Source organism: Chinchilla lanigera, unplaced genomic scaffold (genome assembly GCF_000276665.1).
Source record: "Chinchilla lanigera isolate Chin_1 unplaced genomic scaffold, ChiLan1.0 scaffold00019, whole genome shotgun sequence".
Classification (NCBI taxonomy): domain Eukaryota; kingdom Metazoa; phylum Chordata; class Mammalia; order Rodentia; family Chinchillidae; genus Chinchilla; species Chinchilla lanigera.
The window spans coordinates 19709800-19780642 of NW_004955420.1; the positions used below are offsets into that span (position 1 = coordinate 19709800).

Genomic DNA, 70843 nt, shown 5'->3' on the forward strand with positions numbered 1-70843 from the left:
GACCTCCAATTCTGAGGATTTAGAAAGGTTCAGGAGAAATTTTGTAAATACTTTACATCTTCATTAAATGCCTTAAGGAAAAATAAGAGAATAGCTCCTCTGCTTCAAGTCCTTCATCTTTAAGGAGCTGACTCTGTTTTTAGGTTTTGTGTCTTGTGTGTAGTTTAAGCTACTACCTGGGGCATCATCTAGTGTGGTGAGCTTGAGGGAGCAGGTGCGATGGGCTCTGGATCTGAAGCAGGAACCAGGCCCAGAGAACCAGGCACTCCTGAGACAGTGATGGTGAATCTTTTTGAGGTTTCAATGATAGCAAGCAATCTACTGTGGCACGCGTGCCATAGGTTCACCACCACTGCCTAGATATTCTTACTTAGGCACAGATGGTAGATTAGCGAGGCTTCACCTCAGGACCTGCAGTTATGACAAGGACCCCCCGTGAAGAGGACAGTAAGTCAGCCAGGACAGTGAGGATGGTGTGCAGTGAACGCCAACTAGCTGGGCCCCTGAGCCCCTCCCAGTTCTCACTGTGTTCTGTGTGCATCAACTATACTTGAGTTTATGCTTCCACATACACATGGTGTAGGTGAACTACCAAGGCAATCCACAGGCAAGACTGGGACCTAGTCCATTCCCAAGGCGTAAGAACTTCCTTGCATGAGGCAGGAAGAGACCTCAGAGAGGATCCTATCATTGTCTTCATTTTACAAATGCAGAAATTGAGTCCCAAGGAAAAGAGGAAGATTTACCTAACCCCCAGGGTTTTGGTACAATCGCTCCTCCATTTAGGTGTTTCAGAATGAGATGGGTGCTTATTAAGGTGCAGAATCTTCGGAGGTCTTCTTAGTTGTGAAATTAGATGCACTGGAAGTGAGCTCGAAAATCTGTCTTTTACCAAGAACCTCCTGGTAATTTCTAGACTCTCCAAGTTTGGGCATCTCTGGCCAAGGGTCCCAGTTCTGTCACATGATTGACTCTGCAGAAGGGGTCCCGGCTGTAGGCTCAATGTTCTGTCTTTGACACGAGGGGCTGTGGGAACTTGTGACAGTGGAAAAGACAGACAGAGGAAAATGGGTTGTGGAGCTTTATGGAAGGAACCTTTGTTTATAATTCTTCCTACAGAGGCCCTGTTGCGGCTTTCCAGACTAGATTTAAAGGAATTGGGCAAATGATTGCGGTTGGCCTGTCAAGTACCTTGATGTTTAAATATATCTGCCTTGAAACACTGTGGGTCTCTAGACACCATTACCTGACAGTTGAAAATGCTCATATAAACTTCCTTTCGTTTTATTTTTTAAGTTAATAGCTCTCCTCCAGTCACTACTACATCATGTAACTGTTTAACAGATTGTCATGCTTCTCTCTATGGCTTTATCATCTCAAACAATTCTTAAATCTCGGAGAAGCACAAGTGATCTTAACTACAGATATTAAAATGGGAAAAATCAGTTCCTCAGCTTGTTTTTAAAATGACACAGTACTTTCCTGATAGTTCTGCCTACACCTCTTATACGTTAGCATGTGTTGTTTTATATTTTACGATGTGATGGTGTCTAGCATTCTAACTCCTTTGGCATGTCTAAGGACTGCCATATCCCTAGAGGTTACATGTTAAAATTTTATCTTATAATGTTACATAGTCAATAAAGAGCTAATCAAATTACCTATCACGATTAAACAAAAGACTACCATCGATTTTTAACAATTAGATTGCATGTGTGTGTTTCTATAGGTCCTGAGGAACTCAAAACAAGGATCTAGTGCTGGCTATGTTCTAGACATACTGTGTGAATCAGGACAAAAAAAATCTGCCTTTCCTGGGACTCAGTTTCTCCCACCCAAATACAGGAACAGGGGCAGATAGTGATTTCTGTAGAATTCTCCAGCTCCGAAAGTTTCAGGGTATGTTACCAAGGGGTTATGAAATGTGCCATAGTGTGGGAGGGAACAAATATGTCATGATTTCATTCCAGTTTAATGTATCTCACATTTAGTATAGTCCAACTTGTGATAAGTCCTCTGTCGAACACAGATGACTCACTTCCTGTCCTAACTGGGTCTTTTCTAAGGTGTGGAGCAGATCCCTCCTTCAGATATGGAGCCAAGCCAAGGGGTCCAGTCAACGGGCCTCTGGGCAAACTCTTCAAGTACTTTACCAGTCAGATTAAACCTGGTAATCAGAACATGCACACACCCAAGGTTATTTAAGAACTGTTCATTTCAGATGTTCCTGAAAAGTATGCCCATCGAATTGTTTAAATTTCATTTTTATTCCTATTTGTTTGCAGTACATAATGATTACATTCATTGTGGGGAATTAGTACACGCACACTGCACATCTTAGTTCTTCTTACATCCCATTCTCCTCTCTTCCCTTCACTGCTTGTTTTCTTCGAATTTGCAAAAGATCTATTTCATTATTTTTCATTGTCTATCTTTTATTTTGCTCCTTAATTTACACTTTGGGTCTCTCATATAAGAGAAAACACGTATATCTGATTTATTTCACTTAAAATTATGGTCTCAAATTACATCCATTTTTCTACAAATGATTCAAATTTGTCTTCTTTGTATCACAGTAGTATTCCATTGTGTATGAATACCCTATTTTCTTTATTGATTCATCTGTTGATGGACATATAGGCTGCTTCCAATATTTAGCCATTTTGAATTGTGCTGATATAAACATGGATATTCATGTATCACTCTAATATGATGTCTTTAACTCTTTCAAGAAGATACCTAGATGGGGAAAAGCTGGTTCGAATGGCATTTCTATTTTTAGTTTTTTTGAGAAACTCAACAGTGATGTTCATAGCAATTGTACTAGTTTATATTCCCACTTACAACACAGAAAGATTTCTTTTTCCCTGCAGCTGTCCAGCATTTGTTATTATTTGATTTCTTGATGGTAGCCATTCAGTTTTTATAAATACAACATTTTAAATGCAGTTGGCAATTAAAATGAAACTTAGATTTTGTATGATAGCAAATGCTGTTTGTTAATTTTGGTAATTTTTGTTTGTGGTTTTTTTTTTTTTCCTGGTACTGGGAATTGAACTCATGACCTTGCACTTGTCAGGCAGGTTCTGTGCCACTGAGCTAAATCCCCAGCCCCTAATTTTGGTAATTTTGAAGGCTGAAAAGTTCCAATATATCTACCGCTTCCTCCAGACACTCTTTCTGACTGTGGTGGATGTGGTGACTTCATTCATCTCCCCCCTTTCTGAAGTCTGATCTACTTCCTAAGGTGGAACCATACCAGTAAGTCCAAAAATATATTCTTAAGACCATGGACTTTCAAAATATTAGGGCTAGAGGGAAACTTTGAAATATCAAGTCTCTTCATTGCACCTTTAGCTGTATCATTCATTCATTTGATTAGGAATTAATTCATTTAACAAATATTTAATGTCATGTTTTATGGCAGAAGACATAGCCAAATAATTCATGAAGTGCTCCTGCTTGCATGAAATTTTCATTTTACATGTGTGTAGGGACAGACCAATCAGAAGTAAGCACATATGTGCTAATTCCTAGGATGGTGAAATGGGATTTAGTGGCCAGGAAGGGTGAGCCTCAGGTAGGAGATGGGCCTCAGATAGGAGATAGCCTCAGATAGGGTGAGTAGAGAAGGTTTATGGGCAGAGATGATGTTGACAATGATATCTGATGAGTGAGAAGGAGCTGACTACGGCAAGTGCTTAGGGGCAGAGAAAAGAAATAACTGGTGGAGAATTGATGGTGAGGAAGAACCGGGAGAGTGAAAAGACCTTAGAAAGGGAAAGGGATAAAAGTAAGACTGAGCAGATGTGGAAGTGAGACAAAGACAGGAAAGAGACAGTGACCACACAGGAAGGGCCAGGACCCCATGTGTGGAATGGGCATGTTACTCTGCGGCAGTGGGAAGTCATTCGATGGTAGAAAGCAAGGAAGTAAATGACCTTGTTTATGTTCTATAAAAATCTGTCTGGCTCCCTTTAGGGGAAGTGAGTATGAGGAAATGAGCAGAGAAGCAGAAAAAAACAGTGCTCTATGTGAGAGTTAGGGAGACTACAGTATTTTATATGATGAGGATTGTTGTAGTAGAATACAAGGAAAGGAATGGTTTGTGATAAATCTTGGAGATAGACATACAACTTGTTCTGGGATTGGATGACGAGGTTGAGCAATGGGGAAGAGTCAAGGACAATTTCTTATCTTTCAGCTGGAGAACTGGGTGGAAGCTTACCTATTAAGGTGGGAAAATTTGGGAAATGCAGCATGGCTTTGGGAAGAAATCTGAGACACTTGCTTTAGGTGTAGTACATTTCATGTTTTTATTGTACCTTCAAGTAGAGATTTGGGGTAGGACACTGATTCTTCTTGAAAGGCTTCAGGTTGCTCCAAAGGACCAGCTTCGTTTCCTGAAGTAGGTCAGAACTGTCCTCATGGTTCCTATTTCCTGTCATCTCTCTATGGCTCTGGATGAGAAGCAAATAACATACTTTCTGTCTTTCTGTGTTCTGGAATTAGTCAGGCAGAGGTTCTGAGGGTAATGTATAGCCTCACAAGGGACGATGAACAAAATTTCAGAAATGTTGTAAATCAAGTATAAAACTGTCTTAAAACTTGGGGTTGACATAATTACAAACTCTATAAATCTGGACTTTTATTCTTCGAAGAGCCAGGTTACTAATATGTAGTAATAAGGGCCAAAGTCAAGAACTCAGATGCCTTTAGGGGACAGGAAAACAACATTTATAAGCTATTTGTCCACATTTAGAAATATTTCTCCTGTTGTAATAACAGAGCATGCTGTACTTGAGCTAGGATACAATAAATACCTGCTTTGTATTAAGTTCCGATACTTAAATTTCTCAGGTGTGTGGTGCGTGGTGTGTGTGTGTGTGTGTGTGATTATGAAACTTTTAATTTTCCCGTTTTCTCCAAAAAAATTAAAAAATTTTTTGATTGAAAAACCACTGCGAATATTTTCTCTGAATTCAGATATTCTTCTTTAAGATGAAGCCAAACATTTACATCTACTCCAAGAGAGTGTATCATAGCTTCTCTAAAAGAGAAAAGCTCTAAGATGTTAGCTGCCATTGTTGAGATTCCAGCCCTGTGTTGCTTGAGTTTATAGACTTTTTCAAAAGAAACCAGAAATCGGAATTTTAAGGGGAAAATTCCCAGCTGTTAAATGTTGACTTAGATTTTTACAAAATCATCATGGGCCAAGAAAAACTCTTGCATGGTTTTCATTGGGCCCAAGGGCCTCCAGTTTTCAGCTCTTTCCGAAATACTTGTACATGATTATCCATCTGGGGGAGGGAGAGGGCCCCAAGAATATTCCGGAAATCAATCTTCGTGCCAACCTGGCATGTAGAAGCCACATCAAATTTATTTGATTAAAAAACAACTTCAGATGACGTATGCTGTATTCCAGCATTGGGGGGCGGGGGGACAAAGAGACACCAATTACGTTTGTGTTTTCTACTTGTCTATGGGTTCCTCTAAGTCTCCTGGTGTTCTCCCAGCATGATAGGAGATCGATGTGCAAGATCCCTTGGGGACATCTTGTCTTATGTCTTAACTGGCGCCCAAAGAAAAGTCGCTTGCCCTTGGCAAGTACACAGCTGGTACTAGAGCCCAGATCTCTGAATAACGGATCTGAGGGATGGAAGATACCTGTGATGTGCAGGAAATATTTTCTGAATTCATAAATATATAAAAGAATCATAGGAAAAAATAGTGACTATATAAGCAAGTGAACACAACCTGAAGCAACCACTTGATTTATGAAATACATTTTAAAGTAAGCCTTACTTGAATTTGGATGCAATCTCTCATTTGTGGGAATTAAATTGTCAATCCCATAGAAGACTAGAGTAAAATAATATTACTAGAGGCTAGGAAGGGAAGAGATGGACAGAAAGAAGCTAAAAAGGGGGAGACAAAGAAGTTAGACAAAAGGAATTCATTCTGGTTTTCTGTGACACAGCAGGGTAACTATTGGTGACAGCAATCTATGATACATTTCAAGATAACTGGAAGAGCATGAAAGTTAGCAACACATAGAAATTATTAATGTTTGAGGAGATTAAAATGCTTATTGCTCAGATTTGATCATTATGCTGTGTATATGTGTATTGAATTACTGTACCGAATCCCATAGTAATGTACACATGTTGTGTCTCAATTAAAAAACAACTGACCTTGTGAGTTCTAGCTTTTCCCCTAACTGTTGTGTTTCCTGAGACATGTCCCGTGTCGTCTCTGGTGCTCGGCTTTCTTATTTATGAGCATCGTGTCTTGGTGGTATTTCAAATTAACATAAATTGATCACATACTCAAATTATTGAGTCCTGCATATCAGGCATTGGGAGAAATGCTTGTACAAAGACTTTGTCATTAATGATCATTGCAGTTCTGTGAAGTGTGCATTGATTTTATCACCTCCATTTCAGTGATGGAGAAAAATGATGTACCATGAGGGAATGAACTCGTCCAACTTCACACCAATTGTAAGTAAATGATAGATGAAATCTGAGTATAAGAATTTTACTCTAGAATTGTAATAACAGCAAACATGGTCTGAAGAAATAAAAAGATGTCACAAAGGTAACTTAGAACACTTTTGGGATGTTCAGGGACGTGGCATTCTGAAGGCTCTTGAAAAGAGTGATCCTCTAAATTAAGAGACTGTTTTTATTTTCTGGGTTTCAGCCACAGGATTCACAGTAGAATGTACCTGAGGGTTGGATTAAAGTGACCTATGAGAGTCCCTATGGACTAATTGAGGGGTCTAATTTCTAGTTCTGTAACTTCTTTGAATAACTGTGAGCAAATCCTCTGCATCTCTCAATGCATACAAGGATTTGGACACATCACAAAAGCTTTCAGTTCTGATATTCCAAGGTTCTGTGGGGGATTTAAAAGGAAGCTAACCTAAGCCAGAACTTTTATTTTTTAGTTGCCAGTGACAGAATCATAAGTCAAAGTGGCCTAAACTAAGAAGGCTGTTGAATAGCTCAGGAAAAGAAAGGTCTGAGAATTCTGCTTTCGACTGGGCTGCATCCAGATGCTCATATAACAGTGTTAGGTTTCCTTCTCCCCAACTGTCTCCACGTGTCAGCAGGAGACTCACATTCTACCAACCAAGTGAGCCCAATGAGGCAAATGAATTCCCTCTCCTGAAAGCAGCCAAACCCCAGGGACAACCTGGTCAGACTCAAGTTTGGTGGCATATTCATCCCTGAGCTCTTCCTCACGGTCTAGGACGTGGATTAAGCGATGGGCCAGGCCCAGCACATCTGTTCACCTCTTTGACTACATGGGAAAAGTCTGCCTTAGAAAAAATACAGGGGATACGTTTTCTACAGAACAGATTTCTTTACAACAAGAAAGGGAACAAGTGGAAACAAGAGGCTCCAACTCCAAGCAGCTTCAGCTTTCACTGAAAAGGAAGACAAGCAGCCTAGTGGCCTGGATCTGAATCTTCAGCTCAGGAACACAAGCTGGGCTGTTCCTGGTATCGGAAAGAAGTCATTTCTATACGTGTCTTCTGGAAAGTTTTGTTCCATCTTTAGGAACATTTGGACTTAAACTCTAGCATTGCTGAATGTCATGGAGTTCTTATTTTGTCTTGAAGTTAAGATCTTTACAGTAGTAACCACTGCATTGGTAATAAGTAAGGAAATAAAACATCAGAGTTTGGGGAAAAATTTGCCAGAGCTGTGCTACTTTATGAGAGATTAACCAATGGAACAATTTAGTTGACACTTGTGATTTAACGCAGTGTTCCTGGCCTGTCCTAAGGAGGGTGACCAGATTCTGTGCCTCTCTTAGTTGTCACAGTTAGTTACTTGTGCTAATTAGCAGTTGGGAAAAGGAAAGAAAAGCAAAGGGATGTGAAGTATCTGCCAGCAAGTTCTGATAGCAATGCCTCTCCTGGGCTATGACCCTTATGAAACTAATGGACAGAAAAGGGCTTGGTTGCAAAAGCTTTCACACTATTTGAAGTGCAAAACGAGTTTTTAGAGCTGGAAGAATGTTTATATATTACTTAATTCAATTATTTTATCTTACAGATGAAGAAACTGAGACCCAGAGTTCAAATAACTTCCAGGTTGTGCTGCAAAGGGGTAGTTGATGCAGAGATCAAGCATAAGCCTTCCTACCCTTTTTTTCCAAACGTTCATCCCTTTGAATTTGCTCTCAGAACTCTGCTAAACATTTTGAATTATGGGAGCTTTGCTCATTTGGAAGCTGTATTTAATTTAATCTTTGCTGAAGGTGCAGCAGAGAGAAATAAGGAGTAGCTATTGCAATACTTTAGACTTAAATGTCAGGCTGGGGATTTAACTCAGCGGCACAGCACCTGCCTGGCAAGCGCGAGGTTGTGAGTTCGATTCCTGGTACTGGAAAAAAAAAAAAAAGAAAAAAGAAAAAATAGACATATGTCCCTAACTCTCATTTCTCCTAGCAGATGGAAGGAAGGAGTAGCCTGAGATGTCTCAACATTAGAAAATCAGAAGGTAATTTATGAGTACTTGAAAGAGATGAGGAAACATGAGTTATGTTTACTTTCCTAAGTATACTTATGTTTGGTTAATACTGAGTGAGTGTTAAGCAAGGAGTTAGAGATCTAAATTCCATCTGGAGCTGGGTCTCGACAAATAATCTTAAACAGGATATTCTCTTTGGGCTTTGGGTTCCTCCCAATGTTAGTTGATACTTAAGGCTTAGTGAGTCTTCAGCTTTAGAGGTTCTAGAAGTATCTATACTTCGAGTATCACTGTTGTAGGAGGGAGAACTTTCTGGGTGGAAGGGGGCCTGCATAAAGTCAATGTGCATTTGCAAATTGAGTGCTTGCCTTACAAACATGATCCAATAGAACAACCCCAGGCCAAATGGTCAGGACATGCACATGGTTGTATTTCTTGTTGCTCCTTGATTTCGGATGAGTCTTTGACTCTCACCAAGTCTTACACAAAAATCTCTAGAATAAGATTGATGCCTGTCCAGTTTACTTCACAGAGCTGTTGCAGAAGCAAAGGATGTAGAAGTGCTTTGTGATATAACAGCCCCCACGTGTATGTAACTGAATACGGAATTTGTCCTTAGTGTTCAAGAACAAGTTCAAAGCAGTCTTAAGAGTCAGCCAAAAGTGGCTTAGATCAGGGAACAGAAAGAGCTGCGATTTCTTTTTCTCAGAATTATTTTATTCTCCCAGCAAAGGTTCAAGGTTGACAAAGGGTTTCACAAGGTTGTTCATGTGTACAGGTTTTCCTGGGATAGTCCTATCTAACAGCTTTAGTGTCATTATCAGGAATGCATAGTTTTGCTCTTAAAAGTATCTCTGCTTTTCTCCTGGCAGAGGGAAGGAAGGAGTAGCCTGAGATGCCTCAACGTCAGAAAATCAGAAGGTAATTTATGAGTACTTGAAGAGATGAGGAAACATGAACTATGTTTACTCTCCTAAATATGCTTATGTTTGGTTACTACTTCGTGAGTGCTAAGCAAGGAGTTAGGGAACAGAGTACAATGCTGTCCTAAAGTTAGACATCATTCTATCTAAAAACTCTTCATTCTATTATGTACGGAGAATGGAAGGCTCAGGGAAGAGAAAATGATTCCCCAAATCTTCTTAGAGCCTGGATTGGCAAACCCCTCCTCTTAGTGTTTGAGAAGGCAGAGGAGGGAAGGGCAAGAGGAAGAGAATGACTTCCTTTGTTTGCTCTTTAGCTTTAACAGGAGTTGCCCCACCCACCCCCTCCTTGGTTTCCTGGAAAGTGATCAGCAGTAGTGTGGGTGCCAGTGGCCAGGAGGCAGCTGGAGATGGAGGAAACTTTACAGAAACCTGGAAAAGGAAGCAATTTCTTTTCTTTTCTATACCCAGGAGAACATACCCAGAGGGAGAAACACTGCCTATTAATAACTACCCCTTATTTAGACATACAGTGTTTTGCTATTATCTTTGCTGTTTATCAGTACCTTCACAGCCATGATTTTGAAACCTACACAGGCAGTTGATCTACTTTAGGCTCCCACTAAATGTCAAGGTGGGACTGGAAGTTGGTCTCCTATCTCTTTGCCCAATATTTCCTATACTTCACATTTCCCGCAGCATCTTCACACTTCCCATAAGCATCTTCAGTGAAGAAAACTCATTATAGTAAGGTCTTTTGGGTATTCAAGTAACCAAATCCTCCTGGGTGGAATCTACCCCCGCAGGTGCACCTTAAACCTTGAATTTGGCTGGCAGCAAGTAGTGTTAAAACAGTTCATGATCAACTGCGAGCTTCATTCTACAAACACTTCCTCTGAATAAATGAGTTTGTGGATGTTTTCTGAAATGAAAGTTTCTCTTTAAAGTTGTTGCTGAGATCCTGGGGAATAAAGGACAATCACAATCTCTACACTAACTGCGTGGCATTTGCAAATTACTGACATGATCCTTTGCAGAATCTCCATTTCGGGAAGATTTGTAATGTCAGAAACTGAAATTGTCTGTTTAGAACTTGAAGTGTCCCAAGGCCATAGGAATTCAGCTTGACAAGAGATACAGTTACAGCCGTCCTCACTCTACCCTAAGCAGGGTGACCTTGCAGGGGCAAAGGTTTTGGTTGGCAAGAGTTAGGGACCTTGGGTTTGGTCTTTAGTCCATAGATGACTCATTTGCTGATAGCAAAATCACTTTTCCTTGTAAGATGTTTGTGTTTTCTAATTTTTAACCTGTTGAAATAATGTTAGTATGCTTCACACTTCTCAAGTCACTGGAATTTCATTTTTTTCTGAGCGTACTATGGGAATTGATCATGTATAGGCAGTAAACAAGCAGAACCGGAGACTTGAAGACCCTGTGTTTATCCACTAGGCAGCCATCAAGCTATGGGCTCCTCTATGTGAAAATGATTGGATAAATTCCTTTTAGTCCTAAACACCATGATTCTAAGGATGACTGTTGGCTTAGTGATAGACTTTTCCACCCAAGGAGTTTCACCTTGCCTGGAACTCAAGGTATACAGCTAGAAAGACAGGGAAAGGGGTGGTTATGGTGTAACACTGTCAGAATCTGAGGCGGAAGGCTTAACACTCTACAGTTTACAAGCATTTGCACAACAGTTGCTTCTTTTGCTCTTACTCAACATTGTACACACCGGCATTCACACAGGGATCTTTTACGAAACACATTATATTGCGGCAGAGCTCAGGGATATAAAGAGAAACAGGAGACCACATGTACCTTGAGGAGCGCACCATCTGCCAGAGGAAACGGGCAGGTAAACAAGTCATTGTAATTGCAAAGTAGAAATGGTGTAAGAGAGAGGCATTCGAATGCTGAGGAGAAAAGAGAATGATGATTCATTTTTCTGAGGAAGCGGGGAAAGCACACAGAGGGTGGGATCCTGCAGGATGAGTACCCTAGACAGATAAGGGACCCATCTAGGTGGAGGAAACTGCATGCATGAAGCAGAGAGGCCTAAGTGAGCATGGTGTATTTGGGAGAGAGGGTCAGAGCTTGGGGAATTGGGCCTTGACGCACTGAATACGGGTTAAGCTGTGAAGTTAGTCCAGGGCCTAACTCTGGAAGACTTTGAACGGCATGCAGAGAATTTGAATCTCAGGCAATTAGATCCCCATTCTCTAGATGAGGAAACAGGCTCACAGAAGGCAAGAGCTTTGCTGGAGCTACGCGTTTGGTAAGGTAAGGGGGACAGCTGGAACCCTGCGCTCTGTGCTCTTTTTGCTACCCTGTGCTGCCTCCAACAGGCCTGAGCCGCAGCAGGCCCTGCGTGGGAGAGGCCTCTGGGCTGTTTATCCTGCTCCAGTGGGGCTGGCTCTGGCAGGGAGTGGAAGTGGGTGGGGTGGGGACTGTGGAGGAGAGGCGGGGCCTGACAACAAGGGCTACATTCAAGGCCTGCACTGGAGCTGGGCGAGGAGAATGGAAAGCTACAGTCTGCTGGAGCCGTCCAGCCTTGGCAGGGCTGCCGGGGCCTTATAAGGAAATGTTCTCTCCCTGCCAGTGGGGCTGGGATGGAGCCCTGTGCCCACAGGACAGAGCTGCCCTTGTGGCGATAGCTGGGGGTGCCACCGCCCCTCCGCTGTGAGCAGGAGCTCTCAATGGGCCACTTCTGCAGGCTCAGCATTCCCTCTCAGCCTGCGGCCCCCACCCCTCCACACCCACCCTCTCCCCATCGCCCTCGGCTGATTGGAGGGAAGGAAAAACACAAAACAAAATAAAATCTTGGCAGGGTCCCAGGCCTCATTGCTGTTTGATGCCGAATTACCCGAAAACAGATCCCAATCAAATTCCCTGTCTTTTCTGTGAAGGATGCATGTGTCAGGGGATCTGTCTCTGGCCTCCTCTCCTACCCTGCACCTTTGCCTCTCTTGTGACCACAAGAAGTCCCAGCACTGGCCCCTTGGTGATGCAGAAACAAAGTGAGAAGGAGGAGAAGCCTCATGAGGGTGGCTTTCCCACCTCCTAGTGGATGAACAGCAGCCACTGGAGCGCTCACTCTCCTCAGACTCCTCGTCTGTGCCAGGGAGGCCGGAAGGCGTAAGAGGCTCACAGAGGAAAAACACAGCCTGCCCCGGAAGTTGGAGTCAGCTCCGAGGGAGCGTTAGTCAGCTCCTGGAAGGAAGGCCTTTCCGCGGTGCGCAGTGAGGGGTGATTTCAAGCACTGATCCCTAAGGGATCTCCCTGAACTTAGAATTGAACTTGAGATTGGAATAGGGGCAGAAAAGATGCTTCGTGTGGTCTTTTGCTTTGATTCTTTGTAGACTCAATGACCCACGAAACCTTGGAGTGACAAGGAAACAGGCCTGCCGGGGCAATTCTCTACCTAACACTGAAATCTCCTTCACAGGAAGCTTGGGAGATCTGCAGCCAGTCAGTGCAACCCAGTGACCACGAACTCAGTCCCTCAAGGCAGCCGATCCAGTACATGGAGGTCACCTCAGTGTGTCTGTCATTGTGATGCAGCCTGAGAGACTAAGAAGAGTAAGTCATGGGAACAGGAGGAATGTCCTGCTAGCAAGGAGTTTATCTTCCAGAGCAAAGTGATGAGACTGAAATGCCAAGGAAAAAAATGGGGGAAACTCTCTCAGTGTTGAGAGGAAGACGAAATTCCTCTTGATGTGGTCTTCACAGCAATGGATGAGCAAAGACTCTGCAGAAGAGATGACATCTGGGGTAAAGAAAAGCTAAGAGTTGAAAAATAACATTTTGGGGAGAGAGGAAGGTGGAGACAGCATTTCTAGGCACAAGGACTGGCATGACCAGTGGTGAGGAAGCTTGGAGCTCACTTGGTGCCTGCAGGGAGGCGGGTGTGGCTAGGTGTGTGCAACTGGGAGAGGAGGGAGTTATGGCTGGAAAGTAGGTCAGTACAATTGTTTTGCAGGCATCAAATGCCAAAGAGGGAAGAAGGATCCAAGTGGTGGACCTCCAGAGCCGTGAGAATCTTTAGAGTACTAAAGAGGTGTGACTAGCATTGTGACTTAGAAAGTGTGGTCCCACGGATCCCAGGTTTTCTAGCACTGCTGAGCCTTCGAGGTGCTATTTGAACAGCCAGCAATGTTTCCTTCAGGAGAGCAGGAGGACAGGCCACTTTGGTCCATTTCTGTTTCCACTCTGAGGCTTTCTGTGTACTAGTCATTCTGTTCAGATGTGGTTAAGACAACTAATCTTTGGTCCTTTCTGATGGGAGGTTATAAAAAGTCACGCATGGTTGAAAGACAAAGCTACTTTGATGTCAGCTCACTTCAGAGAGCCTGTTCTCTGTAAGGTGTCCACTAGTCACATGGCTGCATCTGCCCCCATCATGGTACTACTATGGATAGAAGGATGGGGCCTTTGCAGAGTGCTTTGATCCCTGCTGGGTGCAAAGCAGGGGTAACTTCCTGCTCTTGAAGAAATCCAAGATGCTTGAGAGCATAGCAGTGAGATTCCACCAGAGTTCCAGCCCAGTCCTACTACCCAGCTGGACCAGTTCAGCCACAGGAGTGAGAGGGACTTGAGCTTGACCCTCACATCTGGCCCCTGCCTCATGCTCCTTGAAGGCTGAACTTGACGGAGTGGTGCTGTGAATCTTAGTAGTAAGCACTGCTTTGCATCAACATTTTCTTCCTTGAAAATCAGACACTGACACTCGGAGCTACAGAGATACAGCGCTGGCTATGGAAGAACTAGTGTCTGTCCTTCCACTAGGGTATAGTTATAGTTGTACTTCTTTTGAATTTATGTTACATGACAGTGAATTTATTTTCCCCACTTAAAGGGATATATGAACATTTTATAGTGAGATGATATTATCTTAACCCTAGGGAATGAGTTTCAAATAATCAACTTGCATGATGGCTGAGGTCCTATTATATGAAACAAAAATTTTCTTGGTATCTCTTAATTTTTATCATCACATCTAGATTTTTAGCTAGCTACCCTCCATCTCTACTGCCGGGAAATGTCACTGACAAATCTCCCTTGCCGTTTTTCATTTAATTGAATTTCACTTAACTGTTCATTTATTACTTAGCCATCACCCATTGGTAATGAGTAGTTAAAAGACTCAAATGGTATAAAGCAAATACAATATGTCTTCCTCTTCCTCTTTACCTGACGGTCTTCATGACCTCTTCCAAAGCAGTCCCTGCTAACTTTTTCTTACATATTCTCTGTGATGCTTTTATGCAAATAATCACCAAGAACTTTTGTCATCTGGCAAACAGAGTCTTCTAGGGGCAGTTGTTTTCCCAGGTCTCCTACTTAGGATACTAAATCCTGGTTCTGGATGCTAGAAAGACATCACCTGGTCCAGGTATCTATAAAGCAACCCCTGACCCTTTATGAAGACTGCCAGAAGATACCTGAGCTCACTCTCTGAAATGAGATTTAAACACCACCCCCTGCACAATCCCATAAAAAGAAATCAAAACAAATGAATTGTACTGGGAGTTCTGGTGCCAATTAGCAGGGCCTTGGAGAAAGGGCTGGCATCCAGTGGCTAGAGGAAGAGTCCTGGAAGAGATACATCCTCTTTTCTGGTCCGCATTTCTTCGATTCTTCATGTCCTGATCTGGGCTGAACTTACCATTGGTTCTTCCGTACCTTACCTTACTAATCATGCACATTTTTCTCCTAAGCTTGCTTGTCCTGGGATGGACAGATCCATTAATACTGTGATTCTCCCCATCAGTTGGTGCATTGCCTGCTCACTGACAGTGCTGGAGCACGCTCTTGCTCCCTGTTCACACCAGAGCTGCATTTTCTCAGCGAGGACTGGGATTGATCAGTTCTGGCAGTGCTGGTTTCCACATGCTGGTTGCTGGGAAGGGGTTTTAAAGATTTTTGGTGCAAAGAATCTCCTTGTGACTACAGTCCCAACTTAAAATTTATCGTCCATATGCAAGCACCCTCACACTTTCAGTGCAGCTGAAATTAAATATCTCCCAGGAGGTAGCATCCTGAACACTGGAACACTAGAACACTAGTGTTTAGCTACCTCCTGTCCAGTGTGATGTAGGTTTCACTTACAGAAGAATCTCTATGATAAGTGAGATAGGATCAAGCCAGCACAAATAGAACTATGACTATCCCAGTAGTGACAGATATGTGAAATCTAACAAGGTGAGGAAAACACATGCAATAAACAACTAGATAAGAATACAGAATTGAGCCTACTGAAATACTAGGAAAATGATATAAAAGATAGTATTAAAGAAAAAGTTACAGATAGGCTTTTTGTATTTAACAATGTTTTATTCTCCACACTGTAGTTCCTTCTTTGTTCTTTCTCATATAAAATGTACATTTCTACATAGCTGCCATCATAATGCAAATACTATTTAGGATTCTGTGTTTTCATTTAATATTATGTGAGTGTACCATATTGCTCCAATCTTTATTTTATGGCTGCAGAGATGCCATTGTAGTGAGTCACAATACATTTTTTGCCTTTTACCTATTACTGGAATTTTATGTCTCCAGCTGCTTAGCATTATAGATACTTTTGTAAAGAATGTCTTAGCATATTTAGCTTTGTACTTTTTTGTTGACTTCCTTAAGATCAAACTCAAGGAGGGAACTGACTTGGCCAAAGAATATGGACCTCTTTCTGGGGAACAGCATCTCCTTTGGTACAAAGCCAACTGTGTCGGGCAGAGCTCTAAGCCTCATTCTGATGTTATTAGCTTGGTGTTCTAAGCCAGTAACTAGCATGTCACCTGGCAACTGAGCAGAAGAGAGGAGGCTTACGAGGTCCTGAGGGAAGCTGTTCATGTGCAAGCTCTCTGCTGGTGACAGCAAAATGTAAGTGATGGGATCCCAGTGTCTGTCTTGTTTGCAGAGGTTATTGAGGGACTATGAACAAAAATTGGGAGAAAAAGCAAACCGGTGCTGACATCTCAATTTGGTTTTGTAGCTACAGTGGGCTACATGGGATAGAGGGCTCGTAGTCACTGTACCCTTAGTGTGAAGATGCTGTGGCCCTCCTCAGTGGCACTACACGTGAGCACAGCCTTTGTGGCAGATGCTTAATTATGTGCATCACAGATGTCAGCTGAGGCCTGGAGGAGTCCACTAAACTTGACCCACACTCAATACCAATACTCATGAGAGCCTTGAATCCACATCACAATTGCTGCAGATACCCACAGTCTACAACACCATGCTTCATCCTCTGCCCTGCATCCGTTAGAGGAACAGGCTCCACTTCTTTCTCTGCCCTTCGCAGAAATCTACTTATGCCCAGGTCTTTGTGAGTTGGACAACTTTGCTGAAAATTGGGGTCCCCAGGGGGAGTGTCATGGTAGGCCGGGAAGCCCTGTGCTATGTTTTTGCCCCTTCCCGTTTGTTAATCTCATTGGCTTGAGCAAGAGGCAACTAATTCTCCCTGTCTTCCTTAGACTTCTACCCCCATATTCGGGTCCCTTCAGTGCCTGTCCAGGTATTTTCTGCAGGTATGTGCAAATCTCTCCCTCAAGGGAATTCTGGTAGATAATCTTTTTTCATTTCTCCATCTGCTATCAATAACAACGTCCTTATTGGTAGGTGACTAGTAGGGAGCTATGAAATAAAATTCACATTTACAGGGCACTTTGGCAGGTAAGGTTGCGTTCATGCCTCCCTCTCGGCAGCTCTAACGGGCTGCTAGTTGAACAGGTGTTGTGATCTGAATACTTGTGCCACTCAAAATTCTGTGGAGTCTTCTGTGAGGGCCCCTGGAAACAGTGACCTTGTGAAGCCTCATGACTTGCTCAAGAGGGTGGGACCCTTGTGAATATGATTAGTGCACTTTAAAAGAGCCTCCAGACAGCTCTCTCCCTTGCCTTCTGGTATGTAGGAATACATGTGAAGTAGTAGTCTCAGCCTAGAGATGAGTCCTTTCAAAACTCAACCAAGAAGACAGAGTAATACCGCACCTCCAGGGAGCCATACTGTCAAAAAATAACATTTATGTTGTTTACAAACCATACAACATACGGAAGTTTGTCATGGCAGCCTGAATAAGTTAGGACAACAAATATTATTACCTTGGCTTAGAGGCAAGGGGTGAGACCCAGAACAAGAGAACAACCTGCCTCCAGCCACTTCGTGGATTTTTTTTTTTTTTTTTTGGTACTGGAAATCGATCTCAGGACCTTGCACTTGCCAGACAGGTGCTTGTGAGGCTGAGCTATATCCACAACCAACACTCAGTGGATTTTGATGAGCTAGAATCAGCGTCAGGTGTGTGCTGGGTCTGGCACACAATTCTACCGTACATGACACTGCCAGGCCAGCTCTGGGGGCCTAACCAGGAGCAAGCATGGTAGGCATTCAATCAATGTCCACCCACTGCCCGTAACTGAGTGCACATTTGTGTCTGCCTTCAAGAAGCACAGAATGAAGGGAGTGTGAACAAAACGAGGGACTTCTCATTCCAGGACTCAACTCTTAGTTGAAACCAGGTGCGAAAAGCAATATGTGGTATGTAGGACGTGTGATCCAAATACAAGCTGAATATTTAAATGAAAAAATTATTGCAGGAAAAGACACACTGCCAAAATACTTTTGCCACTTTCTGAAGCAGTTCTGGAAGTCCTTTTTCATGAGTGTCTTTATGAGGTGTGATAAAATCTACAGTGAATGCTGCTACCCAGCGCATACCGTGGAAAGCAGGCCCGTTACAATACTGCGGCATGTCCTTGTCCACTTATTAACCAGATCTGGCTCTTCTTCAAAGTGCGACTTCTGGCTCTTCTTCAAAGTTCAAATGACCATGAAAGGTAAATGTTTTGAGTTGACTCAGGACGTGGAAGCAGCTACAACAGTGCAATTGAGGATGCTCTTGGATGAGGGAATCCCAGTTTCTGAAAGTGGCAAGAGTGAAAGGATATGTGTCTTCAAAGTGATGGGGAGTATTTTGAGGGCAATTCATGGGAATGTCTTTTACTGTAATAATTTATTTAATTTAAACGTTCAATGTATTTTTTTTTCACCAGACCTCATACATCTAATGGAGACTCAGTCATCATAGGGGATGAAATACCAGTACTCGCTACAGCATGATGGACTTTGGAATCATCAGGCTGAGTGTAAAAAGCCGGACACAAAAGGCCACGTATTCAGGTAGCAAGCTGGTAGTTACTAGCCTTGGCGGGTAGAGAGACTTGAATATGACTTCTTAATGGAATAGAATTTCTTGTGTGATGATAAGAATGCCACAGAACTGAACAGTGTAGTTGCCTAACATGGTGCTTATACTAATGATAAATAGTCTTCTAATTCCCTGGCTTCCACTTTTATGGGGGATGTTCTGCATTTTCCTGTGATCTCTCCTTCTATCCCTCTTTTGTTGAGCATTGATTGGACAAAAGAGAGCTAGTTCTTGTCCTTATATTGCCCCTAAAACAGAATAACCGTGAGGAAGACCCTCCTTCCTTTGAGCCCCTGCCTTCTTATTCCAGATGAAGAGTTCACTAATATGGAATTTCTCTATTTGCTCTTTCCTTCTGGTTTTGGTTTGTTTACTAAATTATATTAAATTGTGTATTTTAAAAAGGTTAATTTTATATTATATGAATTTCATTTTGATTTTAAGAAGAAAGTAAGCAGGTGTGACTTCATTCTTTGTACTTTATTAGATATTTTGCTGCATGATCCCAAGTCATGATGCTTCCTCTCTGGACGGAATGAACATATGTAGTTCTCAATTCTGTCACTTGCTAGCTGTGTGACCTTGGATCATTTATGCCCCTCTTTGGTGTAAGATGAAGAGATTATTCAAATTGTGTCCAAGGCCCCTTCTAGGAAGCATTGTAGGCGTTTCAGAGCAAAAAAGATGAGTCTACGGAGAGGAAGGGCACTCTGTGAGCTTCTTATGAAAAATCTCAGCTAGTGGACTGCAGAGACTTTTAATTTCCTGTCTGCAGGCGTCAGGGAAACAGTCACACAGATAATGGCTTCAGCTGCTGACCCGGCTGGCACCGCTGGGGCTCTCACCATGCTTCATTGAACAAGGTAAGCCCCTCGGTAATCCCATTAAGTGCTGGGGCAGCGAGTCATTTCAGTATCACCCAGACACCTTCCTGAGGTGTCCCCAGCAAGGAGAGGAGCTCCAGCTAGATCATTATGACTTGACCTAAAGCAGTATTTGAAGCATGAATTGGAGCTTTTAATCAGGTTGTGACTTGGAAACCCATCATGCCTAAATCGATGTACAGAAGGGCTCAACATGTGTGCATTCACTGTCTTCCTACAGATTTTTTGCACTGGTGATATCCTAGGTACTGTGCTAAGCTTTAGGAAGACACAGATAAATTAGAAAAATTCACTTTCCACTGGGAGTAACAGCCTTAACCAGGACCAAAATATAGTATTATAAGGGCAGTGTAATAAAAGTAGAAAGTAGAAAACCAAGCATTTGATGGAAAGAACGATTGCCTCTGAGGGACAGATATTGAGGGTCAGATTGGAGGGTCAAGAAAAGGTGACCCTTACGTGGGTTTTCAGGATAAATCAGAGACTTACATGTTTCTAAAGGTGCTTGCTCTAAGGAGGGTGCTAAAGTGGTTTGCTCCAGGGGAGAAGTATTTTATCACTGTTTACAATTGCTAGTGCAGGGAGACAATAAAAAGAGGTTAAGTTTTAGTCTATTTCATTATTGATTTTAAATTCTTGCAATGCAATGAATTCCTTCCCTATCCTTGAAAATATCCTGCAGTTGGACTGATTGTTTTAAACCATCTGCACACTGGTCTTTGTTGCCCAGTAAGAACTTAAATCCTTACTACTGAAGCACAGGAGACAGTGGTGGGGGTGGCATGGTTCCATCTCTTAATTCCCTGGCCAAGGCTTTCCCTTTTATGGTGGATGGTCTCCATGTTCCTGTGATCTCTCCTTCTATCCCTCTTCTGGCTGAGCATTGATTGGACAAAGGAGAGCTGAGTTCTTGTTGTTATATTGCCCCTAAAACAGAGTAACCATGAGGAAGACCCTCCTTTCTTTGAGCCTCTGCCTTCTTATTCCAGATGAAGGGTTTACTAATGTGGAGCTTCTCTATTTGTTCTTTCCTTCTGGTTTTGGCTTGTTTACTTTGCTATGGCCCCCATTGCTTCTTCTTGCATTCCACAAGACCCCCTTCACTGACTTCTGCCTGAACATAAAGGCATTTGCACTTGGAAATTTGGCCTAGATCCATCCTAGGGACAAGTCTTTCTTGGTCATCTTTGAGCAACCAGACTGTTTAGGAAAGAGAAAAAACCTCAGAGCGTCACTTCCCTGGAACTTGCCACTATATAGTCTCTGATCCAGACAGTATGTCTATTTTTTGTATGTGCTCTCTTTGGCTTCTCTGCATTAAAAAATAAAGCAATTGAATACTGATGCTTGCAGATCTGGATGCTGAGCTCACCAGCCTAAGGCAGCTTCAGATCATGCTCTTTCATCAGTAAAGAGCTTCAGACTTCTGAGCTGTGAAGCCAGGGTCCTCACAGGAGGACCACCTGGCCTGTGTAGCCCAGCCTAGGGGGCCAGCTGCCTTAGGGGGAGATCTCAAATGTAGAAAAGTCTGAAGCTGGTCTTTGCTATCAAATCCTCTCCTACACCCTTTCTACTCAGCCTTCTCAAGCTATAGGAGATTAGAGTGACTTAGAATCTAGACAGACATAGGGAATCACCCTTCCAGCCAACGCAGACTACCCCATGGCTGGCCTCTCCTTCAGACTTGCAGCCTTCATTTGAACAGCTCATTTTGGACGGTGCAGGGAAGCTGTCCTCCAAAGGATGATGGAAACTGCATTTTTCTGACGCCCAGTAACTGGTTTTCTCAGAACCAAGTGTATCTCTTCCTTGCAAGACAGTCTTTGGAACATATGGGAAAAGATTGTATATCCTACTGTCCTGGAGCTCTGCCGTCCCCTTGGTGGAGCAGTGGAACCCTCCCAGTTCTGTGGGCTGCTGAAGCCCAGGGAGGAGAAGGCACTGGAAGCCCTGCAGGGAAACACCATCCACTCCTCCATTGTCCTTGTTCTAGCAGCCCCACAGGGTTTGACCTCACATGAACGTGGGTTGGGAAACAGTGCCTGGCTGGTCTGCTGCCCACTGGGGACAATTTCACAGAGTGGGAGCTGGGGACACTCAGAGGACAGCTGGCCATCTCTGACACACTGCGGTAACTCTTCCACCTCTCGCTTTTGAGGGGCTGATGTGGGGAGCGGGTTAAATGTCGGGGTTTAAGGAGGGGCTGCAGATACCCTTTTCCACTTTCTTGCTTCAAACTACTAAGCAATGCTGGCCTAAATGTCAGCGCTGCAAACTCCACTTTTAAGATCCTTCTGTATCTGTGTAATACCTGTACAATAATTGACTTACTATTCTCCCTAAATGACTCTCTTTTTAATTTATTTTCTCTTGAATAATAATACCTGGGAAATCACAGTTTTGATGTGATAGTTATATTGTTTTCCTAATATACTCTGAAGTAAATATACAGCTATTTCAATAAAAACATTTACATATTTACTGCCTCAAATATTTGTACAGCACCAGTGATGTACATTGTACATTTGGGAAAGTATTGTGATTGAGAATAGAAATCCCTCTATGATCTGGCCTCTGCTTTTGCTCTAAACTTATATTCAGCCCTTTCTTCTTGGAGATCCCCAAGGTTCAATGACGTTTTTGTTCCTCAAAGCTGTCAACCCCAGTTCTCTACCCCGGGCTCTTTGCATTTTGTAAAGAACACTTCCAGTACATCTTCATGTGTCTTACATTTTCTGCATGTTAAAGTCTTCATTTCTCCTTCGCAGGGTACCATTCAGTCTAAGGTGACTATCTCACACCCTGTTCTACCTTTCCCTTTACAGTCACTCTTTGTTTTGGGTCCTTGAAGCACTTTCTAAGGTCTAACATAGTTTGCTTGTTTTCTGATTTACTTATTGTTTCCGTACCTCTAGTAAGGTAGAATTTCCATAAAAGTAGGTATCTTACCTATCCTGTTTACCACCACTTTCTGGTACTTATCATAAGGCCTGAACAAAAAAAATGCATCCTCCATAAATATTTTGTAAATGAATAGAAACTTAAAAAGGATTAAAAGACATATACTTTATCAGTCAAATGAAGATTAAAACAAATTTTTATCAGATGTATGGTGATCACTTATATCCATTTGATGAATTGCTAGAGAAAGCAGCTTGGAAGTGAGACCACCTGGGGGCTTCCAAGCCCCCCTTTAATTGCTGGCTTCTGGACTTGCCATGTACAGGCCTTCTTTCTGACGTATGCAGCCCCAGAGACATAGGCTGGACAAGACAGAATGGCAGCCTGGACCTCCCTTTAGAAGAAAGATGTGGGCTCCACTTAGAGAAGGAGCCGAGGAGAAGCCTTGGACCTGTTCAACAAGCCAAGGACCTGTTCATCCATGCACGGGGCCTCAGGAAGCCCCAGTGGACACAGGGAGCCTGAGGCCCTGGACTGCCAGCCTCCACCAACCAGATGGACTCCTGTACTTCCTCCTGGGGGTGGGGGTGGCAGAGGTGGTCAGTGTCCTCTAAAATCATGAAATACTGAAAGTGCTGGAAGTGAAAAAGGGAAATAAGAAAAGCACTGTAGGCTCTCTTACTTTGGAAACTATAAATAGGATAAACTCTGTGTGTTTGTGTGTGTGTATATATATGCACGTGTGCACGCATGCACACACGGGCAAAAGAATCAGTGCACAAAAGAAATCTAAGATGGGGGAAGGGAACAGTGTTCCTCATTTCCGTTCTCTCTGGAAACATCCATCATTCTGTGGTGCACTTCCCTGACCCTCGAGGACTCTGCCGGCTCTCGCCCAATCACATTTCATTTTCACCTCTTCCGTTGCCTAACCCTGCTTCCCTCTTCCCATTTGTCAACATTTGCTGCTCACAAAGCTCCATTCCAGAGACTGCTGGACTGGACCGAGGACAGCACGTGTCAAACCCTAATGGTTGTGTCCTCCATAACTAGTTGCTGTATTGCCTGCAAGAACTAGTATTTTACTGCATTTGCTTCTTGTACTTGAAATCGAGACAAACCACATCCAAAGAAATGACTGTCAGAGCATCTGGAAGAATGCAGACAGTTCCCTTAAAACTACTCAAAATAGCAGGGGTGGTGACATGTGCCCGTAGTCCCACCCATTCAGGAGGCTGAGTGCTGGAGTTTGAGGCAAGCCCGGGCAACATACTGAAACTCCATCTGTAGGAAACAAAAACCAAAACCAGTTGACACAAGATAATGAAGGTTAAAATGGAAGGAATGGAATACATATGACTGAAGTTAAATACTATTTGTAAAGCAGCTGACCCTCTCAATTTATTCCACCTCAAACCCTGGCCCTGGGTATGTGTGACTCCATTTGTTTGTCCCATCTATCCCTTGCCTTCAGCTTGCTCAAGGGAGAGCCTTGATGGCTACCACCTGTCAGGTATCTCCTACTACCATCAGCTTCTCAGACACCTCCTGCCCTCAAGAGGTTGGCCTATGGCATGGCCCCCATCACATCCTGTGTGGGAGCCACCAGCTCTTGTATCACCAGGCGATGAGTTGGTTCTTGCTTCCCCAGTGGCCCCAAAGAGCCAGGAAATACACCTAAAAGTGTAGCATGTGAAGTCTGAATAAGGAGGATGAGAGGTGAGAGGGAGTTGGTGTTATTAGACCCTCATTTTCCCTCTAGCACCTTCTGGCCCCAACAATGGACTGTCCCACACAGCACAAATTCCGTCAGGCCTCTGCACAACAGCCGCACTTTCTGATTGGTCCTGTGACCAGTATGAGATTCACTGGATTTGTTTCTCTCCCATTTATCTCCTTTCCTTTTTTCCCCTTAATCTTGCTGCCTTGTGATTGTAGTCCCCAACCCCTTACACACATTGAAAGAAAGAATTGCTGTGGAAGCTTTTCTTCAGTTGTGCACCTTACACAACTCAAAGGAGGACACACAGACATTAATCTGTCTCATTGATTTTCACAAACTATCATTCCATATGTAGGGGAGTGTCAGTTAGCTTTCCTTTGCTGTTATAAAATACCTGAGGAAAATCAACTTACAGAAGAAAAAATTTATTTTGGCCCAGTTGCAGAGCTTTCAGTTACGTTTGGCTGGCTTTAGACACAGGTAGCTTGGTGGAAGTTTGTGGCAGAAGAAAGCTTCGTATCTCATGGCAGCAAGGGAAAAGAGGAAAAGAGAAGAGGGTCGAGGGGAGGGAGAGAGAGACAGAGAGAGAGAGACAGTGAGACAGAGAGAGACAGAGAAAGACAGAGAGACAGTGAGACAGAGAGAGACAGAGAGACAGAGAGAGACAAAGAGGCAGACATAAAGAGAAACAGAAATAGACAGAGACAGAGATGAAGAGACAGAGAATAGCAGAGGAGAGGAGAGGAGCGGAGGGGAGGGGAGAATAATAGAGAAGGGAACCAGGAAACAGATACAGTGCTCAACATCATGGCTCTGCGATCCACTCCCTTCAACCAGGCCCCACTTCCTGTTTCTATCACCTCCCAATAATGCCATCACTATGAGCTCATAGTTGGACCAGTCCACTGATGAGATTAAATTCTCATGATCCAACCGTCATCCAGAAGCCGCAGACCTGAATACATGAACCTTCAGGAACATACTTGAGATCCAAACCTTAAAGGGGAGGGTGAGGTGTAGGAATTATTGCTGTCATGTCTCAGTAGAGCAAACCAGAGGTAAACTAAACTTGGCAATGCCAAAGCTGCTGAGTACGTGGTAGGTCAGGATTCTATCTATGTGTTGGTCTGTTATAGTTTGTGTCTGGGTGTTCCCACAAAGCCTCATGCAGCCATGGGATGGGCTTCTAGAGTTTATTGGTTGATCCATGGTACAATGCTGGGATTATGGGTGTGAGTGCTACACTGCCCTGGAGCAGGTAGTTTGCATACAATGTAAGCGAGGGAAAGAAGCTTGCTCTCCCCGACTGCTCCACTGCTCCTCCCTTTTTGCTCTTGCTGCTTTTGCTGTCCCCATGGACAGTTGCCCTCTGCCATGTGCCACCCTGCCTTGGAGCTAGCCAAATATAGACTGAAACCTCCACAAACTGCCAGCTAAATAAAATTTTGGGGGTTGGGCATTTTGTCTCGGCAACAAGGGAAAAGTAACCAAGACAAGGTCCAAATTGGATATTTTTCTTACAACTGCATTTCAGTTTCCATTAAGAACTACAAGGACTAAGTAACTACTTCTTTCCTTGGGAAAGTAGCATTTGGGGTAGAAAGGAAATGGAGGAAGAGGAATTGAGACTACACTCCCATTGGCTCCTGTTTCTGGAGCACCTCAAACTTTCACTTTCTGCAAGGCCACAGTCAAATGTGTGCTTTTAGTAGCGGTGGGAATGAAGAAAATGTTGTTGTCATACAGTAGTTTCTAAATTTGTCACTTCGAATTTCCACAAAAGGAGTGGCTTAAAACAACAGAAACGTGGATTCTCACAGAAGTCCTAAATGCAGGTGTTGTCAAGGCTACGCTCCACTGGGAGGTGTTAGGGGAAGAATTGTTCCTCACTTTCCCCCACTTCTGGTTTCTTTTTGGCAGTCCTTGACTTCGGGAAGCATCTGGTCTTCACACAGCTGTTCTCCTCTAGGTGCAGCATGTCCCTTTGTTTTTTGTGGAAGGACACTTGTGACAGCCCCTGGGGCTTCCCTGTTTACTCCAAGGCAGTCTCTTCATATCAAGATGTGTAATTTAATTAGATCTACAAACTTTTTTCCCAAAAGGATATTTAAATTCCAGGGATTAGAACTTGGTATATTTGAGTGGCCTTACTCAGCCTACTGCACTAGATTAAAGGCCATTTTGGGTGGAGATACTTTGCTTACAAATATTTCTGAGTGTGCCTTTACATCACTTCCTTTGTCTTATGAGCTTGCTAGTACAGTGGAGAGTAGGAGTGGCCTGGGCCATAGTGGCTGCAGAAGCCAAATTTTCTGTGGACCCAGCAGTGAGCCTATGGGGCCACAGGGTGGAATTTAGCCTGTCTTTTCCCTGCACCAGGTAGGGGAGGGTCTCTTTGATGCTGCCTTGAGGGGGACACGATTCCTGTACTGCTAGGATCACAGAGGATTCCTGGGCTATATCGTTTCTGTGATGTTCTGTCATCAGGATCCACTATTTATGTTTTGCAGAGCTATCATGTGGGAAGTTTTAGAGGAAAGAATACTCCTAATCCCAAATATTTGTCCTGCTTGACCTTGTTTCTCTTTGGCCGCTGATGTTGAAAACAGTCACGTGAAGCCCGGAGCACCCTGCTGTTACTCCTGTTCCAACAGTTTCCAGGCAGAACTGTCTGCTCAAGCCTCTAAGGAGGCTCCCAGAGTGCCTAAAGGAAACAGAGAACGAGGTAGACTGAGGGCCAGAGGCCATGAGAAGAAAGTCTTAGCAAAAGCCAGTTTCCTTCTTTTATTTATTCTTATACCATTGCATTTCCTCGGGGGATACATCGACTTCTATGATTTAGTATCTTTTGCCTGAAATTCTCTACTCAACTCCCAACCCTTTGCTACTAGCAACTTACATCACCTCCAACTTCTAGAAAATTGCAGTCTTTGGTGAATGATCTCAATCTAAGCCAACCTGCTCCCTCGCCTTCTTTCCTCACACTTGTTCGGTCCCTCTTTTCTTTCCAGTCTTGGAAAATCCAAAGCTAAGTCTCCACAGCCTGCTGATTTAACCTTTCTTAGGTCCTCTGCATCTTCACGCTGTCCATCAGTCCCCTCCCCTTTTTTATTAGTAGCTCCACTGAAAGGTAATTCACATCCATAAAATTCACCCTGTTAGGTATACAATAATGTTTTTAGTATATTGATAATGTTTTACATTAACCACCACTATCTAACTCTAGGACATTTTCATCATAAGGAAAAAAAAAAACCTTAGGCTTTAAGAAGTTACTTTCCCTTCCCTGTGCCATCCTACCTATTTTCCCAGCTCTAGTAGCCACTTACTTACTTTCTGTCTCTATACTTTCTCTGAAAATTTGTATGAAAGGACTCATATAATAAGTGGCCTTGGATAAAACACCCAAAACAACTGAAAGAAGCAGAGATTTATTTGGACTGCGCTTCCAGTTCATGAATGGCTGTCTCCAAGGCAGAAACGGCATAGAGAAAGGGCATGGTAGAGGTCAGCTGCTCACCCTATGACAACCAGGAAGCAGAGAGCAAGAGTGGAGATGGGACAAGAATAAACTCTTCCGGGTCATGACCCCAGTGACTCACTTCCTCTGACTGGGTCCCAACTCCTATAAACACATACAGCCATGATCTTACTAGTTGATCACTGATGAGTATAGTGCCCCCATGTCTACTCACCTTCCAAAGACACCCCCACACCTGAACACATGAGACTGTGGGGGGACATTTTAATCTAAACCATAGTAGCTACTAAAAACACAAAGGCTTTTGTTTTGATAAGTTTTATTTATTTTGTTGTTGCTTATGCTTTTGATAGGATGTCTAAAAAATGCCTAATCCAAAATCTCAAAGATTTCCTTTGGTTTTCTTCAAGAGTTTTATAGCTTTTGCTCTTACACTTAGGTTTATAGTTCATTCTGAGTAAGTTCTTGCATATAGTACAAATCAGAGATACAAATTCAATTCTTCACGTGTATATATCTAATTATCTCAGTATCAGTTGTTAAAAAGACTCTTCTTTCCACTATTGAGTTTCATAACATCCTTGTTAAAAGTCAATTGGCCATAAATGCAAAAGCTTATTTCTGGATTCTCAATTTTACTTCATTGATTTCTAAATCTATTTATGCCAGTAATACTACCTTGATTACTGTGGCTTTAAAGTAAATTTTGTGGTCAGGGCATGTGAGTCTTCTAACTTTGTTTTTTCCAAGATTGTTTTGTTTATTCTGGTCCCTTGAGTTTCCATATGAATTTTAGGATCAATTGCCAATTTCTGTGAAAATGCCAACTGAAGTTGAGAAAGGGATTGCATTGAATCTATAGGTCGGTTTGGGAAGTGTAACCATTTTAATATTTAGTCTTGCAAGTCTTGAACACAGGATGTCTTTTCATTTGTTAGGGTCTGGTTTAATTTCTAGTAACAGTGTCTTGCAGTTTTCTGTGTACAAGTCTTAGGCTTCTTTTGCTAAATTTATTCCTAAGTATTCTATTCTTTTGGTTATTACTGTAAATGCAATTATTTGCTTAATTTCATGTAGATGGTTTCATTGGTGGTGTATAAAAATATAATTTGTTGTATATTGATTTTATATCCTGGAAACTTGGTACATTTTATTAGTTCTCATGGTTTGTGTGTGTGGATTACTTAAGACTTTTTATGTACATGATCATGTCATCTGTAAATAGAGATAGTTTTACTTCCTTCTTTTAGCTCTAAAGTGTGTTTTATTTTTCATGCCTAACTGTCCTGAATAAAATTTCCAGTACAACACTCAGTAGAAGTGATGAGTGAACAGCCTCATTTTGCTCCTTATCTTGGGGAAGATGCTCTCAGCTATTGGTTAAGTATGATGTTGGTGGTGGCTTGCTGTAGGTGACTTTTGATCAGACTGAGGAAGTTCTCTTCCATTCCTATTCTGTTGGGTCTTTAAAAAATGAAATTGTATTGGATTTAGTCAAATACTTTGTGGCGTATGTTGGAATGATCATTTTCCCTTTATTTTAAAAATAACTTGCTTTGCATCCCTGAGATAAATCCCACTTTTTCATGGTATGCGATACATTTTATATGTTGTTTGGATTCCTGTTTCTTGACTGATTAATTTTCTTTAGCTAACAAACATGTTCACAGTTCTTTCATAATACCAGAAAAACAATTTACCTCATAGGCCAAGAATGTCTCTTTCTTCTTCCATTTTTCTTGTTTTGTTTTGTTTTGTTTTGTTTTGTTTTGTTTTGTTTTTCTGGTACCAGGAATCAAACTCATGATCTTGCGCTTACCAGGCAGGCGCTGTGCCACTGAGCTAAATCCCCAGCCCCCTCTTCTTCCATTTTTCTTTAAGCCTTTGAAATAATTTTCCTCTTTTTAGCGTAGTATCAGTTCATCACTTAACCACATGGAAACTGCTTTTATTGCTATGTGAAAGACTTTCCAACTGCCAAAGTCCATGAATACTCTAGCCCTTTCTCTGTTGGTCTTCTGTAGCATTCTACATCTTACCACTTCCTTCCTTTTTGAAACTTTCAAATGTCTAGTTGTCTTTGTATCTTCTTGATTATGACTCCTTGTTTTCCTTTGAGGATATTCCTTTCCCTTACTGTCAAATACTGGCATTTCATAAGATTCTATCTTTGGCGCACTACTCACATTATATTCAGTCTGGGAATCTTATGGTCTCTTACAGTTTTTGTTATCATCTATATAGTAATGAGTACTAAATTGTGCCTTTTCTTGTGTCTAGCCAGGTATATTTAACTATCTCCTAAACTTCTCAAGAATTCCACAGGCTTCTTCAATAGAAGCCAGAACCAAACTTTGAAGCCTCCTTATCCAATGTATTCTTCTTCCAGTTTTATGCAAATCTTTGGAACTTAGAAAAACTTAAACAGCTTCTTAGATGAGATGAGAGTTGGCTCAGTTTATTAAAACAGGTTGGCAATCCTGCCTTTTCACTGAAATGAGATGTAATGCAGTAGAAAGAGATAATTTAAGATTTCATTCTACCCCGAGAGATCATTTATTCTTCACCAAGAGACATGATTGGACACAGCCAACTGCACTATAAGACATATTAAGAAAAATGATGGCGAGAGAGAGAAAGAGAGAGAGAGAGAGAGAGTGCTCAGGAGAGGATAAGGATATTTGATTTTGCCAGAGAAGGAAGAACATAAGAGAGTGGAGTCTTCACCAACAAGATGGCTTTTTTTACTGAGTGGCAAACATATTTTACGATGTAAAAATTTAAAAACTTTTATTAATACATGTTTGCAATACATAATGATTATATTCATCTTGGGGAGTTGGTACAAGTTCATAAGATATCTTATTTAAGATAGCTTATTGCTTTTATCCCTCTAATTTCTGAACTGGGACACAGAGATAGGGGAGACTTGGACGGTGCAGGGTGGTGGGGAGTTTGCTGACTTGTAGGGTGTGAAGCTAGTGTGTGAGCAGGAGCATATGGTTTGGCAGGTGTGGTAGAGACCGGAGGAAAGTAACGGGTATCAAGGAGAAGCCCAGAATTTGAAGTTTCTTGAATGCCACCATGGGAAATTTGAGTTTTATTCTATAGATAAAAAAATTCACTAGAGCTGCTAATCAGGGTAGTGACAAGGTTCAACCTGTATTTTAAGAACATTCCAGGAGTTTCATCTAGTACAGTGTTTGTGGAATTATACTTGGCTACCTCAGAAACAATGAAAGAAGAAAAGGTCTTGGGCGATCGCCTGTCCTTAGGAGATCACTTACTCAGGAAGGTGTGCTTCTCACATTGAACAAAGGGAAAATAAAGAAACAATACCAGACACTAACCTGCCAAAATTCACCCATCTCTACCAGGGGTGTCTCTCTCTTCACATCCATCCAGCCATGTCCTTTGCCCAAACCAAAATGTATGTCACTATGTCCTGAAACAAGAGGAAAAAACATACATTAAACAAACAGGAAAAAAAAAAAGGCACAAAGAAAAACCCACCAACAGTCATACATGGCAGGTGTACAGAGCCTTCCTCACTTAACAGCCTTCTTACCCTAACATCCTGTAATGTTGCTAAAACTGGAACAGAGCGCGCCTAGAGAGGGGTTTCCTCGGGGTGTAGAACACAAAATTATTTTTGAACTGCATGACCCGTTTCAGGGCCTCCTCTTTCCTGAGGACTGTTCTCTTCCCCAGTCAGAAGCAGTCTTCCTCTCTTGCTTTCAAACTCTAATATCTCTGAGGTTCTCCTGGCTTCTGTTTTCAGCTCCCTGCAAACAGAATTCCTAGGGCAGGGATGGCGTTATCCATTTCTGTGATGCTCATGTTGCAAAGCACAGAACGCCGAGCTCCTGGGCTTCTCAGAACTGTAATCTGAAAAAATGTATGTGGCCCGAGGGGAAAGTACAGAATAATCCTTTGGAAAACATGAAGGAAACAGAGTTTCTGCTTATGCTTACTTTAACCAAAAATTTAAAAACAAGTTAAGTTTGGGCAGGGCATGGTGGTGCACGCCTGTAATCCCAGCACTTGGGAGGCTGAGGCAGGAGGATCGTTGTGAGTTTGAGACCAGCCTGGGTTACAAAGTGAGCTCAAGGCCAGCCTGAACTGCATAGGGAAACCCTGTCTCAAAAAGACAAAAATAAATAAATAAATAAATAAATAAATAAGCGGAAAATAAAAGAAGTTAAGTTTTACCATACTTAAAGGTACAGATTTAAAAGGAGTATGTATACCTCATACAAAAACTCATATGAATGTTTTGGGGGAAATGTTCAAGACTGTGTAATCAGAGAGATTTCATAAAAACCATTCAGAGACCACTGTTATCTTATTGAGCTGATGATGTTGCTTGTAAAGCTAAGTAACTCTAAAGGATTCAGCTTTAAATAGGAAAAGTCATTGCCAAAGAAAACTCTAGTTTATTTGTTTAATCTTATCAAAAACCAAGCACAAATATTAAACAAAGCCTTCTATGTGTCAGGCTGAGTGTAAGGCTCTTTTTTTTTTTTGGTTTTTCTCCAGTACCGGGAACCGAACTCACAACCTTGCACTTGCCAGGCAGGCGCTTTTGCCACTGAGCTAAATCCCCAGCCCCCTGAGTGTAAGGTTCTTATGGGCTGCTTTATTGTTCAAAGGGGATCCCATATGTATTGATATAGAAGGCCTTTTTGAAGTATTAACCCTATCTGTCATGAAATAGCAGAATTACTCCTATTGCCTCCTGAGAATGGAATTTGGGCCCTAGTTTTCTGGAGGACATTTTGGCAAATATGTCAAAGACCTTTAAAAAGTTTATAACCTTAACCCAGCAATTCCACTTGTAAATCACTTCTAAACCTTAAAAGTTTAAGGTTTGGGCAGATATTTAGCTACAAGACTGATTATTACATCATTTCTAATATTAAAAACTTAGAAATAATAAAAATGCCCACAACAAGGAAGCCTTTATATAATATGTGTTATGTCCATTTGATGCAACAAAAACCAACCACTAAAATTTGGTATATAAGTGCCTATTTAATCATATCAAAAGTTACTTATGATATTTTGAAATTAAAATGGGTTATACATTGCTATGCAATATGGAATAATTCTATTAATATATATGCATACAGAAAGGGAATGGGATAGAGTATGCTAATACTATTTGTTAGCTTCAATTTTTAATTGATATGCTCTAAAGTACAATTTTGTGAGTTTTAGCTCTGTATAATTTTGCAACCATTACAAAAGTCAGGATAAACAGTTCAATCACCTCAAAAACTCCTGAGCTACCCTTTGGGATCATATCCTTTTTCTACCTTTAACCTGTACCAGGTACTATTATGTTTTCTGTTGTATAGTTTTGCTTTCTCCAGAATGTCATATAAACAGTGTCACACAGGTTATAACTTCTAAAAGCCAGATTCTTTCATTCAACATGCTTTTGAGATATGTACAATAATTTTTCTTTTTTTTTTGCTCTTGTTGAGGAGTATCTGTTATCTAGTTGTGCTGTTTTTATCCATCCTCCCAAAGAAGAAAATGTGAGTTGTTTCCACTTTGGTTGTACCATGAATAGAGCTGTTATCAGCATTTATACCAGGTTCTTATATGAACATATATTTCACTGGATCATATGGCATGTACTTTACATTTTAAGGATCCACCAAACTGTTTTGCAAAGTACTTTACCTACTAATTTTCTCAGTAGAAATGTGGGAGAGACAGAAGAGAGACAGAGACAGAACAGAGACAGAGAGAGAGACAGAGACAGAGAGGGAGAGACAGAGAGAAAGAGAACCAGTTGTTTTACATTCTTGTCAGTACCTGCTGCTATCAGTTTTAAAAATCAATTTTGTTTAAGCCATTCAAAGATGTGTACAGTGAGATTTCACTGTGCTTTTCAGATTTACTTCCTAATGACTAAGGGTGCTGAGCTCTTCTACGTGTATGGTTTTATCATCAGTCTATTCTTTATGATGAGCTGTTCATTTATGTTTTCATAGATTTTGAAAGATGACATTGTATACTATTTGCTGCTCAGCTTGGAGAGTTCTTTACATATTTTAGACAATAGTCTATTGTCAGATATGAGAATTGCAAGTAGATTTCCTAGTTTTTATCATATATTTTCATTCTCTTAATAGTCTCTTTCATGGATAAATAATTTTAATTTTGATAAAGTTCAATCTTATCATTTTTAATTATGTATTTTTAGTTCACATTGAAAAAATCTTTTCTCAGCCCTAGATTAGGAATATTTATCTCATTTACTATCCTAAAAGTTCTATAGTTTTAGATTTAAATTAACCCACTTTTAGTCATTTTTAAATAAATTATGAGGTTTAGATATAAGTGGTTCATATATTTTTGTATAGACATCCAGTAGTTTCAGTGTGAAGTTTTGAAAATGAATTGAATTGCTTTTGTACCTCTGCAAAAAAATCAACTATTCTGTTCTTTCCTTTTCTGTGTTTTTCTACTTGCCAGTTCTAGAATGTCTGAAAGCTTTATAGCTGGCCTAAAACCAGATATGGTGACTCCTCTAAATTTATTCTTCTTTTAGAAATTGTTTTTATTTTAATTTTCTTATCTTTCCATATAGTCTAGGATCAGCTTTTGTATGACCAAAATAATTGCTGGAGATTTTCTTTGGAATTTCATTAATTCAATATCTATTTATTCCTTGTTTGTTTGTGTTTTGTTTTTCAAACAGGGTCTCACTATGCAGTTCAGACCACGAACTTACTACATGGCCCAGGCTGGCCTCAAATTCATGGTGATCCTTCTGCCTTAGCCTTCCAAGTGCTGTGATTACAAGTGTGAACAACCACACCCAGGTGATATATCTATTTGTATGGAGCTGCTATCTTCTATACTGAGTCTTCTAATCCATGAACATGGTATGTTTTTCCATTCATACTGAATTTAACAACATGTATGATTGTTTTATTTTTATTTACTTGCTTTGAAATCTACTTTTAATTTTCATTGTTTTATTTACTTTAAAAACTTGAGAGTTTTTCTGTAGGCAAAGGGAAGGGTGGGTCAAAAGAAGAATGGAAATAGGTTAGAGACACCCACCATGGTGACTTAGGGGAAGACTCAGCTAACAGTGGGATGAGGAATTCCAGTGGACCGATAGTACACATGGCACTTATAGTGAGAAGTGCTGGTCAGGACCAGGGAAATCCAAGGAAAGGCAGTGATACCAGCAGAAATTCTCTCAGTAATGAGAGAATGTCCCATATTAGTTTGGGCAGGGTCTGAGCAACATAAAAAGCCAAGAAGAAGAGTCCTAACTACTGGTAGTGATCAGGGTTATGTCTACCCTTTACATGAGTAGAAATAATTAACACATGCCCTGGAATGGGTATCAAGTGTTTCAGTTACTCAAACTAGGAGTAACTGGTAGAGGCCTATGGTAGAGTCCTGTGAGACTATGAATAGGCGGCCTATGAGACTCAAACAAGGAAGTCATACAAATTTGAATTCAGATGAAGGATTAGCCAGATACATTAAATATTGAGATTTTTTGAGAATCTACACTATAGCCTCTGGAATCCTCCTGAACTAAGTCTTATACAGGTCCTACTAATAGGACAGGATAGAGCTTGAAGGCAGAATTCAACTGGCCTCAGCTGTGAGAAGAGGAGGAATGGAGGTGTATGGAGCCACGGGAAGCATTGCTCATTTATTTTTTCATTTATTTACCCCACATTTCCTACTTCAAAGGCATTGTTATTGCTACAGTCTCCAGTAATGTGACTTACCTGGGGAATGAACCAGACAGTGTGCCGACACATGCTTGAATATAACCCACCCATTCACACACGCGTGTGCTCATGTACACATGCGTGGGTGGCTGCACAAGAGGAATGGCTAGTACTGGCCAAGTGCCAGCCGGGAAACCCACTGAAATACTGAGCCTTGGGCACTTGGACCCCCATGGATCAGTTCACAAGGTAGCTGCTAACATCAAAGAGCAGCAGGACTGTCCTTGAACTGGAACAAAAGGTACCTGTAAATCTGAGGCCTTCAGACACCAGAAAACAGGTTGAAGCATTTCTTTAGAACTGAATATATATATCCCTCTTTGGAGAAGCTGAGCCTAAGGAATTGGCCAAGGAGGGGAAGAAGACTTATTTTTATAAGCAAGTAACTCTTGATTTAGCTAGCATATGAATAAGGTTATATCTTTTTCCCAGGCAAGGGGGATCTACACCTTCCCTTCAGGATCTGAAAGTAAAAAGGACAGCTGCTCTCTTGAACTTGAACTTGCTTATTATAAGCTCTTATCAGAAACCATCGGTCTCTGTGTATTGATTTCTGGCCAACGATTAACCAGATGTGACCTTAGAGCCTTGATAAAAGCTGAGGAACTCACTCAGCAGAGGGAAGCTTGCTAGTTTATGAACAAAGCACATATTCGCAGACCCCCTCAACCTCTGGTAAGTACTTTTCCATCCAGGTCCACAAAAAGTCACAAACAAAGAGCCCTAGCGAAGCCCTGAACTTGAGCTTGTGCTACATCTGGAAGGGCGAGATCCTCTAGATGTGATTGGAAATGACTCAACCTCAAAATTGTGACACTGGCCACCTGCTTTGCAGGACTGCGATTCAGCATGTACATCTCTCACATAATAGTATTACTAAAAGTGATGTCATTTGCTCATGTATGCTTGACCCTTCACAAAATGTTTGTTACCTTCATTATCATGACAATTTTTCCCTGCCTGAGCTGATCTATGTACAGTTCAAAAATAAACACAAGTCCATTATATTGTTCAGAAATGCATACTTAGCTGGTAAAACCATAAAACCAATCAAGGAAGTGATCACAGTTATGTCAGGAGAGTGGTGATGGAGAGGGGAGGAATGAGGTGTCGCTGGATAAAGGGCACATGCAGGCTTCTGAGATATGGCTCTGTTCTGTATCTTAACTAGAGTACAGGCGTACACAGGGGTTCAGCTTGCAATCATTTGTTAAGCTGCACATTTATAATTTATTCACTTTGTGCCTGAGTGCATGCTGTGTTTCAAATCCACACAGTAGACAGAGCCAAGAGAAGAGGAAATAAGATTCTTTCTGTTGTTATAACTGAGATTGGCTATTTGTTATCGGAATTCTAGGCTACAAATGACCCAAAGCTGTGAAACATGTAATGTGTAACTTCCTTGGTGGTATCTTAGGTAAATACACATTGATCTTTCAGGGATTTTTTCACTTATTTTTAAAGATATCTATGTATCTATTTAATTCAAGTATGGGACAACTTGCTCAAATCTCCTACCAGTTAATATCAGAATTAGAAATTGATAATAGCTGTTTGGACTCCACATAAAATGCCCTTGCACGGTGATACCACTATTCCTTTCTTTCTTTTTTTTTTTCTTTTCTAATTTTTATTTTAAAGAGAAAAGAACAAAAACAAAGATAAAAACAAAACAATACAAAAACTATAAAAACGATATAGAATTTCAAAACAAGATGATAGGAAATCAGCAATGGTTGTGTTACTTATTGTTGTCTTCAAAGTAGTTGCTTAGATTACCAGATGTAGGTATGCAAGATTTATCAGACAATTAAACATTAACTGTTCTTTCAATAAACCAATAGAAATTAATAGTACAATTACCTTTGCTATTTTGTGTGTTTATTGATTTATTTATTTTTTGTCTTTTTGAGACAGAGTCTTGTTATGCAGGTCAGGTTGGCCTTAAGCTCACTTTGTAGTCCAGGTTGGTCTCAAACTCGCAATGATCCTCTTGCCTCAGCCTCCTGAGTGCTGGGATTACAGGCCTGTGCCACTACACCTGGCCTTGTGTGCTTATCTATCTATCTATCTATCTATCTATCTATCTATCTATCTATCTCTCTATCTCTCTATCTCTCTATCTCTCTCTAGGTAGATAGATATTCCTTCTTTCTTTCTCTCATCTCAATTGTTCTTTCTTATTAAGTAGTTTCTTTCCTTTTCACAATATTTATTGTACCTTTTAGTTTTATTTACTCTTTCAGGTTCTTACACGAGGGAGACAATATGGTGTTTACACATGTGAGTCTGATTTATTTCACTTATGAGTATGGTCTCTAGTTGCATCCATTTACCTATATAAAAGCCTTGAGTTTATCTTTCTTTATAGCTAAGTAATATTCTATTGTATAAAAATACTATATTTTTCTTATCCACTCCTCAGCTTGTGGGCATTTGGATTGTTTCCAAAATTTTGCTATGACAAATTGTGCTGCTATGAACATGGGTGCACATATATTGCTGTAGTATGATGTTGTTAATTCTTCATGGGAATCTGAGATGAATACACACTTCTCAGATAAAGAAATGCAAATGGCAAGTAAATACATGAAAAATGTTCAACATTATTGGTCATTCCAGAGATGAAATTAAAACAATACTGAGATTTCATCTTACCCCAGTAAGAATGGCTATCATCATGAAATTAACCAACAACAAATGCTGGAGGGGCTGTGGGGAAAAAGGAACCCTTTTCCACTGCTGGTGGGAGTGTAGACTGGTGCAACTGCTTTGGAAATCAGTCTAGAGATTCCTTAAAAAATTAGGATTAGTGGTCCCATTTAACCCAGTTATTCCCCTTCTGGATATTTTCCCAGAAGAATTAAAGACACTATTCCTTTCTTAATTTGAAAAACTCCACAAACCTCTTTATTTCAGGTGGAACTGAATTGGTTATCTTGGTTAATTATAGAATTGTCCATTAGTTTCCAAGCTTGCTTTAAAAGATGGAATATGTTTGGTTCTGTAATTAAAAGATGCCAAAAGAGGATTGATTTACCTAGTGTGGTGATTTCAGCCAGTGGGGAAAATGTGCCCGATTTCTTTGTAATTATAGCACCTTGAAAAATCAGAATTTTTTACATAAAAGATTAAACCCTTAATATTATTGTACATCAAATATATTCTGTGCTCACCATAAAACATTTAGAAAAACACAGAAGAGAGAAAGAAAAAAAAACAAACTTCTCATGATCCCAATTTTCACAAATAAGCATGGCTAAATATTGACATATCTTTAATCTATGTTTGTTTGGGTGTCGGTAAACTTGGTATCATGAAGAACTTCTCTTGAAATCTGCTTTTAAAAATTTATTTTGTGCATGTTTTCTCACGTTATTATATAATTCTTCAATAGCAAGATTTTAAAGGCATATATCATATGACATTTTATAGAAGAATATCATGTTTTTCTAAAAATCCAAATTTCTTTTGTTGGTTATTTGGTGGTTTTTTTTTTTCAGGTGCTGCTATTATAAAGAATGTTGCAATAAGCATCTTGATAAATGAATCTTTGCACACACCCATTATTACTTCCTTACTATAAATTCCTAGAAGTAAAATCATTGGGTTTGGGTTAAAGGGTATGCATACTTTAAATAATATTTGCCAAGTTGCCTTTCAGGAAGAGTGCCTCAATTTATACTCCCATGAGAAATGTATAAAAATGTTTCCTCAGCCACGCCAACATCAGATATTCTAATTTAAGTTAAATTTTTTTTTATTGTAGCAAGGCTAAACATTTTTATGTTCTTTTAAACCCTTAGGCTGATTTGACGCCTTCAGTCCTGTAAATAAAACTGCAGGACTGTAATTTGTATGGTACCTTATGGTACCTTTTCTGCAGGAGTTTTAAGTGTGAACGAGAGGATTCGGAAGCCTCACATATAAGCACACATTTGAAATTTTCTGCTTAAAACATAAAGAGACTCTACTATTACAAGGAAGGAGAGTAGATTCTGTCTGTGTTAGCATTACAGTTCTCAACGGAATCACTTATTTACCTTAACTAATGCCCCATTAGGTGTGCTAAGCACATTCATGTATTGTTAAAGTGCCGAACAGTCAGTCATAGAAAGGGGAAGTCAAACAAGCCCAGTGTATCAATTTGCCAAATTCAACAAACTCCTTGGCAATCTGCTTACAAGACCCTATGGGGGACAGCAGTCATGAATAGGTTAGACAGCCCATTAGCTTATGAAAAGGGCTGTCGATGCAATCATAATCTATTTGCCTGCATTTCTCTGACATTTTTTTCTGAGGTTATGGTGCTAGAGAGCTATTTCCCACATTCATACTCCAGCACTTAACAGCACAGTGGAGAGGTTAAGTCTCAATAAAACAAATATTACTGTGATGCAAATCTTCCTATAAATGGAGCAGTGTTAGGCCCCCGGTGGAATTCCAGTTTTATGAAATATTTTATATATCACAAAATCCTAGCACAACAAAGTAATCAGAACGATGCTTTGACCTATATTCTATTGGGATTTGATTTATAAGGAATAGCTTGATTAACAAGTCTTCTGGAAAGAAATCTTCTTTGATTAAAACACCGGCCCAAAGGAGAGAAGTTTGAGAGAAGTTTAGACTGGTTCTTTGTTATTCCAGAAATTCAGAAAGTAAAATTAAGAAAGCCAAGGGTGGAAGTAGCCCAGAGCCTGATTTTAGATTGTCTAAAGGAATAAATTTCTAATAATCACAGTGATGCAGGAGTAGCTGCTTTGTGAAGTAGAAAGAATCCCCCCACTTTGTTTTCCTCTCTAAGAATTCAAGCTGTCCCTGGAGGACTACTTGGGAATACTAAAGAAACATTTCCTTTATCCTGGGGTCTACAGTCTATGATTTCAAGGGAAATACAAGGACATAGTTGTAGCACCACGCTCTGAAGAGAGTTATGAACTAAGCAATCAAGAATCATGAGAAATTCTGAGCTGCTTTTTTCCTAGTGGTTCATTTGCTTTTGAATATTATGCTAGTCGAATATGTATCACAAGAGTGAGGCCTCACCATCACCTGAGTTAGACTAAAATGTCAGGTTAGATTATTGTCTCCAAATTTAACAGACATCTGTTTCTTCTTTACTGAAACTTCACTGGAAGCCACATGGTTCTCCAGGGAAGCTCCCTTTCAATCTGTGCCTTTGATTGCACCTCTACTGTCTTACCATATGACTTCTAGGCTCTTGAGACAGGGGAACAGAGAGCACAGGAGATTCATATTCACTTTTTGTGCTTTCACTTATGTCACTTCTGCTTACACCTATTGGTCAGAATTAGTCACATGGTCCAATGGGGTTGCAAAGGACAGTGGGAACACAGATTTCTATGCCCAGGAAGAGAAACATGAAATAGGTCTTACGAACTCAGAGCAATATTTTTTCAGGGTCCTCAGAATACAATTTGTATTCTAAATTGGTGGAAAATGTGTGAACCTTACTTCATTGTAGAACAAATTGAACTGTGATTTGACTTATCCTCTACCATATAAAGAACTGATTTTATGTGGTTTTACCAGCATTTTACTTTCTGCTCAATTGAAATGAGTTTGTTTTTTTCTGGGAATTTAGGAGTGTGTACTTTCTGTGTGCATCTATAGCTATGCTCTTGTGAATGTCTTTAGTTGCACTGTCCTGACTGCCACAATGTTCATGCTTAGTTTGACTTTGAGGAAGACGCAATCTGATGCCAGATCTGGTGAATAAGGTAGAGAGAATATACCGTAATATTCTTATAAGCCTGCCTTTATGTTGGATGACACTTAGCAGCATTCATAGTATTTTTGGTTATACCTCATACACCCTCATGAAAGAGAAATTCCAGAACTGCTTCAGAAAGTGGTAAGAATGATGAGATGAGCGTGCTCAAAGTCAAGGGAAGTGTTTTGTGGGCATTAATGGCAATGTGTCTTTTAGAGTAATAATTTTTTTAATTCAAGGTACATTTTGATCACCCCTTATATATTTGGAGAATAGGGTAGTCAAAAGTGGTTCGCGAGCTTCATGTCTAGTTATAACACTTTTCTGGCTATAAGGTTTAGATTCCTTAGTCCTGGACCCTGGTGAGCCCTTCCTGTTGATGAACAGCTAAGACTGTTGCTATAAAATAGTACAAACCAACTGGCTTAAACAACAGACATTTTTTGTTACATAGTTCTGCAGGCCGGAAGTCTGAAATCAAGATGACAGCAGGGTTCCGAGGGAGACTTTACTCCAGGCTTGCTTCTCGGCTTGTGGGGGTGTGATGGTGACCTTTGGCGCTTTGGGCTTGAAGAATAACCCCAATCTCTGCCTTTGTCTTCATGTAGCGTCCTTGTATATGTCTGCATCCAAAATTCTCCTTTGTTTAAGGACTCCAAATATATTGAGCGAGAAGCCTCTCTAATGACTTCATTTTGACTTTATTACCTCAGTAATGATCCTATTTCCAAATAAGGTCACATTCTGAGGCTCTGGGGGTTAGAATGTCAATATTGTTGGTTCTGGGATGGGGCACAATTCAACTTATAGCAAGGAGGACACTGTTGGTCTGGCCATAAGCTCCTGAGCAGCAGCTTCAGCTGGCATAGCTCCCACACCCATTTGCTGGCCAGTAACATTCTGCTGTGGCTAAAAATCTAGCTCTGATCCTGTCTAGTCAGTGATTTGGGGGCTGGGAGTCATGGGGCAGGCAGTTCATCAACTAAGAAGTAACGAAGCTTGGCCCCTGTTCTTACCCAAAGACAGGGAATGGGTGACTAGCTGTATAGTGAATTACAGTGGAATAGAGAATCCTGTTTCACCACCATCTGCCACTGTGAGGCTTCTCAGGACAATTGCTCATTCTTTCCGGTAACAGGTGAGTAATCAGGCACCACGGTCAGTGCACCAGGGTAGCAAAGGGACATCTTGGACAGGGGAGTGGGAGACCTATATTTAAACACATACTTCCTTTTTGAACTGAGAGGGTTGGGCTGGTGAATTTCAGAGTTCTAGTCTACTGTGACCCACTGTTAGACAGCATTAAAAGAGGTAAAGTTTCCTTGATTGAAGTACTTGTTACTGGAAGGGTCTGGGTGGCTTTCTGGCCCCGTCACAGTCTCTTTCCCCATTGCTGAAACACGATACTTGACACTCATAATTTATTATTTATTTATTTATTTATTTAGGTACCGGGAATCGAACTCGGGACCTTGAGCTTGCCAGGCAGGCACTTGTGCCACTGAGCTATATCCCTGGCCGAGACTCATAATTTAAAGGAAGAGAGATTGACTTTGGCTCACAGTTTTAGAAATTTCAGTCCGTGGTCAGCAGGCTCCAAGGCAAAAAGAAACAGGGTAGTGGAAAGCTGCTGATGTCATGGCAGCCAAGAAGCAGTGAATGTGGAAAGACTCCAGGAGGGAGCGATGCCCTTCCAGGTCACACCAGGAAGAGACCCGCCTCTTCTGTCAAAGCCCCACTTACCAACATCACATTCGACCACATTCCTAATAGTGCCCCCATGATCCAACCAGACCCTAAAAGCCCTGTCTCTGAGCACATGAGAGTTTTGCGGAATATTTCAGACCCAAAGTACCACAGTACCCCTAACCTCTTACCTGGCATGACTTTGGTGCAGGGAAAACAGGTCCACAGTTGTGGCTTATAAATTGAGGGTCTCATCTTGCAGATATGCTTAAATTCCACCTCTATATTTCTACTGCATTACCATCTCCACCTTCAACTCTATTTCTCTATATCTATGTATCTCCCTATGCATCTCCCTATGCATCTATCTATCATCTATCTATCTATCTATCTATCTATCTATCTATCTATCTATCTTCTATCAGCTCTCTCTCTTTCTCATACACAAACATATATGCCCACAGATTTGCTTTGCTTTTGCATGGAGGAGAAAGATGTTTTTAATAGCTGCTTTTCTCCCCTCTCTTTTTTTTTTTTCCTGGAAAATGATGAAATCATCCATTTATTCTGTACCAATTATAAGCACTAGAAAGCACAGGAGGAGCAGAAAGCTTGATCACAAATAAATATACACCAGGGGAGAAGGAGAAGGAGGAAACTGTTATTGATTGGCCTTGTAAAATCTGCTGCAGAATCAATAGCAATTTCTGGAAATGCCAGACATTTATTTTGTGTGGCTTGAACAGCAGAGATAATAATAAACGTACTTATGAAGTGGGTCTCCTGACACTATTTCCTTGAGTCTCTTATAATAACACAGACACACACACACACACACACACAATGGATGTGGTGGCAGTACAAGCCATAGTGAATATGTATCAAATTTCGGTTGAATTTGACCGTTGCCTACCTCCCCTTCTGCTGGGTGTGTAGCATTTGAGTAAGTCTTCTCTGCTAAAGCAACACAGACAATTCTTCTGTATGAAGAGCTGGGAGACATGTTCTCAGTTGTAGAAAGACAGGCCTCAGCTTGTTCTGGTGCTCAAAGAAGAAAATCGGATGCTGAAACTGCGAGATCCTGCCTGGCCACTCTGAATTTCTGCACCTGCTCCTCACCCATGCCTCATACCCATCCGAGAGGCCCAGTCATCATTTCTTTCTAACAATGGGCAGCTCACTTTCTGTAGCTGCTCCCTCACCCCTAACATTCTCCCACAGCTGGCCCCTTCTCCTATTGGCACAATAAATTCCTTTTGTGAGCGCATGTGGCAACCTTACCAACACCAGGAGCCTAAGAAAAGATTCAGCAGTGTTTTCAGAATAGAGAAACTGCTCAGTGTGTTCATGTGTCTCCATATAGTAAAAATAGCTACCATTTATTGAACACCTATTGTGTGCTGTGCAGTTTTCTCACTACCTTGTTTATTTCTCAAATCAAGCCTGTGAGTTATGATTATGTTTAAGCCTTTTTAAAGGAAACTGAAGCTCATAAAGATTAAGCATGTTAACCAAGGTTGGGAAACTACTACGAGAGTGAACTAGAGTTGACCTCATGTCTGATTTATATTTTGTATTCTTTCCTTTTGGCTTTTGCCTACTTGGGTGTAGATTGGAGGATGGGAGGGAAAATTACAATACACAGAGATCCTCTGTTGTCTGGCAAAGGCCTCTGACATAATCTGTGTGCAATACGGCATGAGTGAAAGTTTGTCTGAAGTGTATGTGGTACAATCACAGTTATGCGCTGAGGACATCACAGATCAAGATGCATCAGCTCAAATGGTCAGGAGAAAGGAGGCTCAGATCGGGAGGGTACAATGGAATCACCAAGAGGTGGCACTTTGCTGTCGTGAGGGTAGAAAATGTTTTTCCTTCTCTCTGCTTGTTCTTATCCCTGCCTCTGCTGCTGTCCTTCACCACTCGACCTTTTCCTGTTTTGTGATCATGGGAGAGTTTCTGGGGAACAACCATCCCAGGCCAGGCTTCTCTATGGCAAGCCAACCTTAATGATATTGTTAGACACAGGTGCCTGCTGAGCTGGGGATAGATTCCGCTTCCTTAATATATCTCTACTCAGTGCGGCAGAGCTAAGGAGAATCTGAACTACTAAACTGGATGTTGGAAGAAGGTGTTATTTCTGAAAATCTGTAGGTTTCTGGTTCTTTGGCTGTGTCCCATTTCTACACAATGAACCTTTGGTTTTCTGAGACAATCTTCATGGCTTTTAAAGCCAAAGAAAGACTTTCCCTTGGGTCTAGCTTATTGCTCAGAGTAATGCTTTCCTTTTAATTACTCAAAAAAAAAAAAACCAAACCAAAAAAACCCTTTTTTTTATTTTAAAGATAAAAGGAGGGAAACATTAACAGACATACAACATTTTACAACATATCACAAGCACAATACAGACAATACAGAGTTACAAACAAAGTGGTAGGGAATTAACAATGGTGGTTGTATTACATATTGATATCTTCAAAGTGGCTTCTCATGAAAACAGATATAGACATGCAATACTGGTCAACCAAAGACTCATTGACAGTTTCTTTCAGCATAGAAATAGAAGACAGGAAAAACCCTTTCTTTAGATGCTAAGTCAATCTCTACATCCAGAGCCCATCATGGAAAATACCTCCACAAAAACCCAAAGGTGGCAAGTCAAAGAGACCTTGTGAATAGACTGCCATATGGGAACAATGGAAATTAATTCTTCAGATGTTCTTTCTGTGGATGTTTTCTGTACTGCCCTGTGTCAGGGCCCATTGATTAGGCCAGAAACAGTCAGTCAGGGCTTTGTCCCTCAAGGAGTTCACAATCTAGTAGTGGAAGTAAATTCATGCCCACAAGTACCTTCTGTATAGGCAGTAGCCAATCCACAGATGTGCCATGGGTAATACAAGTGAAGGGAATCCAAAGAGAGGTACAAAAGATAGGTTGCAGTTTTTGAGTCATCCTTGGATAGGAAGGAAAGAAACTGAAATTTTGGATTGCCTCAGGATTACAGAACGGTAAAAGAAGGATGAGGCAGCAAGAAAGAAAGCAAAGAGTTTGCAGGGAGTCCTAGAGGAAAAGGGGTCCAAGTCAGGGAGACTTCTGTGCTTGTGGAAGAGAGGAGCAGGAGAGGGAAGGGGTGGGTTAGAGTAAGATGATGAGGACTTCAAGCACTAGGTGGACATAGTTGTATATTATTCCAGAGGAAGGGAGGCTTCACCAAAGTTTTGAAAACTGAGAAGACATGGTCTGTTAGTGTCTTAAAACTGACAAAGCATTTTATCTGCAAGAACAAGGCATCTAGGATTCCGCTATTATGAATTGTGCTGCCATAAACATGGTATGCATGTATCACCGTGGTATGATGTCTTACCTCTTTGGGGAAGATACCCAGAAGGCGAATGGCTGGGTCATATGGAATTCTCTAGTTTTAGCTCTTTGAAAAGCTCTCAACTGATTTCCATAATGGCTGAGCTAGTTCACATTGCTACTAGTAATGTAGAAGTGTTCTTTTTTCACTGCAGTCACACCAGCACCATGTATACCCATCAGTAGAAGAAAGGATAAAGAAACTGTGGTACCTCTACATGCTGGAATGCTACTTGGCTACAAAGAGGGATACATCTGAGATATTTGAAGGAAAATACAACAGTAAGTGAAATAAATCAGACACGCAAACTTAAATACCACCTGTATCTCCTTTGAGTAAGCCAAAGGACAAAAGGAGCAAAATAAAGGATGGATAGAAGGAAACAAGGGGATAGATCTCTTGCAAGAGACAAGGGGTCCAGGAGACAGAAGACAAGGGGAGAAGGGGAGGGGGAGGGGAAGGGGAAGCAAGAAGAATTAAGATATGCTATGTACAGGAACCTAATAACCTCAACAAACGTAAATGTTATGTCATAAATGTGAGCTAAGAATAATAACAAGAGTGAAAATGAGGAAAGGGGATTTAGAGGTGGGGGAAGGGAGGTGCGGGGAAGAGGCAAGAGATGAAAACCAGAAACAAGATGTATTGTGTACATGTACCTGTTCCCCCAGCTGAGTGAAAAATTCACATACTGCAAACAGATACTAGAATAAAATAATAAAAATATAAGTGAAAACAATAATCTAGTTGTAGTACCATTTCAAAACCTCAGTGGAATCTTACACTTCTAGAAAAATAAGAGTGGATATGCTTTTCTTTATTCCTCTTGTACTGAGCAAGCCCTAGCTACCATACCTAAAACAAATATAAGGTATACTGACAGGTGGAGGGAAGGAAGCTAACCAGCTAGGGACCTCAAAACCCCAGGAATAACATAACTGTGAGTCCCTTGGTTTTGTTTTGCTGCTGTTGTTATTGTTCCGTGTATTCCACCTTTGGAGCTAAAGTTGCCAGCAACTGAACTATCTATAAATGCAGACAAAATAAAAACAAAAACAAGGAAAAAAACATCAAAAGCGCCCACTCTCTGTAGCAACAGAATTGGTATAGGAAAAAGGGAGTGAGTCAGGCAGAAGGTTTTTAGATGAAAACCATTCTTTCTCAGCCAAACACCACAAATATGTGACCTCTCCTCCATCCAGGCAGTCAAAAGCCAACTAGAACGCCTTCTCTGAGCCTCTCCAGGGGTGCCCTCAGGATTCTCCCCTCACTGGGTTATATCAGGGAGTAGGAGGTTGGCATTCCCATCGTTTAGGGGTGGAAATGAGATCCCCTTCTTCACCATAGTATAAATGAAGAAAATACGGATAGCTTGGACTTCCACTCCCACCTGCAGTAGTGAGAAGCTCCTACTCTTCCTCACTAGAGAGTCAGAGTGTTACCACCCAGAGCTAATAAGTTCTCATAATCTGTAGTATCAGTGAAGGACCAACAATGAGGCACCTCTCTCCAACTGTGAGTGGAGGCTAAGTGTGGAACTTGGCAGTAAGGAGGTACTATATATTTCTTTCTCTGACAGAACAGTGTTTTTAAAAGGTCCAGGTGCACACTTCACAAATTTGGTAAAAACAGGTTCACAAACTTGAGTAGACCTCAAACAGCATCAGCTTGTAGAATTCATACCAAGACACCTCAGTGTCAGATTTCTGGAAACTATAGGCCAAGAAAATCATTTGAAAAAAGCCAGAGAAACAATACTTTACCTTTACAGGAAAAGCAATGTATTTTTTGTTTTTTGTTTTTTGTTTTTTGTTTTTTGTTTTGTTTTTCTCCGGTACCGGGAACCAAACACACGACCTTGCGCTTGCCAGGCAGGTGCTTAGGAAAAGCAATGTAAATGACAGCAGATGTCTCATCAGAAACTATGTAGGCTAGAAATAAGGGCACACAGTTTCCAAGTTGTGAAAGCAAAGAACTAACTGATAATTCAGAATTCTATCTCAGGTAAAAATATCCTTCCTGCAAGAGTGAAGGGAAATCAAAACATTCTCAGATGTAGAAACATTATGAGGATCTGTCACTAGAAAATCCCCTAGAAAAATGGCCAACAGACACTTTTCAGTCAGAAAGGGACAATAAACAAAGAAACTCTGCAAACACAAGAAGAAAGAGACGCTGCAAAAATATGAACAATGCAAGTGACTTTCCTCTACTTTAAAATCTTATAAATTGTGCTTGATAGTTGGGACAAAAGATAACACTGTCTAATATGATTATAAGTGTATGCAAGAAAATATTTTAGATACTAACATGAAAATGGGAGAGGATTAAAGAAAGTAAAGATTGAAAAGTTTCTTGCCTAACAAAAACTAATAATGTGGTGATACCCATGGATTTTGACATTTATATGTAATGTAATACCTAGAAAAAGCATGTAAAAAACTTTACAAAGTAATGCATCAAAGAACACTATAGATGAATCAAAATGAAATTGTGGAAAATGCTCAAATAACATTTTGAAAGGCAAATAAAAACCAGAGTAACAAAGAACAAAAACTAAATGTCAGACAAATTATAATATATTCATAACTATATTGTGTGAATCATCTAAATACATTAATTAAAAGGTAGAGATTAATAGAACAGATTAAAAGATACAACTCTGTATCTATTGTCTATAATAAATTCACTTCTAATATAAGTTGAATATAAGAGGAGAGAAAAAGATATATTTTGTAAACACTGATCAACAGAAACTATAAGTGGCTGTATGAATATCAAGTAAATATTACTTGAAAGCAAAGAAATGACCAGAGACAGTGATAAGCCTTATATAGTAATAAAGGGGTCACTTCCTTAGACAGATATAGCAATTATTAGTGTACATCACAACATAACAATGCTAGAAAATACGTGGACTAAGAACAATACTACTGACCAAAGAAAGAGAGTAATCTATAATTGTAGTTGGAGAATTTGATAACACATTCTCAGTAACTAACAGAATAATTAGACAAAAATCATCAAGAATATAGAGGGACTCAATATCTTCTCCATTCAACAAGAATGGAGGATTTCATCCACCTTTATACCACACTGCACCTGACAACAGCTGCCTATACATCCTTTTCAAACACCATAGAATATATACCGATTGACCATACCTGAGACATAAAACAAGTTTCAAAAAGTTAAAGTAGTGAAAATCATAAATGATATGTAATCTGACTATAGTACAATCAGATTAGAAATTAATAACAGAAAGATAATAGGAAAATATTCAAACACTAGGAAATGAAACAATATAATTTAATTAATCAATGGGTCAAAGGGTAAGTCTCAAGGGAAATAAATCACTGAAGTAAATGAAAAAATGTATTATGCTAAATGAAGTTGAGTATACATTTCAAAATTGTGGAATAGGTAGATATGTGTATAGATAATGATTTACAGTGCTAAATGAGTATAACACCAAAAAGGCTCATACTGATCATGGAAGTGTCTCCCTGAAAAACTACACAAATAAAAAAGTAAGGTAAAATAAACTCAGATAAGCTGAAGGGAAGAAATAATAAAGATAACAAACCAATGACATAGAAAAGCAAAGAAAGAAAGAAAAAGTCAATGAAATTAAGAGCTACTTCTTCAAAAAAGATCCATTAAAAATGACAAATCTCTATCAAGATGAGAAGGATGGATGGGAGAAAATAACGTATTAGTATCAGAAATGACAAGGGATATCACTACAAAGCCTCTATCACCAAAAGAACAATGCAAACAACTATGAAAAACTCTATACACAAAAATTTAGCTGCTTGGAAGAAATGAACCAATTGCTCAAAAACAACTTTCCCATTATAAAACATAACTTGAAAAGCTCTATAATTATTAGGGAAAGAGAATTCATGGTTTTAAAAGCTCTCCAAAAAGAAATCTCCACTTTAGATCATTTTGTTGAAGAATTTCTCCAAACATTTAAGGAAGAGTTAAGGGCAATTCTGATTGTCTCTTAGAAAACATAAGAAAAGGGAGCAGAGGGGCTGGGGATTTAGCTCAGCGGCAAAAGCGCCTGCCTGGCAAGCGCAAGGTCGTGAGTTTGGTTCCCGGTACCGGAGAAACCACCCCCCCCAAAAAAAAGGAAAGGGAGCAGGACTCAATTCACTTTATGAAGGTGGTGTTACCCTGATTCTCAAACAATACAAAGAGAATACAAATAATATAAACTGAAGAATAGCACAATATTTTTAGATATAGAATGGAGAAGAAGAAAATATCAAATACAGTTCAGCAATTATAGCAGAAGTTTTGCACCCTGACCAAATAGAGTTTATTCTAAGGATGCAAGGCTAGTTCGATTTTAAAAAAATCAATGTGAATCCACTACAGTAACCATACAAGGAAGAAAAAAAAAATACATGATCAGATTAGTCAATGCAGATAAAGCATTTGACAAAATTCAATACATGTTCAGGATAAAAGCTTTCAGAAATCTGAAGTTGAGAAGTACTCTAAATTTGATAACAAAGTGTGCAAAACCCTACAGCTGAGATTATACTTGTGGTGAGAGTGTGGACACTTTCCTGCATGTTAACTGTCATCCAGCTTATTGACAGTGTTGGAGGTCTAGCCAGGGCAATTAGGCAAGGGAAGGGAATAAAAAATGGAAAAGGGAGAAAAAAAAAGGAAGAAAATTGCTTTGGTTTACAAGTGATAAACTCACTCTATAGAAAATTACAAGGAATCTACGAAAAGCTGAACTGAGTTCGGTAGGATTTAGGATGCAAAATAAGTGTACATAAATCAATTGAATTTCTTTATACATTCATGAACACACATAATTTGAAATGAGTAGTATCACTTACACTGATCAAAATTTAAAGACTTAGTTCTAAGTCTCATAAAACACAGGACTTTTATGTTGAAAACTTCAAAATGCTAAATAAAGAAATAAAATAATTTAATTATTGGAGAGACATACATTTCTATGCATGAATTAAAAGACTCAAAAACAGTTGTATTAGTTTGCTATTGCTTCTGTAATAAATTACTATAAATTTAATGGCTTTAAATAACACAAATGTATTTTCTATTACTCTGGATTTTTGAAGTACGGCATGGAGTTTTACAGGGCTGAAAATCAAAGGACTTGTAGGGCAACTTCTTTCTGATGGCTCTGAGGGGGAAACAAAATCTCTTATCCACAGTCGATTTTGTCATGTAAAATAATATATTCACATGTTCCAAGGGTTCAGCTAGGGAAAAAAGGTGTTTTTTAAAAAAAACGTACTAAGAATTGAATCCAGAACTTTATCACTGAGCTACATCCCGTGCCCTTTTTTACTGTTCGGGTCTCACGAATTCTCTAAAATGCCCAGGGTGGGTTGGAAATTGCAATCCTCCTTCCTCAGACTACCAGAATGGTGGGATTACAGGCATGAGCCACCACAGCCTACTTAGCATGTGGAAATCTGTGAGGGGCTATTATTATGCCTACCACAATAGTAAAGATGTCAGTTCTCCCCAGATTTATCACAGTTTCTTTCAAGAGGACAGCTATATTTTTGGTAGGTATCAGAAAGCATTCATCTAGAATTTGTATGGAAAGCCAGATGAACTTGAATAGCTGAAATGATTTTGAAAAAGCAAAGTAGGAGGAATCTGTCTACTTGATTTCAAGACTTATTACTTAACATAACAATAAAGACTATAAACTGGGCATAGTGGCACATGCCTGTAATCCCAGCACTCAAGAGGCTGAGGCAGGAGGATTATTGGGGGTTTGAGACCAGCCTGGGCTACAAAGTGAGATGAAGGCCAGCCTGAACTACATAGTGAGACCCTGTCTCAAAAAGACAAACTAATGATAATAATAGTAATAAAGACTGCAATATTTGTAGAGAGGTAGATATATTAATCAATGAAACAAGAGAATCCAGAAGCAAACACAAATATGCTAATTTATTTATTTTTTTGCATATACACATGAACATGCAAACACACATTCACAAAAGCCTCTCCCTAAATTTCACACCTTGTACAAAAATAAATTCAAAATGAATCATGGGCTTAAGTGTAAAATGTGCAATGAAGAAACCCTTCCAGAGAACATATAAGAAGAAATCTTCAGGATCTAAGGCAAATAAAGAAGTTCTTAGACTTAACACCAAAAAGCACAATCCATTAAAAAAAAGTGGTAAGTAGGGCTTCATTACAATTTAAGAATTTTAAAAATTTCTTGTGAAAGACCTGAGTAATAAGATGAAAAGATAAGCCACAGACCAGGAAGAAAACATCTGAAGATCACACATCAGACAAAAGATTAATATGTAGGATATATACATAATTTTTCAAATGTGATAGCTAAAAACAAAGCATTCTAATTTGAAATCAACAGAAGACATAAAGAGACATTCTAGCCAAGATTATGTACAGATGGCAAATAAACACATAGAAAGATATTGAACATTGTCAGTGATTGGGGAAATGCAAATTAAAAATGTGAGATGTCACATCTATGCACACTTATCAGAATGGCTAAAAAAAATAGTGGCAACACCATGTGCTGGCGAGGACGATGAGAAATTGGATCATCTTTACATTGCTGATGAAAATGTTAAACAGGACAGCCTCTCGCAACTTAGTTTGACAGTCTCTCTCAAAAAAAGGAAGGAAACACATACCCATCATATGAAAAGGAAGATTTGTGCTCATCCTATCTGTGAATGTTTATGGTAACTTTATAAAATATTAAATGTATTATGTCTACCACAACTCAGATGTCCTTCTATAGATGGATAAACTGTGTTATATTTACACATGAAATACTACTTGGCAACAAGAAGGAGCCAACTATTGACATATATCCTGGGTGAGTCTCCAGATAGAAATTATTCTAACAGGAAAGAGTCAGTTCAACCAATATTACATCTGGTATGATCTCATTTAAATGATATTTGTGAAATGATAAAATTACAGAAAGATCAGAATGGTGGTTGCTAGGGTAAAAGAGGAAGGTGGGTGCAGAAAATAAATAGAGGAGGTCATAGTGAGGCAAAAATGAAAGATCCTGTGATACATATTCTTATCTTGATTGGCTAATTTAAAATCAACATATTGACCATGATATTGTCTTATAGGGTTGCAAGATGTTAACATTGAGGAGAACTGTGTAAAGGGCACAAGGAATCTTTATATTATTTCTCACAACTACACATAAATCTACAATTTCTTCCAAATAAAATATATAATTTAAATAAAAGTTTAGAGGAGACTCAAATGAGGAGTGGTTATGGCAGGAGGGTTGGGGATCCAGAGGCAGCAGTGATGGAGAATAGAATGAACGACAGAAGAAGTGGAAGTGCTACTGTAGCTGCTCTCACCCCTCCACCCTGGTCATGGTATCTGTGAGTGGGTGGGTTGTCTGTTTATCTCTGGATGACAGTATCTCTCATACTTGCTCACTTGTTTGATAAAATGAATGGTGAGGGACTTCTCCACCTAGTGTCCACTGTTGACTAGAAGTCTTGTGCTGTTCTGGTCTATATTAGTGACTTCTGGGGCAGTTATAGAGATATTCACAATAGGCTTTGCTCAGCAAACTGCCCTCTCATTGAGATAGTGTCCAAGTTTGGAGAAGCTACTCATGGAGGAATTTTCTGAAACTCTCCAAGGTAGGAGAGAGTTGGGGTGGAAGCAGCATGGGGATGAACTGAGTTTGATGTGCCTCTTAAGCCTGTAAGATTAATAAAGAGAAGGAAAAAATACTTAAGGACGTTGGCTTCTAGAAACAAGGCAAGGTTGCTCCATTCCTTTCACACTCGTGTCCACACCCACACCCTTGACTTCATCCTCAAAGCTGAGTCAGGGTCCAAAGTAAGGCTTGTTATGGACACTTGTGTTAGGGAGTCAGTGTTTCAGGTAGGAGCGGAGAGCTTGCATGTGCACCCTCCTTCCTCTTTTCTCTGGAGGCCCTTGTCCTGCTGCTGCAGATGAGCTGTTCCAGGAAGGGAACTCTCCCTGGGAAGACCTGGGTGGGGGGCTCCAGAGGGTTTTGTTTTGTTTTCAGCCTGTAGCCCATGCAGAAGGCAGATTCATGAGTCTGTGTGACCCAGCTAAGCAAGAACCAGACTGAGTTCCTGGGTCATTCCTCTTCCTCACCTTATCCTGTATGACTCCAGAACAAAGTGGTCATAACAATTGGCTGGAGGATTTGGATCTTGGATAAGGGTCCTGAGAGAGAGGGAAAGAGAGAGAGAGGGAGAGAGAGAGAGAATGTGTGTGTGAGAAACAGAATGTAAGAAAAATATGACAGGGGATGTGAGAGAGAATATGAGAAAGGAGGTGAGCGAAGGGAAGGAGGTCACTTCATTTCTTCCTCTTCCTTTTCATGTATTCCTAAAAGTTTCTTTCTATCATCTTCCTATCAACCATAACCTCCCTTTATCATGTTTTTGTTGTGGTTGTTTGCATTTTACTTTTTCTGTTTATGTGTTTGTTGTTCGTTAATTTATATGTAGACATATGGCTTGTTTACCTCTCCAGATCTTGCTTTAAATGTTACATTTTCATTGTGATTGTCACGCTTACCCTCTCATCTGCTTTCTTTATTCTCAAGACACATGCATCCCTTTAACACAGTGTACAATCTTTTATTTATGTCTGAGCTTCTCAATTAGAATATAAGCTTTGAGAGGGTAGGGCTTTTGGTGTATTTTGTTCACTACTGACTGTGTCTAAAACCAAACTTGGCGTACAGAAGGCAGTCAATAAATTTTTTGATAAATGAACGATGGAATGAGAGTACGTATATTTTTTCTGGTGCGAGATAAGATACATGCATACAAAATATATATCTTAATATCACAAACTAAATATGTATGTATATACGTGACCATTCATCATGATATGTTAATTTAACTACAGTAAGAAACCCATAGCATATGAGTAAACCACACTTCTGAGTGTGTCTGTAGGGAATTTCCAGAGATGATTGACATGTAGGCCAGTAAACTGAGGGAGGAACGACCCACCTTGGTTGTGAGTGGCTCCAGCTACTATGCTTGTAGCCTGAATGGAATAAAAACAGAATAGAAGGAAGTTGGTGTGCTTTCACAGGTCTTCAGTCTTCTAGAGAGGACGCATCTCCCACTGTCTTCACCTCTGGATATCAGTCTCCAGTTTCTTGGTCTTCCGAAGCAGACTCATACCAGTGACTCTCCAGTGAGCTTCCTGGTCTTCGATCTTGAACTGGGACTGCATCCATGATTGCTCTTGCTCTGTGGCCTCCATCTTGGGCTGAGAAACTACTGGTTCCCTAGCACACAGCAGCCATTGTGAATGCTGCCCCCTCTTATCCTGTAAGCCTACCTCATAAATCACCTTTCATAATTGTGTGTGTGTATATATAATTGTGTGTGTGTGTATATATATATATAATTGTGTGTGTGTGTATATATATATATATATATATATAATTTCTATGAATTCTGTTCCTCGAAAGAACCCTAGCACACACATGTATCTTTATTGTTTATATGCCTTTATATATACACACAAACATGTATGTGTGTGGTTCTGGAGATTAAACCCAGGGACTTGGGCATCTTAGACACTCTACTGCTGAGCTGAGTCCCTAGCTCCTCTTTTAAAACATTATTTTATTTTGAGATAAGATTATACTAATGTTGTTGGTATTTTGCTACTGTTCTTTTTTAAAATTATTCTCCTTAAAGTTAAAAAAAATTATACTAAATTGTTCAGGCTGGCCTTGAACTCTTTAACTTACTTGCAACCTTCATGCCTGAGTGTCCCAAACTGCTGGGATTACAGGTACAGGCCATCATATCTCTGCTGAAAATATTAAATATTTTACAAATTGAATTTATATTATTAAATATATTTAAGATAAATATATTCATCTGTATGCATATATATTCATAGATAATTGCATTTAATAAATGTGTATGACTGTGAACAAATCCTGGAAGGGAGTTTGAATTGTTGGGGTCAATTCTGCCTATTCAAAACACAGGGAAGAAGTGTTTCATGCGCCTCTCTGGGTCCCTGTGCTTGTGAAATAGGTATGATACCCCTGTGTACCTCACAGGATTATCATGAGAATTAGCTAAAGCATGGGACGTGGAGATGTAAAAGCGCAAAGACAAATCACACATATGCTCAAATCTCCGTTAGGATAGAACACCGCTGTGACTGTGAAAACAGTTCAGAAGGTGAGCTTCCTTCCCAGCCTGGCGATAGAAACACATCATATGACACGAGAGCTGGGTCTTCTGGAGGACTGAGTCCTGGAAAGGTTCTGTGCGGTTCTCTGAGAAACTTATCTTATGAAACCGGAGTGGTATTTGGGAGCTTATCAGGAGCATTTCGTGAGGGGAAAGCCGAGCAGAGGCCGGCTATGTCATGGAATATTCCTCCCTTTCTTCCATTCCCCCAAGCGCCGCGCTGTTATATTTCTTGCTGTGTATTATTGACAGAGGAAATGCTGATTCATGGGTCTGAGTTACAGGAAACCTTGTTTCCTGGTGAAGAAACAAGCCCGTGATGCTGCCAGCCTCCTCCTCTGCCAGTTGCTGCCACATGCCCTGCTCTGGGCCTGCACCCAGACTGCCTGTGAAGGGGCAGGGCTGATTCGTGCTTCACCAATGAGGTCACTTTCCCTGGCCTAGATCCTCATGGTGCCGCTGCAGGCTCTTCAGCTCTGACCCCAGCATATCTTTCCAGCCCATCTCTCCTGCTTTCTTCTTGCCCCCTACGCTGCAACCACGCACGACTGCTCCCAGGGCTTCGTGAACACCTTGTATTTTCCAGTCTCTGTGTCTTGGCTCATAATGTTCCCTGCCTGGACTGACCCCTGACCCAGTGTCGGCTCATTGAAATCGGATCCGTGCTTCAGTTCTGCACAGCTGTGACCTGCTATGCGGAGCCTTCTACATTTCCTTCTATTTATTTATATTCTTTTCAGTAGGGGTATTTTCAGATGTCCACAAAACTACAGAATTGTCTGATGAACTTCACCCAAATTCAACAGTTATCTGATTCCTCTTACATAGCGCTGGATCACTCCTTCTGTGAATTCCCTGCTCAGGCTTGCGTTCTGTGCTTAACTCACATTTGCTGAACTGGGTGGGAAGGGGATGAATTGGTGGAGTTAGGGTGCTGTCTTTACCCACCTCTTACAGTGAAGAAACTGACCCCCAGAGAAATGGAGTTGTCATGAGACAAGCAGTGTTAAGCTGAAATCAGATTTTCTTGAAATGTTTCACAGGCTGATTGGAAGGTCTGGATAATATACTCATAACAAGTGTGTGCTACAAGACCTCAAGTGCTGCAGGAGTTCAGGTGAAGTGACAGTAAGAATGTGCTGAAAGAATAAAATAATCTTATATCCAATTTATTAATAGGATGACCTCTGAAGCATAGCACTGAGCAGACTGCTGGTCCTGTCCATTGTTTTATCTGACCATGTCCTGAAGATGAGAGACTTACATGTGGAGCAAAGTCATCCAATCAGTATGAGTAAGGAAGACTTTTAAATGGCAGATGTTCTAAAATAATTGAGTAGGTACTCCGTACTGAAAAAAACCTAATGCTCCAGATACATTTTTAAAAAAAATTTTATTAGTACATGGTTGCAGTGCATGATGTTTACATTCCTTGTGCTGAATTAGTACGTGTACATAATATGTCCTAATTCCTTTTTACCTGCCCTTTCCCTTCCCTTTTTCTCCTCTCCCCTCCACTCTTGATCCTTCCCATTTAAGAAAGATCTCCCTACTTCCTGCTATAGAACTTTTATTTTGCTATTTATATAGAGTTGGGTTTCTCATAAAAGAGAAGCCTTGTGATATTTAAGTTTGAGTGTCTGATTCATTTCACTTAACTTTATGGTCTCAAGGGGCATCCATTTTGCTACAAATGACTCAGATTTATCCTTTATGGCAGAGTAATACTCCACTGTGTGTAAATGCCACTTTTTTATCCATTGATCCATTGATGGGCATGTAGGCTGCTTCCAACATTTAACTGTTATGAATTGTGCTACAATGTGTATAGGTGTGCATGGATCACTGTAATATGTTTTTAACTTTTTCTGGAAGATATGCAAAAAGGGAGCAGCTGGGTCACCTGAAATTTCCAGTTTTCATTTGTATTTGTTGAAGAATCTCTACACTGATTTGCAACATGGTTGCGCAAGTTCACACTTCCACCAACAATATAGAAAGATAGAATTAATTCTTATGGGAAAGATAAGGAGATAAAGGAGCCTAAAGTCCTGTGGCTTGAAGCACTTGCATACTCAATGATTTGGGAGGAAAGAATGGAGAGAGGTTGAAAAGATAGTGCAAAAAATGAAAAGCCAGTCATGGGAGAGTGGCAGTCGTCCATCTTGACCCAGCCCTGGCTGCCTTAGGGTCCCACAGGAGTCATCGGAGGTCCAGTGGGTGGGAGGAGGGGCCTAATGTTTACACAGGAACTTCATTTCATGAGAACTGAAACCCGTGCCAGTGTGAGGTAGTAGTGGGAAGGATGGAAAGTATGTGGCTTTTCTTCGTAAAATTGAGTTAAAACATAATGTTAGGAAAAAGCCGAGGGCTCTGACCAGGCCTCTACTAGGTACTCAGCCAACCCCAGATCATCATCTCATTGAAACCATGGTAGATGCGTCAATGCCTGGATCACAGGGATGGTTCGAGGTTCCCCAGAGGCATGGATGAGAGAGTGTGAGAGACTGATTTGCAGCCTGTGAAGTGCCTCAGTAATTCTCCACTGCTTCCCATCTGTCACTATTACTAGGAGTCCACTCTTGGTACCGGATGACAGAGACATTGCCCTGAAGGCATAAAGGAAGAAGAAGAAGGGGGACAAAGAATTGTTAGAACATAAGGGCTTGCATTTCACACTTTAGTGTGTTCCAGATATCTGGGCCAGGAGCTAGCTGCAGAGACTTCTGGAACTTTGTCCTGTTGCTTTATCCATTGCTTGCTGTTGTTATCCTTGTTAAGATTATCATAAAATCTTCAAAAGAGAAACTCCCTGTGTGCCAGTCTTAGAGGCCACATGTAGAGGGTTGTATGAGGGAGAACTGGGGTGGTGAGAAATGTTTTATACTTTATGGACAATCTGTAGTTAGGAAGAAAGGAAAATAAGTAGAATTTGTGGATCCTGTGGAGGATAGGGTAGAGAAGATCTGAGACTTTCCTGGCAGAAAGGTGGGGTATATTCCTGGGTTGAGATGTAGGGAGTCCTTCCAGGCACAAAATACTGCTACAGTGAGGTTCATGATATCCACTACAAGTAGACAGGATTCCATAGCAGCTGGTGAGATGCTAGTTTGCTTTCTGAAATCCATGAGAGCATATTTCTTATAAAGAAAAATATCCCTCCTCCCGCCCCGCCATGCACATGCACACACCTGTTTACTCATTTGTTTTCTTAAGGAAGTCTCTCTTTAAGGGGATTAGAAAGGTAAGCTTGGTTCATCATTAAGTAACTACTCATCCTACTTATCACACACTCCTAATGTGGTCCTCAGCAGAGTGAGCCCTAACTGAGCAGCACAGAAGGGCAAGACACTTGCCCAGCCACAAAAACAATGTGTGAGCCCTCAGAATCCTGTACCTTACCAAATGCATGTGGTTTAGAGCCTGCTTAACAAAGAAAGAAAAGAAGGGTTGCCTTTCCCACGTATACAGAATTTGTCTTCTTATATACTCTATTTGCTATATAACCATAATGTTTCCAGGCCAGAGCAGAGGCATTCCGGGAGTACGCAGAGGGCATGCCATTGAGGATCTGGGAGATTTCCACCATAGCAGTCAGCTGACTGCATCCCCAGGAGGACCAGGCAGAGGAAAACACTTGGGTTATGATGAGCTGATCTCACCTGCGGTAGGGTTAACCTTGAGGATAATGTACCCTTGTCAGATTGTTTTTGCTTCATAGTGTGATGATGCTTGTGTGTGTGTGTGTATGTGTGTGTGTGTGTGTGTGTGTGTGTGTGTATACATGCTGGAGGTCAAACCCAGGTCCCCAGGCATGCTAAGCACTTGCTCTACCAGTAAGCTACACCCCAGCTCTTGTTTCCATTCTTAAACTGGGTGTTGCTCTCTAGATTTTGGCATGGGTTTAGTTTTAAAGTGCAAGACCTACCTATGTTCACAAGAAAAGTTCTGAGGTCTCTCATCAAGAGTTCAGGTCAAACTCCAAAAAGCTGCAGAATGATCAGGCCCCAAAAAGCTGCAGAACACATGAAAGGTCCATGCCTGCAAATGTTGAACAAATATTCTGTGAGGGGAAAGCCCTAACTCATAGTCTTTGCCGGATTCATTGGTGTATATACTCTGAATGTGTTTGATTTCAATATGGTGGCCACTAACCATGGAGCTGGGAAGAATTGTCTAGGCTAGCTCTTGTGAGCTGGTACACATTGGCCCTAGCATACGATCCACAGGCAGTGAGAATAGACTCACACTAGAGCTCACTTGGAGAAGCTGGGAGTTAGAAATCAGGTGAGGAGTTGGGTAGGTAGGGCGGGGGTGAAATACCTGAAGCACACAGGGCTGGAGCAGGCAGCCGCCAGCTTCAAGCTTGCTGTAATTAATGGTTATCCTAAGAAAAACAGCTACTGTTCCCTCGACAATATTATGTGACAAACACTCTGCATCGCTACTAATTCTCACAGCATCTCTGCAAGGGTGTTTTTATTCCTGTTTTACAGGTAAGGAAGTTGAGGACCAGGAAGATAAAATGAGTGGTGAGGTAAGAAGTGGGAGAGTGAGAATTCCAACCTGGAGTCTACTTCCTTTCTACAATCAGGCAAAGGGAGGCTGAGAGAAGTCTTCTTCCTAGATGGACAGTGGAATGGTGATGGATGCTAATTTTTATGAGGATCAACAGATTTGTAAGGATGGTGGCAGTGGATGAATGATGAAATCAGGGATTCAAGATGAGGAATGAGGGTAGCACAGGACCCAGGGAGAAATCAGAGGAGGATAAACTTGATGCTGAGTCACTCTATTCCTTAAACAACCTCTGAGTGAACTCAAAGCAAAACCTATCAATCCTGGAGTGAAGCTGAACACAAAGTTGGGATCTACTTAAACGTTAGACAGCTAGGGTATCAGTGAGCAAGTTCTTTGTTGAGGCAGTTGAGATTTCTGAGGAAACACCCAGTGTAGAATGACTATGCATATATGTGTTTTAAATCAATATGGTGTCTACAGTACTTCAAAACTATAATACAGTCTATGGAAGTTAATTTGAAAACACACATGCTTACCTAGTTAACACATTGCTTATGACTGAGCATCATTCTAAGGCAGAGATGAGGCTGGTGGGGAGTTGTGCGCACTGTAAAACATCAAACTTGGGTGGTAAGAACTGGGTAGTTGCTGTGTGGATGTAGGTCCAGGTGAGTTAGGTATTGAGACGGTGATGCACCTAGAATTTGGAGACACTCAGAAGCCTAAAGATAAGATCAAGGGGAAAGGAAAGGCTGGGAATTGTGTTAAAAACCATCAGGGGACTGCTTTCTGGGTGGAAGTTGATCAAGAAGGCTCAGACCTGCGAAGAACCTGAAAGGTCTCTCAGTACCTGGTGTGTGATCACCACAAAGACCTTGATTGCTAGGAAATCAGATTTAACTTCTCTAGTTTTTCTTATCTGTAGATAGTTTACATTCTGTAGTCCTTTTCCTGAGTAGAAAAATATAATTGTGTCTCTTATCTTGTGGTGCTTTGCTGTTGAATTGCCATGGTACAAGTGGGTAAGTCAGGGTGTTGAAAGAAAGATGAGCAGGAGATTAAAGCTGGGGTGCTGTGATGGTTGATGCCCTGATCTATGGACATGTCTCCCTTTTTATTTCTGACAAACTCCCCTTTTCATTTGGTGCTAGTAGGCAAAACCTATCAGGTTGCATTACATGGGGATTTCATTCTCTCCAATGACCTTTTGATGGAGGCTTTATTGATATCCTCATTTCAGAGGTGAAAGATCACCCTGCTGATAGATGGCAGAGATAGGATTTGAACCTCAAGCACACTTGGGAACTGAAAAATTTATCATCGGGCTGTGCAATATAAAGTTGTCTTTTTTTTTTTAGATTGAATGTTGATAATTCTGTATCATGTTATTTTGACCCTGTGGCTATTGACAGCATCCTAGAAGTAAACAGATCTTGCTGCTCCCCTGGACAGAACAGTAATCAATCTCAGCTACAATATGGAGTTCTGCCTATTTTGTCACATGCAGTGCCAGCTGTAAGAACAGAACTTTATCAGAAGCGGAGGTAATGGACTTGTGATTTTTCAAGTGAGCAGAAGTGACTTGAGCACATTCCCTTCAGATAATGGACAACTGGACAAAGACCCGGAGAGGGGCCACCTGGACATAAGTTCCCTGTGCTTCTATTGAAACAATGGTGGACACAGAGGAGATGCCTATGGCAGTTTTCACACCGAAATGATGTAATGATATGGCTGTCCTTGGGGAGTACATTTATCACTCACAACTCTTGGGCCATAGTTGAAATTATGGGACAGAGCAGATTTTGGCAGAGCAAGTGCTGCTGGGTGGAAGAATTAGCATTTGCTGCAGTTGTTCTTCCACTGGCAGAATCAGGAGACTGTGGAGCTATTGCTTATACTTCCTAGGGCCTGTTAAGTGGGCCGGCGTATTCTTTCCCATGTTCTCTCTAGATAGCTGGAAGAATCCTAACAGTTTAAAGATCTTGGTGTGCTTAGAAAGAAAACAAACAAAGACATTCTTTGAGGTAGGAAGTAAAAGGAACTTGTAAGAAAAAGAAGGAAGTGACGCAGCGACTCCATTGGAATTGGGACAGTAGATGGTCAGAGGGGGAGTGAGAAAGTCCTCCTGACAGCGTGCCCGACCCTGGCCCGGTGCCTGCATTCCTACAGCAACCACATCCCTGTGGCCAATGCCCTTTGATTCAGTGCCTTCACCTGCTGCAGTGGGTGGCTAGTGTAAGGCCCACCATGCTGCCCTGGGCTTCCTGGGGGCCTCCCATGGCCTCATTCCTCTTGGCCTCCTCTTCTTTCTTCTTTTGGGAACAACTGTACATAATCCCCTCTGTCTTTTCTTCCCCCTTCCCCAACCCTCCCACCTGCCCCTTCCGATTCTGTGCCAGCAGCTGGGAGTGAGTGATGCCAAGTCAAACAGACTAGTGCAACGCCGGCCGGGGCGTGCTGTCAGTCTCTGTCCATCCTACGCCTGACAAAGGCTCTCTCTCAGCTGGCAAAGGCTGGGAGCCCCCTTTCAGGAACACTGCAGGGTCTGGAGCAGAGAAACAGTCCGGTGCCGGGACCCTGACCACCCTTGTCTCCCTCCTCTTTGTCTTGCGGCTCTCTTTGAAATCCTTTCAGTTCAGCTCCTTTCCCTACTTCATCTGCTTGTCTTCATTTTTACTTTTAATTCTTCCTCATTAATCAAGCTCATGAACGTGTTGAGGGATGTATTTGAAAAAGCCTTTAAAACAGGTTTTAAAATTCAAGTGCTACCAGATTCATACAAGGCATCACAATAGGCCAGAAACCAGCCAGAAGAATAATAACAGCTGGTCTTTACCACAGCCTGCCCAAGCCCAGGATCTTGAAGATGTCACTTCCTTCCTTTCTTTCTTAGTCAGTGGCGGGCAAAATTCATGGTAATTCTCAGAAGTAGGTACCCTTGCAAGCAAGCACCTTTGATTTTCTGTACAATTGGCTAATTCTACTCCTCCCACCTACCTGTCTGTGCGGGATGACTTGAGAACAGCAGCAGCAATTACCCCGGGGGAGCCCTGTGACAGATCAAAGCCCTCTGGAGCACTGAAATCTGGCGGAAAATAAAGTCAGCAGGTCTGGCATAATGATGTGAACATTGTTCGGGTTTCAAAGTATATATATATGTCTATATTTTTCTCATAAATATGAGTGAAACAGTTTGAGTTCTGCAAAGATGCTACCTAAGAAATAGCCCCAATAGACATGAGAAGCAACAATAACAAAAGTTTAATGAGTCATACAGATGATTTTTTTCAGAATTGGGTCTTCCATATTGACAATCACCCGTGCTTACCTGAATGTCTCAAAATCTCCCAGACATGCATGCCTTTGCACTTACGAAGAAAAAATGCAAGATTATTAAATTAAGCCTTGTCTAGGTTTTTGTATACTGCTTAAGAGCTCATCGATGTTTAAGAAATTAAGTAGTAGCTGAGTGAAATAAATCAGACACCCAAGATTAAATAGTGCATAGTTCCTCTTATATGAGAAACCCAAAATATAAATAATTTACATTGCAAAATAAAAGAGAGATGATAGGAAGCAGGCGGGTAGACTTCGTGGAGATGGGGAGGGAATCTGGGAAGGGGCAAAGAATGTAGGGTAGTGGGGGAAAGAGGAATTAAAAATGACTAAAATGTGATATGTACATGTACCAGTTCCAAAAGATGAACGTGATTTTTGTGAATCACAAAGATATACAAATCAATAAAAATAAAGAATATTTGAAATGCATCTGTCTTTTTAAAAATAAAATGCTAATAATATATTTCTCATTTTTTCCTGACTTTCAGGAATCTCAGAATTGAAAGTGATGACCAGCTCTGCAATGATATTAGCCTTTGCTATTTCTTTTCACTTTAATCTAAATTTTTAGTTCTTTTAAAAAAAAAAAAAAAACTTGGTGTGTAACCTTATCTGTGATATAAATTGTCCAAAATTCTTTTTAGAAAAAAATGGGTTGTATAATCAGGGAAACTCTATAAGAATGACTTCTAATATTGGCGATGGTAATGATTTCTGGTGACCTGCTTTCCACCTTTAATTTGCTATTTATGTACTTGTTGTAAAGTCCTGGGTAGATTACAAATTCCCAGAGGGCAGAGCCTTCTCATAGCTTAGTGTTTACTCAGATTCTCTTGGATAAATAGTTTCAGGATTAATTTTAGAGGAAGCAAAATGAGGCTTTCCTTCCCCATTCTCTCTCATCTCTTTTTCTTTAAGAGAAGACTTTATTGATATATTTTTTTTTTTTTTTGCAATCTGAATAGCTCTGCGTTATATGAGGCTGCTTCTATATTGCTGGGTGAGATGTTATTTTCTCCTTTTTCCCGTTTGAAGCCCATCATAAATTTTTCTTCCTCTACATTGCTCTCTCCCTCTTCCTGCATAATACTCAGTAATGTTCTCCTACATAAATAATAACCACTTACATTTACATAAGCACCGGTAACATTGGTGCATTCTTTCCAAAAAGGATTTAAGATGGCCATCTTAGAGGACTTTTAAATTTTACAATGCACTCTCAGATGCCATTGCTGTTATTAGCTAATAATTTATTGTGTACTTACTGTGTGCCAGGCAGTAGGCAAGGGTTTTTTTTGTGCACTATCTCACTTCATCTCCTTACAGTAATCCTATGGAGGGGGTCTGATACTATTTCCACCTTCAAGGCAAAGAAACTGAGAGGTTCTGGAACTTACCCATGTTCGCAGCTAGGAGGGGACAGGACTGGGATTTGAACTTTGGTTCTGAACTACAAAATCAAGGCTCTGGTCTCTGGATCATGTCATCCCTTCAGGTGATCAGTTAACCCAATGTGGTGGGCAAAGTGAGGGAGACTGGCTCTGTCCTACAGATCAGAGGAAAGAAGAGAAACAACGTTTACTAAGTGCCTGTGACATCAGGGGCATTACACTTTACCCACAGTGTCTCACTTAGTCCCTGCAGCCATCACAAATGAGGCAGCAGGAGCCCTAAGTGCTGAGTTAACTTGACAGACACTCAGACAAGAAGGCACGATTTGATCTGAGGTCTATTTGACTCTAAAGTCCGTACTCTTCTCACTGCACACGTGGACAAACAGGGCCAAGTTCAAGCAGCGGGTTAGAAAAAAACCCCAACAAAACAGCACAAAATTTAGTGCAGAGTTCTTTTAATGGCCTGATTCAGGTTCTGGTGCTCTGCTGGGGTCAGAAAGTGCAATGTCTGTCTGGCTATTGAGTGTCTTTTCCCATGTGACCTTGAGGGTGGAGGGAGCATCTTATTGTGACTTGACAAGGCAATGCAATTGAATTTCCATCTCATTCAGAGCAGGGAGAGAATAGCTTTGGGAATGAGGCTAGTCTGAAACAAGGGCTCCTGAAGCTAATTAAAAGCCAGGCTGGAGCTGCACTTTTCATTCCTTAAGAATGTTCGACCTCATTAAATAGGAAAAAGCAAATGGAATTTTCTGATTTTTTTTTTTTTCAGTTTCTGCAGGGGATGATGACTGAGTAGTGAGATATATTTCTAGGACTTCTGGCCTGTTCAGCCTGCAACTACATTGCAGTTAGTGGTGAAGACCAGTCTTTCTCAATCTCTGATCATCCCTGGAGGACAGCAACCGAGCACTACGGACGCAGAAGAACCGTGCAATGTTAACTCCAGGCTTCAGACTCTGCCTCTCCTGCTCGCCTTCTTTTGCAATCACAGGACTGTAGACAGTATTTTCAGGGTCCAGAAGAGGGGAGCAAGTAGTTGCTCTTAGGAAGGACCTCCCATGGGCTCTTTCACAGACACCTGGAGCACCCTGGACCTCAAGGGCCCAAGGTTCCGGTCTAAAAGAAACAGAAAAGTCCACAGACTTTCCATGTGGCCTCTGGATGGAGTTTTAAAAGACAAACCAAAAGTAGCATTGTCTTAACAGTTGAACTTGAAGTTCCCAGTGGCCTAGTACTGAGACCCATGTGCTGAAGCCATGAGCTCTGGCACTTGAGAACACAAACTAACAGTCTGGTAGACTGTTACAATGGAGTCTTCTAGTTTTGATTATAATCTCACCTACTGGGCACTAGGCTAGCAGCTTGGTGTGTATTCCATCTAATACTTCCAGGGACCCTGAGATGTAGGTGTCACCCTCATTTTAGTGGCAAGGAAGCAGAGGCAGTGAATATGATCCTCTTCTTCGTGGCTTTTGGTTTTTGCTATACTAACGGATCGCAGTAGGAAGAATACTAGTTTTGCAAACTCTGAGAACTAGAATGGAAATTAGAGGTCATGGATGCCTTTTGAGGGTAATGGGAAAAGAAGATCCAAAGCCAAAAATATAAATTAATTTGCTCAAAGACCCAGAACAGAGCTGACGTATCCACCCAGGCCTTTGGGCTTTTTCTTTCGTGTGGACCAGCTTTAACTTCATCATGTAACAACAGGAGAACAGAGAGAAGAAATTGCCACCTGGGAGGAATGAAACAAATGTCAGGACCCTCTTCAGCTGTGGTCTAAGCAAAGATCACCCCAGACATGGCTGTTTTCAAAGGGCTTTTCTGTGGATCTGCTCCACTCCCCTTAAAGACGAGGCAAGGGGAAGCTTTGAAATTCTACAACTAAAGTAATTTGCCAGTGATTAAAATGTACATCCATGTCTCTAAAATGTCTTAAGCCTCTCAGAAGGAAGGTACAGAAGAAGAGTAAAGTGTTTTGGCATTTTTCTGAGTTCCATCTTCTTGGCATCTTAGGTGTCAGATGGAGATGAATCTTCTCTTCAAAGTAGGGAGGAGTTTGTTTCTCTCATTCCTTGATTTTCTGTGAACTGTTTGGGGTTTCAGAGGTCAGCTCCTCTGGAAACATCTCTGTCATATCTCACAAGTCTCTGAGGACTGTGCAGTCTATAGTTACAGCCATAACATAAACACCAGTGGCTTTGAGCAGGATTGGCTTGCCTCTGGCATATCAGAAACCAGCAATGGCTGTATATGCTGGGGTCTGACTGCAGAGCCTGCATAGGTTGGTTTCGAAATGTTGCAGCCGAAGGGGATGTTGGAAACTGCTTCAAATTTGTATTTTTCTGAATCAAACATTACCTGTTTTTCATCTGATAAATTTTCATTTCACCTGAGAAATTCGCAGATATCTGGTAAACCTCTTGGTGTAGTAAGACTCAAGGTCGTTTGCAAGGGTACAGAGTAAGTGGTTCAGATGCTTAGGTCTATTTTTCCCTTTGAGTGCTCTTTGTGGGAGCAGGTTTATTTATGTGTTAAGTGAGTTAAATAATGGTTCTATTATTAGCTTCTGCTTTAAATTGAATAAAATGTAATAGCCATACACATTTAAGGGTCTCTCAAGCTAGACTTACTCACGCCTCCACATTTCAGCCACTGGACAGCTTGCTGATCTTTGGATAGATCACGTCCATTTTCATTTAAAGCAATTCATATAACTTCTTCAATTTGGTATTGGTGCTACACACTTATCAAAAAATTGGAGCTCTTTCTCAAATGCTTTGAGGGATAATTATGGTATACATTCGTCCACTTTTCTTCTCAAAGTAGGAGAAACAACTTGCTGCTGTTTGCCACTCGCTCCGTAAGTCTTTGCACATCTCTGTCTTGACTCCTTTTGCTGGGTGTGCTGCCACACACACACACACACACACGCACACACACATACACACCATTTCTGGTGGCCAAGTCAGTGCTCCTCCTTCAGTTTAAGGCCTATTCAGATCGCATCTGCCCCTTGATTTATTTTCTTTTCTCTAGCTCCATGGTGCTCTGCAAACGTTTACTCCAGCACCTGGATGGGCTAGGTGTTCAAAGACCAGTTAGAGGGAAATCTTGTTGAGATTTGGAGTCCTCTTAGTTTTTATATTTCCACCGTTTAATACAGCACTTGGAATATGTACATATTCCACAGATCGGTTATTTTTTGAGACAGGGTCTTGCTATGTAGTCCAAACCGGCTTTGAACTCACAGCAATCCTCCTGCCTCAGCCTCTCAATTGCTGGGATTGTAGGCATGGGCCACCACGTCCAGTGATATTCCATAGATACTTGACTAAAAGTTGAAAGGACCTGAAAATTAGACTGCTCCTAAAAATAAATAAGGTGGTAGGGAAGGATTAATGTAATGCAAATGAAAACTAGGTCTTATGCCTTTAGATTTCAGAGTAGGTTTCCTGAGGCTGTGGATAGCTTCCTGAGTGCTGTGAATTACGAGATGATTATGGATACTTCTGAGGCTGAGGGACTCTTGGAAGCTCTTTGTAAGACGGGTCTACCAGCATTTCCTGTTTCGAGTGAGCGTGAGCTCCCTTCACCAATGCCTTGAGAGCAGAGCGCTGTTGTGCCACGTGCTGCTGCCTTAGCCTAGATTTTTCCTGTAACTAAGTGTCAAAAACAACTTTAGATGGAGAAAATGAATTGAGTGGAAGAAAAAACAACATCCACCAGTCCCAGAATAACCTCCAGTTTGGTAATGACTTATCCTGTTCCACTGTTAATTTTGCAATTAAGCAAGAGTACTTTGTATGCCCGAATGCCCCATGGATTGTATCTTTATCAAATTAATGTGTCTGCAACATAATAAGACCGATTCAGTGTTCAACCGTCAGAATGAGAAATGGTGCAAAGCCCAGGCATTTTTCCTTCCTTTTTCTCTCTTCTCCCTTCAAAACCCTCTGTCTTGAAAGGTCAACAGCTAAAAGCGTGTTGTTTTGATGACTGCCGTGAGATCCTCCTGGTTGAGAATGTGAGAAGGCTGGCTACCTCCACTCTACCCACTTCAAACCCACTGTATGTGTGTCTGTGTGTGACTCTGTGTGTGAGTTCGGATGAAAAAAGCACTGTGGTTAATTCTTCTTGTTGTGTACTTCCTGCCGCTGACATTTGTTTCTACTGCTGTGTAATGAACTTGAGGCTGGGTAGGAGAATCAGAATCAGAATCAGATGCACATAATCTACGTATTTACTTCCCAGTTGTGACTACCCCTCTCAACCACCGTTCTTGGAAAACCTGGGAAGTAGACCAAAAGATAGCCAGGAATGTCCTCTTAGGAAACATACAGCCCTGAAGCCACAGAGTACGACTTTAGGTCATTTGGATTGATAAGACATTTGAAAAAAATACGGTACACTTCAATTTGGGAAAATGGTATGCATTTTTTAAGATTATAAGTCATAAATAATTTTTTTTTTTTTAAAAAAAACAGGTCCTTGTGGTCTGAGTCAAGGTGACTGTGGAAGCCTCCCTGGGCTCTGCTCATCAGTTTTCTAAAAGAACTTTAGCAACAATTTCCCATCTTCATCCAATCTGCTTTGTACAATTGATGCAGTAAACTTTTAAAACAAACTTTGGGATTCCATTGCTTTGCCATTTGAAATCCTTTGGTCTCTTCCCACTGTTCTCAGCACTGACAATATATTTTATTGTTTTTGCCATGGTTTAGAAGGCTCTATGTAAGCTGGCCCCCACCTTCGCTATCTGCTTCCTCTTTTACTCTGTCCCTTCCCTCGTGGGCTGTCACTGTCCAGCCTCAGGACCTTCCCGCAGGCTCTGCCCACTGCCTGCTCTCCTTTGTGCTCACAGCCAGCCTGGCCTAGGGTCACCTCTTCAGAGAAGGCTCCGTGGTGCACCAACGCCAGCTATGCTGTCTTTTCTGCCCTGTGTCCTCACACTGCCCCATGCGTTCCCCCTCATCACTGCATCAAGATTTGTAATTTTATATATGTTTCTGTGCTTAATTTTTATTTATACATGTTTGTTCTCTAGATGATAAGCTTTGCGTCTGCTTTGTTGGCCTCTGTATCCATCTCTGGGTATACAATAGGAAGTTAATTAATACTTGCTTTTTAAAAAATGGGCAACTCATAGACTTTCTTTTTCTTTTCTTTTCTTT

The 70843-nt window shown here is 40.9% G+C and overlaps 2 long non-coding RNA genes across 4 annotated transcripts; both read left to right on the top strand.

The window, feature by feature from the left end:
- Positions 1 to 11182: 11182 nt before the first annotated feature.
- LOC106148403 lies at positions 11183 to 23116 on the top strand. 2 transcript variants are annotated; one of them, XR_001233824.1, is made up of 6 exons: positions 11183 to 11264; positions 12855 to 12988; positions 16049 to 16291; positions 18466 to 18592; positions 19396 to 19483; positions 22731 to 23116. It is a non-coding gene; the product is annotated as an uncharacterized LOC106148403 (long non-coding RNA). The 2 variants fall into 2 exon arrangements; XR_001233825.1 differs by lacking the exon at positions 11183 to 11264 and adding an exon at positions 11379 to 11689.
- Positions 23117 to 34371: 11255 nt separating this feature from the next.
- On the top strand, positions 34372 to 60044 carry LOC102021452. Of its 2 annotated transcripts, XR_001233826.1 has the most exons (6): positions 34372 to 34511; positions 35817 to 36059; positions 46323 to 46449; positions 55283 to 55524; positions 57589 to 57703; positions 59931 to 60044. It is a non-coding gene; the product is annotated as an uncharacterized LOC102021452 (long non-coding RNA). The 2 variants fall into 2 exon arrangements; XR_260726.2 differs by lacking the exon at positions 55283 to 55524.
- Positions 60045 to 70843: the final 10799 nt, after the last annotated feature.